Source organism: Aegilops tauschii, chromosome 1 (assembly GCF_002575655.3).
Source record: "Aegilops tauschii subsp. strangulata cultivar AL8/78 chromosome 1, Aet v6.0, whole genome shotgun sequence".
NCBI classification, from domain to species: Eukaryota; Viridiplantae; Streptophyta; class Magnoliopsida; order Poales; family Poaceae; genus Aegilops; species Aegilops tauschii.
In genome coordinates, this window is record NC_053035.3 from 71,022,483 (window position 1) to 71,094,571 (window position 72,089).

The window sequence follows — 72,089 nt, forward strand, 5'->3', positions numbered from 1 at the left end:
CTCGCGCCTCGTTGCACACTTTAACATACCTATTAGGCACTATGAGAAAGAAGAAAAGTTGCTGCCCCCTGTTTTTCTAGACTATAAGAGTATGGTAGCACATGATTTTATTGTTAAGAATAAGAAAAAGATGCTTAACTATAGGCCGATATTTGATAAAGATTACTTCGAGACTATTACTTTGCCCGCTCCTTCTTTGTTTAACTTATCTTCAGGAAAGTATCTTGTTCTGCCAGCGGCCATTCATGCCTACCGGAACCTCACACCAGCTCCGGAGCCAGAGCCGGAGCCACAATTTGATCCTCACTGCCAGTCTGTTTACCAGTGGGATCCGGAGGAGATTGCCAACCAGTGGCACCCCGAGGATGCATCTCAGTACGACCCCAACTACAACTTTGATCCGTGGGCATCAACCAACTTAGGCCAAAAGCCTAAGCTTGGGGGAGTACGTATTTCTCACCGACATTATATTCATGTTCACACACTCTTTCTAGTTGTCGGTGCTCATACTTTTTCATTGTAATATCCATGCTAGTTTATTTTTCTTTTTCCTGCTTTCTTCTTGTGTGTTTGAATAACCTTAAGAAAAACAAAAAAATTAGTTGTAGCTTTTAGCTAGTTTACTTTCCATGCTTGTAGTAGTAATAATTAAAAGAAAACCCAAAAAGATTTCTTGTTCTTCTTTTGCTTGTTGGGAGTTTTCCCGTGTAAATAGTTTTATTTCCTTTTCTTTCTTTTGGGGGTCGAGAGGAGAAGACCATAATTAAAATGTTGAAGTAGCTCTTATATGCATTATTGTTGATTTAACAAAGAGCCCATATTACCTTATCTTCTCCCTTGAATTAAATGCTTGCAGATTCCAGCTTAGTCCAATGCACGTGCACTATTATTATTATCCACATCGTTCGGTCGTGCAAGTGAAAGGCAATAATGACGATACATGATGGACTGACTGAGATGAGAGAAGCTGGTATGAACTCGACCTCTCTTGTTTTTGTAAATATGTTTAGTTCATCGTTCCTGATTCAGCCTATTATGAATGAACATGTTTGCAATGACAATTAGAGATTATAGTTGCTTATGCCATGCTTAATTATCTAGGAGTTTATAATGGTTTACCTTGCGTGTCAACATGCTATTAAAATGGTTGTGATGTGGTATGATAGGATGGTATCCTCCTTTGAATGATTCAAGTGGCTTGACTTGGCACATGTTCACGCATGTAGTTGAAACAAAATCAACATAGCCTCCACGAGATTTATGTTCATGGTGGATTATATCCTACTCATGCTTGCACTCAATGTTTATTAATTTTAATGCATGTTCATAACTGTTGTCGCTCTCTAGCCGGTCGCTTCCCAGTCTCTTTCTAGCCTTCACTTGTACTAAGCGGGAATACTGCTTGTGCATCCATTTCCGTAAAACCCCAAAGTTATTCCATACGAGTCCACCATACCTTCCTATATGCGGTATCTACCTACCGTTCTAAGTAAATTTGTATGTGCCAAACTTTAAACCTTCAAATGAAATTCTGTTTTGTATGCTCGAATAGCTCATGTATCAACTAGGGTTGTCTGTATCTTCCATGCTAGGCGGGTTATTCTCAAGAGGAGTGGACTCCGCTCCTCACTCACGAGAAAATGGCTGGTCACCGGGATGCCCAGTCCCATGCTTTAAGCAAATCAAATCAAAATAATTGCAAATAAAACTCCCCCAGGATTGTTATTAGTTGGACGGTACCCGTTGTTTCGGACCAGCCGTGGAGTGTGCTTGTTGGTGGTGGGGGAGTATAAACTTTACCATTCTGTTTGGGAACCGCCGATAATGTGCGTAGCATGGAAGATATCGAGATCTCTCGGTTGTTATGTTGACAATGAAAGTATGCCGCTCAAAATATTATTTATCTCTATTTCAAATTTGAGCTCTGGCACCTCTACAAATCCCTGCTTCCCTCTGCGAAGGGCCTATCTATTTACTTTTATGTTGAGTCATCATCCTCTTATTAAAAAGCACCAGTTGGAGAGCACCGCTGTCATTTGCATCCATTACTATTAATTTATATTGAGTATGACTATGACTGGATCTCTTTTACCATGAATTACAATGTCTAGTCAGCCCTTGATCTTCAGAGGTGCTCTGCATTTATGTTTTGCGGTCTTAGAAAGGGCTAGCGAGATACCACCTTGTTATATCATATTATGATTGTTTTGAGGAAGTGTTGTCATCCGAGATTTATTATTATTGCTCGCTAGTTGATTATGTCATTGATATGAGTAAACATGAGACCTAAATGTTATTGTGAATATGGTTAGTTCATAATCTTTGCTGAAAACTTCAATGCTGGCTTTACATATTTGCAACAACAAGAGCAAACAGAGTTTGTAAAAGTTTTTCTTTATCACTTTCAGTTTGTCAACTGAATTGCTTGAGGACAAGCAAAGGTTTAAGCTTGGGGGAGTTGATACGTCTCCATCGTATCTACTTTTCCAAACACTTTTGCCCTTGTTTTGGACTCTAACTTGCATGATTTGAATGGAACTGACCTGGACTGACGCCGTTTTCAGCAGAATTGCCATGGTGTTATTTTTGTGCAGAAATAAAAGTTCTCGGAATGACCTGAAACTTCACGAAGAATATTTTTGGAAATAATAAAAAATACTGGCGAAAGAATCAAGGCCAGGGGGCCACACCCTGTCCACAAGGGTGGGGGGCACGCCTACCCCCCTGGGCGCGCCCCCTGCCTCATGGGCCCCCTGGTGCTCCACCGACCTCAACTCCAACTCTATATATTCACGTTCGGGGAGAAAAAAAATCAGAGAGAAGGATTCATTGCGTTTTACGATACATAGCCGCCACCAAGCCCTAATCTCTCTCGGGAGGGCTGATCTGGAGTCCGTTCGGGGCTCCGGAGAGGGGGATCCGCCGCCGTCGTCATCATCAACCTTCCTCCATCACCAATTTCATGATGCTCACCGCCGTGCGTGAGTAATTCCATCGTAGGCTTGCTGGACGGTGATGGGTTGGATGAGATTTATCATGCAATCGAGTTAGTTTTGTTAGGGTTTGGTCCCTAGTATCCACTATGTTCTGAGATTGATGTTGCTATGACTTTGCTATGCTTAATGCTTGTCACTAGGGCCCGAGTGCCATGATTTCAGATCTGAACCTATTATGTTTTCATGAATATATGTGAGTTCTTGATCCTATCTTGCAAGTCAATAGTCACCTACTATGTGTTATGATCCGGCAACCCCGAAGTGACAATAATCGGGACCACTCCCGGTGATGACCGTAGTTTGAGGAGTTCATGTATTCACTAAGTGTTAATGCTTTGGTCCGGTACTCTATTAAAAGGAGGCCTTAATATCCCTTAGTTTCCAATAGGACCCCGCTGCCACGGGAGGGTAGGACAAAAGATGCCATGCAAGTTCTTTTCCATAAGCACGTATGACTATATTCGGAATACATGCCTACATTACATTGATGAACTGGAGCTAGTTCTGTGTCACCCTATGTTATAACTGTTGCATGAATAATCGCATCCGGCATAATTATCTATCACTGATACAATGCCTACGAGCTTTTCACATATTGATTTGCTTAGTTACTTTACCGTTGCCACTGTTATAATTACTACAAAGCTGCTACTGTTACTTTTGCCACCGTTACCGTTATTTCCATACTACTTTGCTACTAAATACTTTGCTGCAGATATTAAGTTTTCCAGGTGTGGTTGAATTGACAACTCAACTGCTAATACTTGAGAATGTTCTTTGGCTCCCCTTGTGTCGAATCAATAAATTTGGGTTGAATTCTCTACCCTCAAAAACTGTTGCGATCCCCTATACTTGTGGGTTATCAGCTATCACTGGATTCTTATGAGAGAGCTCATGTGTGCTGTAATATGGTGTGTGCATTAATATAATCTAGCACAAGTACACACAAAAATAGGCTTCAGAAGTAAGGATAGTTGGCAGATGATATGTTCATAATATACTGTATAGAGAGTTTATTGCCAAACCATGATAACAAGAGCACACAACAACTAGGCAGATCGTAGTGTACATAAAAGGGGTACACCATAACCACGATATATAAATCGGGAAAGTGGAACTGGCTGGAAAATACGGTGTTGTATTGCCGCTACTAATTGAAAGCCTATCGATCACGTACAAGCCAGCTCTATCAGCTGTTGACTGCGGATGTCCCTGCTCCCCTTCCTAACAAGGAACATATTGTACGTACGAAATACAGAATAACAAAAGAGGAACATGTTAAAGAACAGAAGAGGAAGCATATTCTTGAGGTTCCGCTTCATTGCATACAATGTTGGTTGCCCACTCATGATGAATCACAGTGCCCAAAGAAATGCAATTCCATGCTGTCTCTCTATATGTGGCCACATGCATTTGGAAAATCAAGTGGGAGCATTACCTGACCAATTAAATGTGTGTCTGTTAACGAATATCAGTATCATATCACAATTCGTATTTGAAGAAGTAAGTTTTGGACTTATGATTGGTGTGTTGTTTAGCTTCAAGAGTGGACTGCTGCTAGTGCGACACAAAGCAGCTACACAGATCATAGTGTAGATATAACGGGAAAACCGTAAGCATCAGGAGTAAAATCAGCAAAGTGGAACTTGCTGGAATATATGTGCTACTATTGCCAGTACGGCTAGAAAGGCTTCGGATACCAGCTCTCTTCAACTGAAGGTGCGGTACTATTAATATCAGTGTAACTCTCAAAGGTGACACAGCTCCCCGCATTTCCTTGCTAATCTTATAGGATTCAAGTGGGCAGGCCACTACAATTCCTATTCCTATGTTTACAAAATCCTATGAATCAAAGAGGCCTGAAGAGTTCAAAGTGTCCATCACAACCGACCGTATGGACCTCTACACTACAAATGTCCCTGCTCATCTTCACTACAAGGAACATACTGTACTGCTATCATACTCCCTCCGTTCCAAAATATAAGTCTTTGTAGAGATTTCCACTATGGATCACATACAGATGTATACAGATACATTTTAGAGTGTAGATTCACTCGTTTTGCTCCATATGTAGTCCATGGTGGAATCTATACAAAGACTTGTATTTAGGAACGGAGAGAGTACTTATTAAAGAAGAACATAAGAGGAACATGCCAAAGAAGAGCAAGCAGATTTTGGATAATAAAATGTTCGTTGCGTAGTGCCCACACATGATGAACCAGAGCGCACTAAGAATGCAACTCCCTGATGTCTCTCTATATGTGGTTCACATGCTTTTCGAAAGTAAAGTAGGAACATTAGCTGACCAATTAAACATTATCTGTTTTAGTAATATCAGCATCATATCATATTCGTATTTGAGCAACAAGTTTGGAATTATGAGTGGCACATTGTTTAGCTTGATGGATTCAGGAGCAGTGCTAAGCAGCTACGATGATGGTACTGAATATAAAGGCATGTCTACATGCAAGTCGCGTGACTTTTGTCATTTGGGTCAGTCGACCATTTCAGGTGGTTGGATGAAGATCCTACGTCTCCTAACCCTTCTTCTTCCTCGTCTCTGATTCTTCCCATACAGAACACCGCACGGGCCGCCGGCCGAACCACCGGCTCCGCCCCCCCCCCCCCCCCCCGCCCTCCCCTGAACCACCCACCGCCTGTGTTCCTCCGCCACCCCGCCCCCACCGCGTCGAGTTTTCTTCGTTCGGCGAGGCCCCACCACCGCCCCCCACAACTACCATCCCCACCCGAGCCCCTTCCTTCGCACCGGCGAGCTGTCATTTAACTAGTGTGGAATATAAAAGGGGAAAACCATAAGCATTGCGAGTATAGTGTTGAGCGTGCCATGGCGGATCTAAAGGTGCAAAGCGGACAAAGGCAACTTCGCAACCAATGTTTGCTTTCAACTAACAAGTAAGTGATGGACAAGAAATCAGAGTAAAGCAATGGCGATGTATTTTCTTGCTGTGATAAATAAGTTGAGCAGGTACGAAAGAGTATCGCCTCTAGTGCGGCACCGTGTATGCATCTACTAAGAATTTGACGGTGCTGCGGTAGGGATGGCTGTTGGCGGCATGGAAGCAGATCTAGGAGGGTAGACGGTGGCGGCAGGGCGCGGTGGACGAGGCGGTCGTAGGAGCGGCGCCGACAAGGTGGACGATGGCGGGGATGAAGCGAGAGGATGGGATGCAAGGATCCCGGTCCGAAGCCGTGGATGAGAGAGGTCGATCTCTTATAATGGACGACGGCGTCGAGGTATCAGCTCCGGCATGGTGGAGGAGGACGACGGTGGATGGGGTGGCGGACGGAGGAGACTGGGGTGGAGAGGGTGTTTTGGCGCCCACGGAGTACGAATGGGGAAATGGAGGGAGAGAGGAAGGGGGGAACCATGTCTTCAGGGTGCGCTTGTCTCAAATGCGAGGAAATTTACAAACTTAGCCCCCGTTTAAAATTTCCTACATCACAACAATATTAGTCGGTTGGGGATAGGACGGTAATCTCGCATACACCGAATATTTGCCAACGAGAGTTTGTTTTTGGCGCCCACCGTATATGAATCGGGGAGGGAGTCGATTTCGGCCGAGGAGACACTGTGTTTTGGCGCCCATTGTGTATGAATCTGGGTGAGAGGCGGTTATGTCATGTTTGAGTGAAATTACAAACCTACCCCTATTGAAACATATAGAAATCGAGCCGATAGGCTTTGCGTGTCAGGGATAGGCAGTAATTTCCATCTCACAGATTTTGGTTTCGGGCGGTTACTGCGACTTTCCCCGCTTCGTTCAAATTTTTGCAGAGCAAGAGTGCACGTTTACCGTGCCAACTCAATTCGAATCCAGTTTGTATTCTATTTTTTGTTCGGGCATGATCCATTTTCGATTGGAATAAAATTCTATATACATCATTTTTTTATATATACTTTCAAAAGCACAACAAAGAATTCTACTCCTTTATATGTATAATATGATTTACAAATACAATGATCTCAAAATCATAAGGTTGGATTCAAAAAATTAACCAAATTATGTTCTACTAAAATGTATGGATCAGTAATATCTACATATTAAATAACATAGATGCGCGTGCATTCATATGAGTATGCATGTCCGATAGATCAATTTTGGTTCGAGTATGAATTACATGTATCATCATCTCGAATTCAAATATTTGAATCCCTTTTATGTTGACACCTTTCACGCCCATCTCTCTCGCATGCTCCTTCATGTAGCTATCACTCTCTTTTCTCCAGCTCACCCACACACTCACTTCATGTTTCTCCTATCTTCGCAAACATGGTCTCTCGACGTCTCCCTTGAGAAGTGTCACACTCTCCCTATCATTATACATCACACGGTTTTCATTATCTCTCATGTCTCTACCGTTCTCTGGTATCACTAGGTACCTAAGCTTTCTTTTTCACCGCCACACACACAATCTCACTCGTCTTTCACTTTGTCTTTCTCTCTATGGGGTTCTCTCACACACCCTATATGTCTCTAGATATGACTCATACCACTAAAATTACTCTTTCCCGCAGACACAACATTTGTTGTGGTCTCCTTTCCGTCTCCATCCCAGTTATAAAACTGACATTATTCATTTGTTTACCGATCAGACAAACTCCCCCCCTCTCTCTCTCTCACACACACACACAACTCCTGCTTCCACTCCCCTTACCGACTACCGTCTCTCTCTCACACACACAAAAATCTCGCTTTCGCACCCCCGACTCGTATTTCTCTCAGAAACATTGATCGACTAGCCTCCAGATAGGTTTATACACCCGCACACTCGTGCTTCCACTATCGCGTACATGTCTCTCTCGCGCTCCTTGTATCTATGTAGATTTTTCGTCCCTTCTTGAGACATGCCCTCTCGATCATGCACACACACTATCGCCTCATTTTAAGCTGATACCTCTCACACATACACTCTTTGTGTCTTTGGCACACATGCACTCCGTCCTCCTCCTCTCTCCCTCTCCCTCACGCACACAACACACACACACACACATGGGCTTTTTGCAACAACTAGCAAGATGCCCATGCATTGCACGGAACATCAAGATGCATTTGTATGAGTAGTTTATCTTGTGGGAGAAAAGGATGAACGAGGGAAGGCCTTATTTGCAAATGTGGAGAGGGGTGTGGGTATCTTTTTGCAAAATTGCCATAGTTTCCTTCCTATCCATCAGATATAAATCGGACGGCCTATATTGCAGGATGGCAGACACACCATCATCATCAACTCTGTTTTTTTATCTCTATATACTCTTATAAAAAGCATATTCGGTGATGATGGTGTGCCTGCCATCCTACAATATAGGTCGTCCGATATATATCTAACGGATAGGAAGGAAACTATGGCAATTTACCCGCACTCCTCTCCACATTTGCAGATAAGACCTTCCCTCGTTCATCCTTTTCTCCCACAAGATCTTGATGTTCCGTGCAACGCACGGGCATCTTGCTAGTAAGAGTAGAAATTAGAGATATACCACTTTTCGAATCTTGAAACCAACAACATTCCTCCCTTATCTCATCAAAACCGCCAAAGGAATATATTTTGAGTGAAACATAACATATTTTTAGTGATATACGTATTTCAAAACTAGACTCTTTTTTCTATCAAATCGGTGAATATGTATTAATCTACTTTGATCGTGTGGCAACGCATTGGCACATTGCTAGTAGTTATTACTACTGTATAATTTTTTGGACACCAGACAAACGGTGGAGTACATATACGAAGAGAAGAGGCGCATGCACGCAGTCGGTCTCTCACTGTCTGGCATACATGAGAGTTACGTAAAGGCACCGTTAACAAATAAACCCTAAAACCCTAGGTGCACGATTGCTGCATGCGCGGGTACCGGGTACGTGGTGGAGCGCACCTTTGTAGGAATAGTCAGCTCGCGTGATAATTTGATCCGTAGGAGTTGATGGTCAGGACCACAGGTGAATGACCTGGAGGCGGTGGCTCGCCAGTTACCACAGATCGAGTAGCCACGTTTAAAATATCATTTTTTTAGCGGGGTAAGAGTTCCGATTTTCAATGGCGCATTATAAGTACTAAGTAGTTTTTAGAACGATTGGTATGGAGCGAAAATGGAATTCATAACTACTAGTACCTCCTTGGCGTATGGTTGTAAGAGCATCTCCAATAGCTTGTCTATATGGATGTCTATACTCGTTTTTCACGACGTGAGCCCAAAACAGACGTCCAACAGCTTGTCTATATGGTCGTTCAAATATACACATTCTCTAAATCAACCTCGACAATGTCCACGCCTAGACAATGTGCAGGTGTCGTCTAAACTCAGCTGCAGTCATAATTTTTTCCTCTCCCCAGCGACGGCCCACCTGTCATGGTCCCTGTATATAGACGCTCTGATGCAAAACTGGACGTGTATATGAGGGAATCTTTTTAGACCATTGTCTATATGAATATATAGACATCCAAATATACACATGCTATTGGAGATGCTCTAATGGTTTATGTTGCGAGATGTTGAACATGGTAGTTCTAGGGAAAATACTATGGTCTAGATGTTGGTTTTCAGTAATGAAAATCGGAAGGGGGGAACCCTTCTTTGATAAAAAAAACTACTACCTCCGTCCTGGTTTACTAGTCCCCATCGTATTTTGGGTCAAAGTTTATCCATGAATTTTACTTGTAAAATGTGAATGGAAAACAAGATTTTGTTATACCCAAACAAAAAAGGATGGGAGGGAGTGATTGCTCTAACACAGACGCGACCTCTCATAGCGCAGGCATTGAACCGGCGCGCCGGCCAAGAGGGCCCCACTCGCTGCAGGCCCGGCTGAACACACCTCCTTGCCGCATGCAACCGGCTTCAGACTTCCCCGCCTGCCTCCATTGAATCCGCGCGTGTGCCAGCAACACGCCCTTCCGCGAGCTGGCCGACATTTTAGAACACAAAAAATGACCAAAATATAATTAATTACGCATGGTCTTGACTTGTTCTGCTCGCACTGGCCGCAGGAACTAGAGATTTTTCTTTATTTATAACTCTCCTCACATTTTTTTTGGCTTTGAAGTGAATCATGGTTGTGGACATTATCTATGAATGTGCAGATATCTGTGAACATGAGTTTGATGTGGAAGTTGAACTTGGAATGTTGGGCTTGCGCGTGAACTATACCATGTCCAATGCTTTGTCTGTTATTGTTTGGAAAGTAATTGCTGTTATTACATGACCCAAAAAAATTATTTTGTGCCACATCAGTAGATGCACGGACATCACAACAGGCATGCTGACTAGATAAACATTTGAACCTAGCTATTATGAAGGAAATTTTGTATTGACAACAGTTTTAGATAGCAGGAGACGCCTAGCCTGCTCTGCCTCTGCTAGCTTCTTTCTGACTTCTTCCATCTCTTCTTTGGCTTGGGTGAAGAGAGCATCTGGTTGTTCTTTTCACTTCTTCAGGAACTCAACTACATTCTCAAGGGCTGTTGCACGCTTTCTCTCAGCCTTTACTAGAGCCACGAGGACACGAACAGTTGACGAATCCACCTGGCTTGTGTGTAATCCAGCATCATCTGGGAATTTGCACCTTGTGTCTAATCCAACATCATTAGGGAACTGGCACCTTGTTTGTAATCCAGCCTCATTTTGTAAACATGATCTCGAGGTTGACCATACTTCCCTCCTCGCAGGAACTGCATCCTGATATGAAGTTACTTCTTTTTTAGATCAATACTCAGAGCAACCCAGATCCATTTAGTAGAAGCCAGATAAACAGGACTCGGAGAAGAGAATTCAAAAGGAAAAATATATAAACAGACTACAAGGTGAGAACACCCACTTCCTACATCAAGCTAAAAACGAAAGCATTAGGACGATTAAGACTCTTCTTATTACACATCGAAGAACACGAGGCTAAGAGAAACCGAAACTACAACATATACAAATCGAAGAACATGAGGCTAAACGAAAGTAATTGAAAGGGTGTTACTTACCAAAGCTCGTTTTACAGGTTTGGTGCAGCTCCTCTTTAACTTGCCACGCTCCTTGAAGATGTCCCCAATATCCCGTGTTTGGTCTTCATTGCTCCTCTGCATGTCCGCACTCGTGCTTTTAAAATCTCAACATGGCAAGAAAAATATACTACTAGTAATACTCACGCATCTTGTGGGCAACATTAAAGCACTCGTCTGCCATGTTAGAGCATCTCCAACAGAAGCGCAACGCGCGGCGCTTTAAAAAAGCGTTTACAGCGCCGGAATAGCCAGTTTTTGCGGGCCCGGAGTGCTGAGATCGAGAAGTAGAGATAGAGAGTAGAGACATAGATAGTCTCAGCATAGATATAGCATAGATAGATAAAAAATAGACAGTTCAACTACTCCTCATCGTCTGACTCCTCCTCGGTGATGTCCTCCTCCGACGTCTCAATGTAGGCGTGAAGATACCGATTGTCGTCGGATTCCCAGGGCGACGCTGCTCCTAGCCTCATGTTGAATTGAGTGTACGCTTTTCGCATACGCTTGTCCTCACAATAGGCGGCTCGCTCCGCCCTCCTCTTCTCCCTCTCCGCCCTCCTTTGCGCGTAGAACTCGCGCTCGTTGATGATGTCCTGCGGGAAGCATTGGCGCCGCAACACCATGGCTTCCTCGTCCACCTCGGCGATGCCGAGACGGTGATCCCGCCGCCGGTTGTCGCGATGATCCTCGTCGGTGATAAGTCACGGTAGAGGCGCGAGCTCCTGCGCCCACTCCCGCGTCGGCACGTTGGGGAAGTTCAATGTTCTATGAGGCCACCGGAGGCTCCACGCCGCCGCGTCGTACGCGCGGGCGGCCTCATTGGCGGTGTTGAAATTGCCGCACATCCCACGGAACCGGATCTCGGCGGAGAAGTCGTCGGAGGGGCGCGCGCGGACGCCGCAGTATCCCCAAGTTTCCCGGCGACGCGGCGGCATGGTGGCGCGGCGGCGGCGAGGCGAGAAAGAGCGGGGAGAGAGCGGTGGCGAGGCGCAGAGTGGGGAGAGAGCGGTGGCGAGGCACAGAGCAGGGAGAGAGCGGCGGCAAGGCACATAGCGGTGGGAGGACGTTGGATTTTATAAAGTGCACCAGACGTCGCGCGCCAAAACTAGCGCGCGCTCAGCTGCTTTTTCCCCGCGCGCGCGATCCTTTCCTGACGTCCCTGCTATCTCTACTCTCTTCTCTACTGTTATATTTATTTTATATTTAATATTTATCTCTACTTCTCTACTCTTTTAAAAAACAGAGTTGGTGATGATGGTGTGCCTGCCATCCTGCAATATAGGTCATCCGATTTATATCCGACGGATAGGAAGGAAACTATGGCAATTTTGCAGAAAGATACCCACACCCCTCTCCAGATTTGCAAATAAGGCCTTCCCTCGTTCATTCTTTTCTCCCACAAGATAAACTACTCATACAAATGCATCTTGATGTTCCGTGCAACGCATGGGCATCTTGCTAGTTCTAAAAAACTTTCCATCATTTGCCACACTACTGGTTGCAGATGAAGAACCTACCCAAGCACAGCACGATACAGGAGCGACGCACAATTACAAGCTGATATTTTATTGGACAATGGAGGCTATAACCAATTACTTTTACGAGAACAATAGCAACCAGGAAATTTTAAGGGTAGGTATGAACAAAATTGGAACTGCACAGATACTGCTAAGTGATTCAATAAACACATTACCAATCGAGGAGGAGAACGATGGTCGTGGCGGCCTCTGTGCATCATGGTCGGCAACGGGAGTCAGTTCATTGTCCACGACAGTGGTGCTTCTGCGCTTGGCATCGGCTTCCGGGAAGAAGATCCGAGACCGTGGAAGACGGTGTCGGGGAAGAGGCTCCGTCTACGACGACGACGGTGGACCGGCTCCAATGCGGCGTACGAGGTCGTCGATGAGGCAGATGCGCTGCGGTGGACGAGTGCGCCGATGTAGAAGGGGAGGAGCACGAAGGCTGCAGTGCCGTGGAGAAGTCTATTTTGCGGTGGGCATAGAAATGGGGAGTATTCAGGTGTACTACTCTGGGTGCCGGGGTGGGGTGGCTGGGTAGGGTGAACCTGAAGTTACGAAAACAGCCCCCTACCAAGCGTCATCCGTAGGCCTGTTCCGAAGGCTATGATGGTAACTTTGCACTGCTCGAATCAGGGTCGCGGGAGATTTTCCCGCTGACCTCAAATTTTTGTGACACTGAACTCCCCGTGTGGCGTGTTGGGTGATTGGGCTAAGCAACTAGCGAGTAGTACTAGTAGTTAGTAGTACTAGTAACTACTAGTACTCCCTCCGTTTTATTAACTCTGCATATTAGGTTTGACCAAAGTCAAACTTCCTAAAGTTTGACCAAGTTTATAGAAAAATATAAACATTTACCATAACAAATATGTATGATGTGAAAGTACATTCAATAATGAATCTAATGGTATTTATTTGTTATTGTATATGTTAATATTTTTTGTTATAAACTTTCTGAGAGTTTAGAAAACTTGACTTTGACCAATGCTAATACGTGGACTTAAATAAAAATGGAGGGAGTACACATTTGTTTTCTTAGTTTTAGTGAATTAATCATTTGTTGTAATTGTGAAATAAATATATTAGGCTACTGACTTCGAATGTAATGGTCTATACAATTCAATAGTTACAATCATTGTTGAATTCCAAGATGTATACGAGGTCTATAGTACTTCACAATATGCTCAAACTCACATAATCCCAGTCAAATGAGAATCTAAATGCATTTCATAGTTATTACTTTGTAGGATGCAACAAAACCAACCATAACTCTACATCATCCATTATAAAAGCAACATTTTGAACACATCCCAATGTGTGAATGAAATGTTGAGAGAGAGCTTGCGAAGATGGAGCAGATAGGGAGGGAAAGATTGTATGTATGTGGACGAGAGAGTAGGAGACAAACCTAATGAGAGAGAGAGAGAAAGAGAGAGGAAGAAGTTAGGTCTGTGAGAAAGATGGAGACATGTAATATACGTGAGATGCGTGTGCATCCGGATTCTGTACACGTGGAAGGAAAAGAGACTACAGGTTTGATGAGAGAGCTGGAAAAACATGGACGAGAGGGGAAGGATCTCGTGGGTTGAGGGATTGATAATTTTGTGCGGGAGAGAGAGGGATTGGTAATTTTGTGCAGGAGAGAGGGGGGAGGAGTCAGTCAGCCGTCATCACATCATCCTGCTTCCAAATGGCCCCGCATTCTCTAGTGCAGTGTGGTCGTCGTCTTCGATCTCCTCGATGCCCTGTTTGAAGATTGAGGTGTTGTGCATGCTGGGGTGCAGAGAAGCACAAGCGAGAGTGGTCGCCATATAACCTTGGATGGGGATGAATTGTGTGCTCGGGGGAGGGGGAGTGTGTGTGATGTGTGTGTGTGTGTGTGAGAGAGAAAGAGATATATTGAGAGAAATCAAACGTATGGAGAGAAATGTGTGTGTATGTGACGGAAAGCTACATGCTAAATAGGGTTTTCATGAAGAGATTGTGCGTGCGAGATAGAGAGCGATGTGCGGGCCTTGAGGTGGGCAGGGGCCGGGTGAGGGTGTCAAAATGTGTGCGTTGATGCATGTGTTACATGCCATCGTGCGAGGGACGGGCGAATCGAGAGAGGTGGTTGTTGTGTTACGGATGCTCCTCTCTCTCTCACACACATACACAAGTACAAATAGAAGACCGTTCTCTCATGTATACACAACGTATCGGCATCTGCCTATGTCTCACTCATGCATGATCATTTACATATTCACACCTTTTTATGTCTCTATCACACGCACACCGTCTTGCGGAGAGGTGGCCGGGGCTATAGTTGTCGGCTTGCTCCACTGTTGACAAGAATCGAGGGTTGGGCGGGTACCTTCGCGTGCGCATGTGCAACGCCAAGGCCACGATGATGCTGTCCGAGGGCCGCGTTGGCTGCGGCCGCATGTCCTGGTGTCGAGGCTTATGGCCCGACGATGAGTGGTGCTGGCGTGAGGGGAATACTTCTGATCGTGGACCTACAATATGCTACCGATGGCTGGACAAGGTTGGAAAGCTCTGGGCATGGGTCGTTGGAGCACGGCGAGCGAGCGCCGTACGGTTGTCTCCTACGGGACTTTTTCGTTGGTCTGATACAACAGACCGGCCAGTATCTCTTCTCGACGAGATGCGGGAGGAGAGAATCGAGGCCAATCCGATTACCTGCAACCCCATCATGCAACCGTCACCCACGCTGGTCGATTTCCGGATGTACAAACTGGTTGAGGAAATTTCCTCTGAATAGTGGTCGCTCTCGCGCCTAATATCTGAATATTCAACTCGCTTAAAAAGACGTGGTGGCTGCCAGATCCCACTTTCAATGACATCGTTGGACGTTGTTCCCCAAGATTGAATGCCAGTTATGCTTCAAGCCATGTGGTCAGCCTTTTCTTTACTGAAGACTAGTAAGCGTGCACGTGCAACGCATGTATCCTAATAAAATACACTAAAAACATGAACTCTCATCTTTGTTTTTAGCAGAACATTTAAATGTGTGTCACGCACAATGATTTGAATGCAATAATTTATTTTAGATTAAGTCATAAGTCTTGTTTGACCGGTGAAAGACTTCCATTGTTGAAATGTTGTGATCCCAAAATTCTAAAAACAAAATAAAAAAACCCGCGCATGTAACACACGACCAATACACGTGTCTTCACATAAAATAACGATGACATAAATATATTACAATTGTTACTTATTACAAAAATACTTAAAAATAACAACTAAGGAACATTATCTAGTAATCGCTATTTGATGATGATCCTCTCTGGAAGGTCCATCTTTTGATCCGGTCTATGATGCTTCGTTCTAAGACCGGGATATTGTTTAAAACTTCATTCTCTTCATATTTCAAAATATGAACCAAAAATCGCTTCCTCAGTTCAAAATCATCCTACATATGCATTATATAACATTGTTATTAAAAAAAATGTGTAACGTGTGTAGAAATGAGCATGGTGTCAATACTTACCTTGGGTACTGGAAAATGTAGCGTCCCATCGTGCCATGAGTGCATTAAATTGAAAACCAAATAACCAGACAGGGGACTGCATGTATGAAATGTTACATGCAAGCTGAATGAATCAATTAAGATTGTGACGTATTGACAAGATTCGTACCCGTATGAGTTTGTGGGAACAGCAGGAACTTTGCATCCCCATATCAAAATGTCGTCCTTGAAGGCAGGGTTTGCAGCTTGGAGTGCAAGGTTTAGATTGTTGGCCATAGTTTCAAGTATATGCTTTCCGAAAGTGGGTATTGAAAGCGGGTCCAAACTAGAGACAACTTTTTTATGTTGGTCCAAGACAAACAATAAAAATAATCCAAGAATATCACGAGGCAATAAAATCTACAATGATACATACATGCATTTAGAAATACATCAATTATTATCATTCATAAGACCAAATAAACAATAAATTTGAATTTAAATCTTACCGTATCACATTCTGAGATATGATACTCATTGCTGTCAGGCCAGCTATCAAACAATTGTGCCAACATAGCGATGTCCATACCGTCACGTTGACTTGGGACTCGTGCATAGTGGGACATGGACTACAATATTGTAAGAAAATATTAGTAGAATGAGGCAAAATGTAAAATGTGATTAAAATAACTTACACAGAATCGTAGATCCATATAGTGTACTGGGACGTCTCTAGCAAGCTGGACGTCGTGGCACGCTAGTATCCTCACAGCCATGTTAAAACAATCAGCATCCATGTACTCATCATTTTTTAATATGTTCTTTAATTGTCTCAAGTTTAAACTAATAGGGTAAGGCTGAGAGCTTTTCACCCATTCGCTCCTGTGAAATGGGAATTCTGTCATTATACAAGAGTAATAGGAACAAAAATGAATTGCAAAAATGTGTCTTACTCTAGCATCGGGACATCATCAACCATGCTGATGAACAAGCAAAGTTCATCTATTAAGTCGTCGTTTGTTGGAGTGACAGACGGCGAAAGGATAAATGATTGCGAGATGAGCTCAACTTGTGACGATGAGTTGGATGCTTTAGGTTTGTTAGGAGGTCTTTCGATCATACAATCAGTGGGATCCTTGTTGATTTCATCATCATCCAAGTCACGGTTTCTTATATCGTCATGATTGAATTCCGAGTCGACTAAAATGACAGCTAATTTTGTTCTAAAATCTGTCATGTGAACCTAAAGTGAAGTAGTAATAAGACTTAGTTTTCAAATAATGATACAACACAAAATAATTAGTATCATGATACGATGGAAAATATACCTGTTCAGGAGTGTCGGACAAACTATCTCCCGTGAAGTACTCCATGTAATTTAACATCCAGAGACCACAAGACCACCTTGATGATAAAGAATTTTTGTTATGCTTAATAACAAAAATATTAATAAAAAATAGTATCATAAAATGATGATGACTGAACCACACTATCATACCGGATACGCTCGTAAAAAAAGAACTAAACAACGTTTGCCGCTAATATAAATCAAATGACCAAAAGGGCTATCAATAAAATAACTAAATTTCTAACCCATATATTTTTTTTATATATAAATCAAATGAACAAAGTGGTTATCAATAAAAAAATGAATTTGTGAATGCATAATTATTTTGAGAGGAACCCATATAATTATTACTTCACCGAATGGGTTGTCGATCATAGATACAAAAATTAAACAAAAGAGACACGGCCGATGATCCATTTGGTCGATGTACTATTATCTGGGTGGCGTAATTATGTGATAGAAAATAGACCAGAGGTCAGATTGCAAAAGAGAAAAAAAAGCAACCAAAGAAACACTAATAAGGAGCGGCCCGTGAAAAGTAATAAAATAAAAAAAGAGCAACAGGAAGCCGTCCGTCGCACTATCACTATCTCGATCTCTCCAGTACACTATCACTTTGCTTTATCCACTCCTCACTTCTTCCTCCACCAGCCGCCTCCTCTGTAGCATGGCGCCTACTCTGCAGCACGCCACATCCTCTCCCGGCACGACGTCGGCCGGCGCCCCCCACCCCACCCACACCACCACCACCACCACGGCCTTGCCCCGTCTCCTCCTATCCCATCCAGGGCCTCGCCCCGTCTCCTCCTATCCCCTCCAGGGCCTCGCCCCGTCGGCCCTTATCCCCAGCACGGCCTCGCCCCGCCCCCTCCTCTGACCACCGCGGCCTTGCCTCGCCGCCAACCCCGCGGATCTTCCCTGGATCGACTCTGCCGCCTCCATCCTACTGCCCCAGAGGATATCGAGATGTGAGCTGGTCGACACAATTCGGGAGCAGGCATATCGAATTGGATCGAGATCCAGTGCGTCATCAAGTTGCTCTGGGAAGGAGTTCGCAGCTCGCGTACGTGCTCTACAGGATCAGCCTAATCTCTCTGTCGCCGCTGTTGTTGGCTTGCAATAGACCAGACTATTGCCAGAGGTCAGTTCATCTATCTATCCTCAAGTAGGCCTTGTCTCCATTCCTCTGCTCTTCATGCAGCTTCAGTTTGTACACTTAGTAGAACACACTTCCTGACCAAATGATGGACAATAACTCTTCCAGGTACCACAAAGTGGTTGATTCAAAGTTCGCACTATTTATATCACAGGTAATGGTAATAGCAATTTCAGTTCTTGTTCTTGATCTCCTGTATGTAGAATGTTATTTTTTACATTGCTTGTACCAATTGCAGGATGGTACAAATGGAGAAGTAAAAAAAAAGGCATGGAGTTATACCCAAATAATTTATGCAGGTGCGGAAAGAAACACTTGATCTATGCTCAATTGCCTAATAGTATAACAGAACACGCTCTGCTTCTTCTCCTGTAATATTGCTAGCATAGCTGATACTTCTCCTGTAATATTGCTAGCATAGCTGATAGTACAAGTTAATGCGTGACTGCTTACTCTATTTAGCCCTATGAGTGAATAAAAAAAGATTGAAAATCGTAACGCATTTTTTATATGCAGCCCAATGAAGTGTATCGCCTTGAGCTCCATTATTTAGGCCAGATCTCATGAGAGGTGTTGTGTCAATTGCATTGGCATACAATGGGTAAATAATTGCATTGGCATACCAAATCTCTTGAACAAATGTGATTCAGGAATGCTATGAGTGATAAAATAAACATAATAACATACCAAATGTGCCCTGTTAAGCATAAATGCGATGAGTTATAGTAGGAGGCGTACCCATCCGTCTGAAGACTGCTCTTAATATATTCTTCTCTTTTCCATGTTGTAACATCTAGATCAATCCACTTATCGGATTTTAATTCCATATGCTTGGATGCGTATTTGAATAAATCCTCTAGTCCTTCTAGCTGTTGTACCAACAAATGGAAAAAGTATAAGCATCACAAGTGAGAAATAAGAAAAAGAAGGTTCTTAGAAAAGATGGGGGAGTAGGACTAAGTACTAACCGTATCAGTGAGGTCCTTGCGGCTCATGTATGGGCCTAGCGAGTCGAGCACTTGAACACATTTTTTTCTGGCATTTATAACACATAAATACCAGTGAATGTCGTCCATGTTTATTGGTAAGTATATCTGAAGAAAATGATTATTTTAGTTGTAGAAGTATGTGGACGAATCGGTCGTTCTTGCTGTAGTTCATAGAAATATGTAGAAAAGTAAGACTAACCATATCGTTTTCCAAATACGCTTTGGCTCTGTTTAATACCCATGCTGGTGCAGCATCCATGTCATCTGAGGGCAGATAGCTACCGATCTTCATCATCTTAGAGATGCATGCATTCTCTAAGAACACACTTCCACCTGACCTTACTTGTAGATGCTCCGTAAAAATCATGCAATTTATGTACGTATTTATGACCTACAATTAAAAGTATACATAGTATATTAGATGACACATACTTCTAATTAAATAGCATCTTCATGTCCTAATATACTTACTTCGTCGCCAACCCATTCTTTGGGAGATAGAAGAGATAGTAAATGTCTTTTTTTCAGAAATGCGTCGCCGATGCTCACTAAATTTCTTTCTTTACTTGGTTCGGATCTGATTTTTTCTATAACGGACCAATCATCGCCAGTGCAGGCATAATCTGTCACGATGGCCATAATAACATTTAATGATAATGAACACAAAAACAATAATATAGCAGTACAAGGACATTGACGGTTTTGTTCTGTGCCTTGTGGAGAAACAACATAGTCTTGTGCCTTCTTAGGCTTGTTATGTCGTCGTATATGTTTCTTTATATGCACGGGCATTGTTAGCTCGTCCTCTATAGTTTGAAGCCCTTCCGTGCCGGGTGTTTGTACCAATGTCTCGTCCTCAGTTGCCACCATTTGTTGACTTGTTTCGTTGTGGGTTAATTTCTGAAAACAATATTAAAAGAATTACCCGTATGTAGGATATAATATAATTAATAGTTTTGGAAGAAATAGTTGGAAAAGCAAAGTCACATTTGTATGTTCAGAATCTTTGGCCTCTCTGTTTGCTAAGTTTTCTTCAAGAATAGGTGTATATTCTGAGCTCTCCGTGCAATTATTTTCCTCCACTTCATTATTGTTGAGTACTTCACTTGATTCGTCATCTCTCGGTAGCTAAAACACATGGTAGTATAATATTATAACAGATAGAATATCTTTTTGATATGATATTGTACTAAAAAAATTACAAAGTGCTATGTGGTGTTAGAATTAGAATAGTAATGACATGTGGAAAGAAAACTTGCCTCTGTGGACTCGGGATATGTATCCTCCTGTACGGTTATCACCTCATCAATATGCATATTCTCTGTATCCTCCATAGTAGAGTCTTCTTGTATCAACTGTGCCGACTCATAGTTTGTATCCTCGTCCTTCTTTATGACCTCTTCAACCTGCATATTATCTATATCCTCATCCTTTGCTACCTTGTTGATGCCATCCTAACAACTCAAGTATGACACTTTTAGATAGGAATGTTAGGATGATCTCCACCGTGTGGGCCTAACGACCCACCGGGCCCTTAGATCCGCGCCCTGATCGGGGGCGCTCAACCCACTATGGTTGACGGGCCCCTGTCACCTGCACTATATATAAAGAGGTGGGGTAGGCGGCTCGAGATACGAGGTTCATCGCAACGCCGTACACCCCACCTAATCCCCTACCGATCTAGGGTTAGTGCAGTGCTGATGGGAAGCGCCGCCACCACTTCGCCCACTACTCTCTGCCATCACCTGACACCGTCACCATGTCACCTGCCACCGTCACCATGGCCGGCACCGGTGGCTCCTCGAGCCACAAGGAGAAGGTAATGCCTACCACCACTGTTGCCGAAAAATCCTAGCCTACCCGATCCAAGAGGTACAACAATGGTATCAGGCCATGGTAGGCTAAGATTTTTCGGTACAAAGATTACACAGAAAAAGAAAGATCCCTCCCTCCCCCCAAGAACCCTAGACAGGGCAAAGTAAATCACCGGAGAAGGGCCTCGGGCCTCACCGGAAAAGTGGCGCCGCCACTCTGGCCGCGCCAGTTCCTCTCGATCCGAACGGGCATCGGCAAGCCGAGCCGTCCGGACGAAGAACCACCCCGAGAGGGGCAAAGGGCACCGCGGCCAAACCTTTCGACGGCGGCGCGCTCACCGTAAGGGAACGCGTGACCGGCGAAAGGGATGGCAACGGCGCCACCGTCGACCGCTCCGCCGTGTCGAATACAAGGGGAGCAGTGGAGGGCTCGGCCTCGTATCTCTCTCTGTCTAAAGAACAAAAAGGGGAAGGGGAAAAGAAGAGAAAGGGTGCTCGCGCGGCGCCATCGCCGGCGGCCGGCGTGGCTCTTACCCGCAGCATCTCTCACTCTCTCGCAAGCAGGAGAACGAAGAAAGAAATGGAAAGAGGGAAGGGGGATGGAGAGAGTGGCCAGCGCCGGCGCGGTAGCCTTCGGCGCCGTCGCCGTCGGGCGCGAGTGGAGCAGAGGAGGTCAGCCCGCATCGAGTCTCTCTCTGTCACAAAAAGGTGAAAGAGAGAAGGGGGAAGGGAGAAAGAAGCCAGGCGCGGCGCGGCAGCCTCGGCGCTGACGCCGGCGGCCAGGCAGTCGCCGTCTCTGGCGACGGGAGAGAAAGAGACCGAGAGAGAGAGAAGAGGCAGACAGATCGAACGAGTGGCTAGGGTTTCGGTCGGGGGGATCGGCTCCTCCGAGTTTTGATCTACCGAAAGCGGTGCTCTACCATAGGATCAGATTGAACGACCAAGATGAAACCCCTAGATCCACAGACGGGCCAGTAGGCCGAAAGTGCCTTGGGCCTTTTGGTCCGGCCGACCTGGCCTCAGCCGCATTGCCGCGGTGGGCCGTTGGCCGAGCAGCTCAGGCGGCCGAGCGGAGCCTGCCCGGCAGGCCGTGGGCCGCGAGCGGGCGTGCTCTGCGGGCTTTTTGGCCTGCTGGTGTGTATTTTTCCTTTATATTATTTTTTGTCCAGTTTTTTGGGCAAATTATAGTACAGTTTTTCTATCCAAAGAAAGTTTATGTTTAGAAAATAGAAAAGTAAAAGTAATGCCTCTGAAAAGAAAAAGTTCATGATTTTTTTTATTCATCTTTTTCTGCCACAAATAAAAATAAGTGCTCTTTCATAACTGAATAGAACTAAAGTAAAAGATTAAATTGTTGCTTCTCTAATGCATTGTTGAACCAACCGGTTAAAATTGCTTAGAGAGTAAAAGAGCACAGAATTGTTTTTGAATAGAATATTGTAAAGTTTCCGCTGCAAAGTAAAAGTTTTATCCTCCAATTAAATTGGAACCAACGGGAAAATTTAATTGGAAGAACTGTTCTTAGCATTGTTTTTCCCCTGTGGGTGAACTAAGATGCAGGTGAAATAAGATGCAGATAGTTTTTGTTATGATAAAAGAAAGATATTTCTTTTAAAGTTAAAATATGGTATTGTTATTTTCTGATCAACGTTGATGATAACAGTACTATAATTCTATGAGTCTTATGTTCAAACCTTAAATCTCTGATAATTTTTTTATCAAAGTGATCATTTTTTAGAGAAGAGTTAAAGATGAAGAAATGCTCTTGAACTAGAGGAACGTATATTTCTTATTTCCGCTGCAATAAAGTTGATGATGATGATTATTTCTTAGCAAAGTTGTTAATAGAAATACTGTCATCACATTGTTTATGAGTTATATGCATTATTTCCATTTTCGCCCAACGGTGATATGGAATTAATGTAGAAGAATGTGTTTTATTCTAATTCTACCACAACGGTGATTTAGAGTATAAAAAGGAAGTTTTAAAAAGTTTAATGTGCATATTTTTTAACCAGACCAACGTAGGGTTATTTTTTATGCTCATTATTGTTGATTATTGGCTATGTTTTCTCAGACTAAAAGTTTTCCATGCTTTCATTCGTGAAAGCGAATGGCTGGGTACTTGTTACCCGAAAGATACCAAGAAAGGTCATAACGTGAGGGAGTATGTTCTCTCTAAAGAATGGCTTCAAAAGAAAAGAATTCTTGGATATTAATCCAAGAAAAGAAAAAAAATAGATCATTGAGAGTCTTGGTTGACGAATGTCTTTCATGTATCCTATATGAAGAAGATTTTTCAGTCAACACGATTTGAGATGAAACAAGCAACATGCGTGTTTAATTTGACCAACGTCGGATTAAGCATGTGTGTCAAAGAGCGTTCGGATTTATTTCTGAATTTCATGATTGCATATGCAGTCAAAAGAGCCAATTCTGGCATTTATGTTCCTTACAGAGAATTACCCGCATAGCGGGAAAAGAGGATTATGATAAAACCCGCATGGCGGGGAAAGTCTGGGAAAATACCTGCGTAACTGGGTAAAGTTGACATAGTATTATGTCAAAAATCCTATACGTCAGGAGAAATTTTGGCTAAGACTTATCCTGTGTGACAGGAGAAAGATATGATGACTCATGTGCGTTTAATGTGTCCCACTCTGGGAGAAAAGTATGGAGTAGCTATTATGCTTTCCTAGTATCGACCGTACACCTTATGTGCAACGGTCATTAAGCACTCAATAAATCCAAAGAGAATAAAAGTTACAGACGAACCTAAAGATAAGAATGATATGCAAGTGTGACTTGCAAAAGTACTAATGATAAAGAACTATTTTGAGTTTCCGAAATGGAATGAGGAATAAGGAAAAAGTACTCCCATACCGTTAACAGATAACTTCATTACATATGAAGTAATCAGATACATGAAGTAGATACTCAAAGTTTCCTCAATTCACAAGAGTTGTGAATGGTTTTTCGAAATTGTGGCAGAAAAGTTCTTGCCACATTTCGAGGGGGAGAAAGAAATATGAGATATCCATTAATGAAGAATGCGATCATCTGGGGGAGTACGACGATCATAATAATACCCCTAAAGAAAAGAAATAGATGTATTCCTGGATCTTTTACAGTTCCGAAAGCAGACTAAGGAATACTAAGACGGTGCTTAAAGTGCCATAAAGAAAATAATACCCCTAAAGAAAAGAAATAGATGTATTCCTGGATCTTTTACAGTTCCGAAAGCAGACTAAGGAATACTAAGACGGTGCTTAAAGTGCCATAAAGAAGAAAGTTTTAACAGAATAAACCCAAATAATAAAGTTTAAAGATACGCCATTTTTAGTAAAGATGGAGTAATCTGGGGGAGCATGGTATGAAAATACCTAAGACTCGAATAGATTGTATCTGGGGGAGCATGTTGTATGACTTATACAACACCTGTTGTTAGCTCCATAAAGGAGGAATGAGTAAACATGGATCTTGTGATACAGGTCCTGTAATACCTATTGCTTCTTGGAGATGAAAGACTATAGGATCAATTTGCCTGTTAGTGGCACATCATGATCTGAGTTACATCAGATGAAAGTAAAGAACACAAGGGATACTTCTTCAAGAAGTCTTTTGTGGACTAGAGCAAGTCTCTAGACAGTGGCATTTAAAGTTAGTAGAGTCAGATGTTTTTTGGGTTAAAGAAAATGAGAAGACAATTGTATTCATGCAAAGTTATAGAACGGGAAATTTATTTCCTAATCCTGTGCATGTGCATGACGTCCTACTTGCTAATGGTGATGTCAATCTACTGCAGCAGGAGAAAAGAAGTTCTTGTTCTCAAAGTTCAAAAGAATGTTCTCAGTAGAGTGACTCTCGTTATAATTATTGAGATTCACCAAGAAAAAAAAGGGGGGGTATTAGGAGTGTCGCATGAGCATACTTTGAAAAGTCTCTAAAGTATGCATGTGAGAAAACCTACGCCTGTTCTTATAGTAAAGGGTAATGATTTTGGGAACTTTAGTGTTCCAAGAGTCAATGTGAAATAGACCAAATGAATATGGTACCATATGCTTCAGCTGTTGGAAGCTTTATGAATGCAAAAGTGTAACATTATCGTGACATAGTTCACATATCCGGGTTGTTTTGGCAATGTCCAGTACATATTTAAATTGATGGAATGGAGTCAAAGATATCGGCCTCATGCTGAAAGAAACAAGTGCTCTCAAAAGGTTGTGAGTACAAAGATAAAAACTTGTGAAATGTACAACGAAATCCACAATTGTCGTTGACCTTCACATTAGGAGTTTTTGTGTGGAAGAACTCTATAGAATGAATCATTTATCATCAATGTGATGCAAATATAAAGTATAGCATGATATGAGGCTGAGGGACAGGCAAAATCGTTATGGAAACCTGTACCCGGAGTTGATAATGGTTGACAGCAGCGATAACCATTTAAGTAATTCACTCCTATGACGAGTCAAGTGTGGTGCCAAACACATTGACACAAAGTTGTACGTTGTTAAGGAGAAAAGTCCGGAATTATGTTGAAATGCTTGGAGCATAAAAGCAACAAACAAGTTTTTGCAGGTCTGCTTATTAAAGGCTTACCGCCCAGTGTGTTTGGAGAACACACAGTCGACATGGGTTTTATGGTATAGTCTAAAATTTCCGGACAATAAAAGGGCCCAAGGTTAAAGAATTTGTTTCAAAACTGAGAGGTACGTTGTGGCTGTCTGATTCTATCGGTAATTGAGCTGTGACGATGAAACATGTTCTATGTACTGATCTGTTATGAAACGAGTAAAGTAAAAGTATAAGGTCAAAAGTAAAAGTTGAGATCAAGGGGGAGAATGTTAGGATGATCTCCACCGTGTGGGCCTAACGACCCACCGGGCCCTTAGATCCGCGCCCTGATCGGGGGCGCTCAACCCACTATGGTTGACGGGCCCCTGTCACCTGCACTATATATAAAGAGGTGGGGTAGGCGGCTCGAGATACGAGGTTCGTCGCAACGCCGTACACCCCACCTAATCCCCTACCGATCTAGGGTTAGTGCAGTGCTGATGGGAAGCGCCGCCACCACTTCGCCCACTACTCTCTGCCATCACCTGACACCGTCACCATGTCACCTGCCACCGTCACCATGGCCGGCACCGGTGGCTCCTCGAGCCACAAGGAGAAGGTAATGCCTACCACCACTGTTGCCGGAATCCTAGCCTACCCGATCCAAGAGGTACAACAAGGAAACCTTGCATAGAAAGAACAGAGATATAATATGTCTTTACCATCTCGATAGCATGGACAGTAGTACTGGATCTGGTTGGAGATTGACTCGCATGGGGCACCGGTGACGGAGGCGTAGACATGGACGATGACGGTGCTTCACCAAGGGCAGATGTGTGCGGCTCAGTGGAGAGACTTGTTGTGGAGGTATGTTGGGATGCGGATGAGAGATCGTGAGGGAGGATGGAGGAGAGGTGAAAGTAATGGTATCAGACAATATAAGGCAGAATCGTGAGAGAAAGGAAACTACTATCGCGATAATTGGGGACTCCTGATTGCTATCATCCCCGGATTTTTCTGAGGCCCCAGAATCTTATCTTGTGCTTTTTTTATGCTCACACAAAATTATTGGAGTTATTTTCGTGGTACATTTTATATGCATAAATATTGTGATTGGCCCACCTTCCTTCTGTAACCGTGGGCTTAATTCAGAAAAGGCACACCCTTTTAATATTTGAGAAACTAATTTGTTATGTTTCATTTGAAATTCAGCTGATGTATGGTGGTTGCCTTCTTGTACATGAGCAAGCGACTGCGGGAGATCACGACTTGTTCTTTTGATTTTTTTGGTTCATCACGTGATCCATCAAGCCAGCCAAGGGGGAGATCAGTGAAGAGGTGAAGTAGAAATTGGAATCGGAATAGGAGGCATATCTTGAACTGGTTTGATGCATGTTGGAAGAGGTATTCTCGCCCACTGTGGTTATCCACCAGTTTAGTCTGTTACATGACTTATATTCTTTTATGAATACTGTATGCATTATTCTTTTGATTTGTTTTCTTCTATAAAAAAAGAAAGCATGTGAGCTCGTGTGCTATAGATCCGGGAACGTCCTATTTGCAATATAGTAGTAAAAAACGCCTTTTAACTTCAATATATTCCAGGAATCTCAGTCTTTTGCAGTTTTCGTTACAAATATATCATAGAACATCTCACTTAGGCATTCAAGAATATATTCCAGGAATCTCAGTCTTTTGCAGTTTTCGTTACAAATATATCATAGAGCATCTCACTTGGGCATTCAAGAACATGTTTAACAGAACATAATTTCGAAGGGAAAAATTAGATAGTACAGGATACAGCACAAAGCGTTCCTTATTATGTATGATCTGACCCCATGTCGTAGCATCATTCGACCATGCTCTTCTCTTCCAAATAGGTTTACAAGTTGCACATGTGGAGACCAGTAACCACAGCAAAGCCTTAATTCTCCTGAACAAGAATATTTCTCAAACCTGATCAACAAAAAATGTGAAGTGATGTGCATGACATGAGATACGGCTACAAAAATGAAAAGCTTGTAAGGAGCTAGTTTCATAAGCTGGTTTTGAAAGCGAACATAGTATGTGAAAAGAAATAATGGAATAATGCACCTGCCTCATCTATCCAAAACATCTCTGTAGACAATGTTCTTGGTGCTTTTCCCGGATTTATCAACATCCTTGTTTGGCTTGGCCAAAATCCGTGTTGTCTCTCTCGACACTCCTCTTGACAATGCAACATATAGCTGCCCATGTGAGAATACTGGCTCGGGAAGGTAAATGCCGACATTTGGGATGGTCTGACCCTGTGCCTTGTTAATTGTCATGGCAAAACTCAGGCGGATGGGGAACTGTTTTCTCTTAAGTTTGAAAGGAAGTGAGATGTCCTCTGAGGGTGACATAGGGATCCTAGGTATAAACACCCTCTTTCCAGCATGCTGACCACCAACAATCTCCGCATCGATTGCATTATCCTGAAAGGCTCTGATCATAAGCCGTGTTCCATTGCATAGACCATTATGAGGGTCGAGGTTCCGGAGCAGAATGACTGGACAGTTGACCTTTAATTTCAAAACATGCGGGGGCAAGCCATTTGGTGTGATTGAGTTCAAAAAATCAATTGTGTAATTATTCTGCAAGTCATCCTCAATTGAGTCAAAACTATGGTATAACTTTTCTTCGCCTGGAAACCTGGAGATCATTTTGTCATTCAGGTCATCGACATGATCGTTCATGGTTGAATGAATAGCACGTGCACTCATGTACTCTCTCGATCTAGCATTGGCCTGCAAAGATGGGAAGACATCTTCGATGAGCATGTTAATAGCTTTTTCATCCTCGGTATAGCCAATGACAATGTCCTCGGGGAGACGGACATAATCGTCGCCAATTGTCTCTTCAGTTCCATTGCCTATCCTTAGTAGGTACTCTGAGAACCAAGGATCAGCATGTGCCCGCATATTGCGCGTGAGACGTATCTTGTGGGTCTTCTCCCAAAGATAGGATCTCAAAAGTGTAGCATCCGTTATCTGTGCTCTTGTCCCACGTGTCACAACGGGTAGGACCTGCCTGAAATCACCACCAAAGACAACAACCTTTCCTCCAAATGGCAAAGAACATTCCATTATATCCTGTAGTGATCTATCAAGCGTCTCACCTGCTTGTCGTTTTGTCATAGCGACCTCGTCCCAAATTATCAGGGACGCCTGTCTAAGCAACTCCGCTGTACCACTCTGTTTTGTGAAACCGCACATACTGTTGTCAGTGAGCTTGATTGGAATTTTGAACCGGGAGTGTGCTGTGCGTCCTCCAGGCATTATCGACGCTGCAATACCAGATGTAGCAGTTGCGATCGCGATTTCGCCCATGGAACGCACCTTTGCTAGCAATGCCTTGTACAAGTACGTCTTCCTAGTTCCTCCTGGACCATCAACAAAGAATATCTGGCTTTTTTTGTTCATCACATGATCCATTATGTCATTGAAACCAGCTAGCTGCTCATGGTTCAAACTGCTAAATAGATCTAGATGTTCTGTGTCCGCGGTGATTTGCCTCTCCTCTGTTACCTCTCTGTATTCACTGTCATAAGAACCATCGGTCTCAACCAGATCTGGAAGTCCATAGCTCTTAATATCCTTTCCCATGGATTGCAACATATCCCTAATATCTCGAAGGACCATCTGCGCAAGTACCGACTCATTGGATTCATTACGACTGTAGTCCTCACACATTGATGGTAGATGTTTATCCCACAATTTTCGGATTTCTGTTGCCTCGCAAAATACCAATATAGTTGCAAACAACCGTCTTAGGGCAGAAGGCATCTGAAATGTGGCTGCCTCTGTCATGCAATCATCAAGAGTCTTGTCGTGCTCAATGAGGCCTAAGTGCTCACATGCCTCTCTGAAGGAAGTGCATAGGTTGCCATTTATTGTTTTTAAATCATCAAAAGAAGTGGCACCTCGAACATGACATAGCAGCACACGCAAGTAGTACCTCTCTCCTTCAGCAGGGTGTGCATACACAAGTCTTCCAATCTGTGATCTGTTATTTCTTCTCTTCTGCCACTTCTTTTTTCCAGCTATCCATCTATAATGCTCTGGAAACTCTCTGTACAACAATTTCTGTGCTTGCGGATTCCTCCGGTTCATCTCAAAGTACTCGGTAAGCATGGACCTGGATGAAGATGGTCGAGCGACAACATCTTCTAGATTTTCACCAGCTTTAAATGCAATTGTATGCATGTTCGGCAAATGAAGCTGGAGCTGCAGCACTGATGGACTGACACCAAACATTTTGAAACCAAAAATCCTGTAAATAGCCTCTGGAGGAGATACGTAGCGTGCATCCCTATATTGTCGGATTTCATTGATGATTCCACCATCATTGATTATGTCCTGCTCGAATGCAAAGGACGTCCGATCATGGCCTTTATAGATGTACTTGAACAAATACTTGACTGCATTGATGCTCGAGCATGCTTCCACATTAATGTGGCAGTTGTATCGCATAAGCAAAGAAGGGTTGTAAGGGACCACCCATCTATTGTCCAAATTCGCTCCTCTGATCCTAACTCCACGCCCATCGTCCCTCCTCCGATAGATGGGATAAGAGTCTTTCCCTTGTTGTGTGGCATCACAAAAATCTCGCGGATAATGAAACCTACACTGTCCCTCAATCATGCAAGGACAACTCTTTTTCAACTCACCACAGGGTCCGTGCAGCATGTGTTTGACGACCAGGTCATGCAGAACGGGGTGTTTCTCTTTGTCAGGTATCTCTGCGGATATCACCCGATCATAGTCATCTGGGGATGCTAACTTGCTATTTGTTTTCATGATTAAAAGTATATGCTCATGAGGAAGGCCTCGTTTCTGAAACTCGGTGACATGTACATAAGCTGCAACTTCTCCGAAATGCTTACCCTTACTTAGCAAGTCCATCATATCTCGTTGTTTAGCCTTGTATACTCTTGTCACAAGGTCTGGACGGTCTTGTGGCAGTTGTCCAGGCATCAGATTATGGGTTATCTCCTCCCAATAGGGATTGCAAGTCATCGTGATAAAATAATCCGGTTTACCCCACCGTTGGACTATTGCCATCGCATCCAGCAACCTCCGCTGCATGTCGCGATCACCACCAGGAAACGTACGTGGAAGCACGATTCTCTTGCCAATTCGATCACCGCGTGACTCGCCGGCAACGATGGTGTCAACAAGACCCTGGAAGAGTATACAAGGTTATGGAAAAGGCATGATTTTCAAAATGTTCTTGTATTACGATGTATTGGAATAAACAAAAGCACCATACCTGATAGAGATCAGCTCGTATAACCTTTTGATTTTCTGGCTTTGAGTACCAGTCCAACCTCATAGTCTCAATCTTGATATACATATCAACCGCCCACTGTTGGAAAAGGCGCCCACCAAACAAGATGATGTTAAAAAGCTTCTTCCTGACCTGTAGCTTGAAGCAGTAGTACTCCCTTGCACTAACAAATTTCCTGGATTGTGTTGCATTGACCTCATTGTCACCAAAATCCTCATCTTGGATATCCTCATTATCATCTACAATATTGAACATAAATACCAGTAGACTGGCTGGACTCATAATGACTGACAACATAAGATTTGCTTAAGAATATAAGCAATGATGACTGGTACCTGCATGTAGATCAGTCACTTGGCCTTCATCTGGCATAAAATTGCCAACTTGTTCCCTTTCATTAATTAAATTATCATCTGTTTGATAGGCGAACCAATTCATAAGTTTCATATTCATTTTTTATTCACAAAGATAGCAAGTATATAAAAACAATTTAATAATGAACACCATACATGTATGTAAACCAGTGACCCGGTCTTCATCTGGCACAAAGGTGCCAACTCGTTCCCTTCCATTAATCAAGTTTTCATCTGTTTGATAGGTGAACGAAGTCAAATGTTTTTATTATTCTTCTTAAAGATAGTAAGTAGATAACAAATTAATAATGAACATCATACCTGTATGTAAATCAGAGGTGCGGTTTTCTTGCGGTCCAGAATTATGCGCTCGAAATTGGGTGGTGTCATCGGGGGCCTGAACATACGGCATCCAACGATTCCACCCAGTCTCCCCACGTGGGAAAAACAGTGGATATGACAATGGGTCATAGCACCCATAGTACGCTCTAATATAGAGTGATCGGTCTCCTTTTTTGGCATGCACGACAACACTCCTGTCAAAACAGTTTTGTGGGTCGCTCCCTTCAACCCATATCGCTGCCACCTGAGAAGTCGTTGGGGCATTGTACCTACGTTGATCCAACTTGATATCTGTGTTTAGTGAGATCTTGTACTCATCTAGATTCGGAACAGACCCAAGGCTCTTGAAAGCCTGTGCATAAGGGTTCTGCTCTAGTATTCCCAAAATTTTCCGTATGAGATCTATATCTAGATCTGAAGACCTATTAGTCCTGTGCACCAAGTTATGATCTGTATCATAAATATAGAGTTGCAAATGCCTAGGGCCATTATCAGCCGGCACCAGCTCATCAAGAGCGTGGTACAACCCCCTACAAGCACGAAAGGTATATACGCCGGTTCCTGCTGCAGTGCTTACTCGACGATCAAGGGTGACTCCAAGACTTGTGAATGAGAAGTGAGAGTTGAAATACCGTATATTGTCTCGAAAATGTTTAGCATCGTCATCACGTTGACTTGTGAACAACCGTTTCAACTCGTCTGGGACCTCGGGAGTAAATAAATCTACTTTCCCCTTTCTGCAACAAAATGCAGGTCCCTCGTATTGAAACCGCAATGCTCCACAGTGGAGACAGTCCCTAACTTTTCTAAGGACGTGGTGATTTTTGGGAAGGTTAATGTAAGCCCTATCATCAGGATCATTTGTTGGTGTTCCATCAGTGTGACGTCGTTCAACTCGGTAGGATTCAAAGTCAACATCTGGATTGGAATGTGAAGATTAATTAATATTTTGTTCCGCAGAAAAGACAGTATTATACTATATATGGAAACTCATGATAGCAATAAGGTACCTTGGTGGGCGAACATCCTAGCTTCTTCATCAGGCTCAACATATTCAGTTTCAATAAGGTTTTCAACTCCCAAGCAGTCTATTTAGTAGACAAATATTAGTTTGTAATAATTATAAGATATCCTAAAATAAACATAGAACCGTAAATGCATTAATGTGTACCATCCATATTTGTTGTGTTGCCATCGGGCTCCAGTATTCCATATGCATCATCGTCGTGGTCGTTGCCTGACAACATATGTTGCAAAATGGGCAAGTATCAGCGATGAATGAAAGGTATGAACCAAGAAGTAGTTAATGAAAGCACCATTATAATTGTTGACTTGATTGTGTCCACGTGACGACGCAGTGACTATGTTGTCTCGCCTCATCCTCCTTCCAATGGTTTGTCTCAGGTACATATCTTTTGTGTGTAGCCAATCACAATCTTCATCAGCTACAGAAACATCGAGTGAATCTCAGTTAGGAAATCCAAGATAAGATATACAGTGTTTCATGTAGCTGGCATCACCTGTATCAGATTGGTTTTGTTCTCCGGTTGTAAGCACTACTGTAGATTTGGCTGCACGACGTTTGTCACGTAGGCTTTGCAATATCTCTTCTTTATGTTGCTCATACCGGGCATTTTCCCTCTGCCTCTTCAGTGCTTGTTTTTCTTCTGTATAGTAAGTGTGAATTAGGTTCAAGAAAACTTGAGCAACAGAGGTTTATAATATGTACGATGTATGTGTGCATTATGTACGATTGTTAATATGAGCCAGAAATGATTACCATACGAACTGCTGCATCTGTAGGCTTGAAGTGGCGGTCGTAACACAGTCAGTTGGGAGGACTCAATGGCAGAGTTCATATTATTAACATTTTCCTTGTTAGAGATGACAGTATATGGTGTTTTTAGTGAACATGGACCATGAAGTGGAGTCTGATCACTCATTACCACATCAACAGGTATGCCTGCACCAAAATTGTATTACCAAAGTCAGTTCCTGACACACAAAAGCCGGTAGTATGTGTGGATGTAGGAGAACACATGACCTTCCACAATTGGTGTGTGTCGTTGCTGGGTGATAGCAGACTGCGCACTGGGCATCCCCACAGTGTCAAAACCTGTCGAAAGGGACTTTTAATTAACATGTCTTTAGATGTGATTAATGAAATGTATGATAAAGAACAGAGAAAATTGAGTAACCAGGCGACATGGCCACGGGTGGCTTAGATGGAGTGTTGGTTCCATTTAAAATAGCGGACATAGCTTTCTTACGATCCCTTGCCTCCTTTCTTTTTTTCAATATTGCATCCCTGTTTAGTGCATACCTTTCCCTTTCCCTCTGTCTCTTTAGTTCTTTTGGATCTGTTTTTTGACCTGCGAGGCAATGACATAGTCGGTACTTACATGATCTTAGTAGCTAGGAGTAGGTGATATATGTATTTACCTGAACTGTCGTTGTTCGTCAGGTCCTGAAAGGGAGTACGTACCCCACTACGCTGAGATCCGGACATACTGTCTTCTCAATGGCTCCTGTTCTGAAACACTTCACGAACCCTGCCTGAACTCAGTGTGCTATGCAAATTATGATGTACTGTAAGTATAAAATTACACGTTGTCAGATTAAAAGAGCAATTCCCTTTGTCTTATGTCTGACCAAAAGACGTGCAAATTCAGTTGATCTAACCTGTGCACTGGCAGGTTCGGCAGTAGTCATATGTACTGGAGATGTTGCTGGCTACAGGGGTGATGACACCGGAGGTAAGGCAGTGCGCCGGGTCGAGGACGTCGCTGACACCGGGGGCGAGGGCGGCGTCGTGACGACGGCGTATTGAGGAGAGTTAGGGCTGCAAGGCGGGTCGAGGACGTCGCTGACACCGGGGCGAGGGCGGCGGCGTGACGACGGCGTATTGAGGAGAGTTAGGGCTGCAAGGCGGGTTGAGGACGTCGCGGAGACCAGGGGCGAGGGTCGCGTGCCGAGGGCGTCCGGGCGGGGCGGAGCGAGGACGGCGGGACGGCGTGCCGACGCGAGGTTCGTGGCGTGGTGGCGTTGATCGCGGAGATACGGCATTATTCGCTGGATGGAGTTGTCATCGTTGGGATGTGTAGGAGCCTGGACGTGGGAGTCTGCCGGCAGAACATTTCCTTACAACCGTCGATCTGTTTGTATTATGGTTGATGAAACGTGGACAGTTGGATGGTAGTTAGTGGGTATGATCGGACGTCTGGGGTAATCCTGTGTGCACTTTCTCGTGTGGATGTAGGGGAAGTAACGTTTGGTCTTTTAATAGTAAAGTATAGATATAGAAGTATAGATATAGAGTATAGATATAGATAATAAGATGGATGTCGGCGTTTGATGCACAGTGGAATTTCAGCAGCAAAAGGCCAGCATCTGAAGTTCTGAACCGAACCGGCTGGGCATGGGCCGTTGGAGCACGGGGAGCAATCAGCACGGGGGGCCGGCTGGAGCGTTGAGGCGGACAGAGTGGCAATGGGGATGCCGAAGGCCGTGGATGAGGGCATGAGGCAGCACACGCCGAGGGCGAGGGCGGGCAGAATTCGGCGGGTGCTACACGCGTATTCGAGCATGATATCAATGGCGAGTGGATGGTCTTCATAATTTTGCACTATGCCCAGTTGCATGCCAGTGATCTCTTGGAGGACGGCCAGCCGACATTAAGCACAGCACAGCGAGCTCGCTATGTGGGGCGCGAACATGCCAATATCAAGATTCAAGAACTTGGAGCTTTGGCCGGCAGGACGGCGTCAACATGGCATGGCTACTGTGAACGGACTTTATCCCATGCACGCGTAATTTCTGGATGTATTGGCCAAAGGAGGTTTCAACGATATGCATATATTGCGGATTGGATGAGGTATTTCTTGATTTCTCTTTTGGCAGTAAAAAAGAAACGTGGGAGAAAAAAATTGCTGGCCCAATGCTAAAAGGAACAGCAGGGAGGGAGACAGTAGCAGGCAAGCCCCGAACGCTTGCGTGATGCATTGCATGCAGGTTTGCTACTGCATGCGCTGCTCATGCCCAACAAAACAAAACATGTCAGAGCTTGACGTACAGGCAGAAAGCAAACGAAGACGAACCTACGACATACAGCGGGAAAGTGAACTTCTTTCGGACACTGCTGAATTTGCCTATATATACACGTTGATATATACCACCAGAACGGACACTGCTGAGCTTGCCTATATATACACGTTGATATACCACCAATGCCAAAACACATTTAGAAGTCATGGCCATAGAGTCTGATCTAACCCAAGTTGTTGTTCAGACAAGAAGATGTCATGCTTAGCGTGCTTGAAGGTATGGAGGAACAATTGCGTCCAGTTAAAATTACTTTAACAAAAATGTTATGTGTATAATATTTTTATTGCCATATGTCTTCTTTAATTGTTTGGGCCAAGCCTAAATAATGAAAAAAAAAACAATAACTCTTCCCAACCAAACTACGAACTATATCTAAAAACATTTTTGCCTAAAAAAATTCTAAAAACATTTTAACATAGTAGAAAAAATAGTTTAAAAATTGCACACAGGTGTATATGTAATACTCTTTAAAAACTGGACAAAAACCCAAAATTTGTTCCAGTTAACAAAATAAATTTAGAAATATTTACAGAAATTTAAAATATTCACATTTTTAAAAATTCTGTTCAGAAAAAGTTTTCCTTAAAAAGATCCAATTTTAATAAAGCGTTCACTACTCTTACATAAAATTAATAAATATCCATGTCTTTTCAAAAATAAAAAATAAAAAGTATTCACAAACTATTCCATGAACCACTACTCTTCTATCCGATGAAGAAAGCTAAGGTGGCATCTTAACGTCCAAATTTCAAACTCCAAAAGATAATAATCAATGTAACCTTATTAATTACCGACGTTTATCAGAATTGAATGAAAAAATGGAACGTAATAGCAGATGGGTCAAGTTTTGCGAGTTTCTATGCCCGTTGCAACGCACGGGCATTTGTACTAGTTATTTATAATCATCTTTCTACTTTTATTCCAATGTATACCAACGTACACTCCTCCCTAGTACCTACTAATAAAGCAAGGTGTGTTTCGCTAATTTTTTAATCCGTTCACCAATATTACTTTTTTTGAGATTTTTTCTACTGTATACGAGGAGGTACTAATTTTTAGACGTGGTGCCCCCGCAATCAAAAAAGACAGTCTCGGAATTTCACACATGGGCCTCACGTACGGTCCACACATGGGCTGGGCATCCTCTCTTTTTTTTCAACAAACAGCGAGCAAACTCGAGGCCGCACCTTTTGTGTCGATGAAAATTATCTTAAGATTTGCGTTCTAAGGCATAGAGATAGTCCAACCTCGTTCTTATATATAGCTAATTCTATCAGTTTTTATATGTCTGCGAGTTGTCCGAGGAAGAGGAGCGCGAGCTCTCCAGGCGGCGCTCGGGCAGTCGCGCGAGGCCATAGTCGTCCGGCGAGGCGGCTGCAAGCAAGAGCGAGACGGGAGGCTCGCCGGGGGACGCGCGTGCTCGCGTGTGAGGCGGCCGGGGCACGCTGCCCTGGCGAGAGGAGCCAGGAGGGAGGCGTGGTTGGGGGTCGTCCCGGGCAGGATGCATCGGACGCTCGCGCGGGCCAGGGGGCAAGCTGTCCGGGCGAGAGGAGAAGCAGGGAGGGACGCGCGGTCGTCGTCGGCATCGAGGATGCATCGGACGCGGGCGCCGGTGGGGCATGCGCTGCACGGACGAGAGGGAAGGAGTAGGAGGAAGGCGCGGACGAGGCGGTCGTCATCGGGGCCGGATGCGTCACGCAAGCTTGGCCCCGCGTCCACGACAGATGCGGCAGTCCATGGCGGCCCGGGTCGATGCAGGAGGGAGGAGGAGGCCCGCGTGAGGGCCGGCGGCGCGCCACTGCTGGCTCTGGGAATGGAGCGGAGACGGGGGGGCGGGTCTGGCAATTCCGCAGGCAGGGGGCGGCGACGTCCTGTATGCCGCGGGGTTACAGAGGTTGGGTGCGGGCTCTCTGCAGGGGAAAACGAGAAAGAGAGAGACGCGGAGCAAGTGGCGCAGGGGTGGTTGGAGGAGTTCTGATGCAAAAGGTGCTAAACGGGCCCTAGCCTGAATAAAGCCCAGAATGGTACGTATAATTGATGCACAGCGACAATTCAATTCAATTCGATTTGATTGTTTCCTCTACAGGCTTAGTATGGCACGTCAAACACTTTTTATTTTTCAGGCTCACGTAGGGCAAATGCATTGGAGTGCTTAAACCCCGGCGAGTCTCCGGTTCCGGTTTTTTCTGGTCCAACCGCCGGTCCGGTCCGGTCTTTTAAACTATGGGTACCAGATGATACCCCGCGCGTTGCGGTGGAAACACATGGAAATTGGTTGCAATATATTATTTTGATGAGATTTGACTGTCTTGAATTTGAATATGCGACTAAAGATTAGAAAATACATATGATTTTTTTGTATTTGGTTATATATAGTTATAAAATAAATATGAAGTGGTAATATTTCTCATGCATGCTGAGAGAAATAGAAGTGGTGTAGTTCATAAAGTGGGATGTGTGCGTGTTTAGGGAATTAGTATCTGTAGTAATTTCATGCATGCATGTTAAAAGAAATAAAATTAGCGGAGTTGATGATGTGACATATGTGCATATGAAGATAAATAAGGTATTGGGTTTCCTAAAAAAAAGGTATTGGGGATGAACTTCTTAGGTCTACAAGATTTGTAGAGCGTACAATAAATATTATAAATGCAGTTAAACTATGCAAGTTACAGTGGTATGCAAATTAGTATCAATTTAATTACCAATTTGGTACTTGGTTTTCTTTAACTATGAAATTCGTTAAGACACATTTTTGATACAAAATTTCTTCAACATTTTCAGTGACCTCCATATATTGGGAAGAAAGTATCTGTAAAATTGGTTAACAAATTATGGCCGTTAGTATTTGAAATCAGTTCTCTTCTATGACCATTCCCTTATCCCCAAATCCTGGTTCCGCTCGGGAGATATGAGATGGAGAAGAGAAGGAGAGGAAGAAGGCGGGTCAGTCAAAAAGACCAATTCCAAAACTCACATATATACTGATCTATCTTTTGCATGCACACGCGTGGGTGAGGAGCTGCCGCCTTTTGAATTTTGCATGACAAGTTTTGCAACTACATGAGATATCTTCATGACCATTAGCATGGATGCTCAGGTACGAATTTCTTCAAGACCATCAGCACTCAAAATGCTATGTATGCATGCAGAGAACAATTATACAAGGATGTGTGTGTGTCTCTACCATACAATTTTACCACTACATGCATGTGTTTGTTTATGGATTATTTACAATTCACAAGTTTTTATGGTCTCTAGGCAAGCTTAATGTAATTTCACATGAGACAATCATCGTGCACATATCAAAAGCACTATTGTTTGTATGGGTATGAGACACACTGAATATTTCGCATCGTATCAATCGTGAGACAAAATAAGCTATCCAAAGGAACTTTCTGTTTGGTCTGCTTGGAATATAGGAAGTATGTGTACCTTCTATCTTCTTATGAACATTTTAAAGATAACCTTAGGTGGAATAGAAAGACCACCATGGCCACAATTATTATCGAAAGAGGTTGATGTTTTATGAACTATTTTGACTACAAATAATAGGAAATAGGCCAAACATTACTTGACTCGGAGAGGATGGGGCACGCAATGGTGTTGGAGCAGGCAGACACCGAAGTAGACGGTGGCACATTGACTCGCTTATATATTTTTTTTCCCCGTTGCAACGCACGGGCATATTTGCTAGTAATCTATAATCCAACATGTATCCTCGTTGTCATTGTGTGTTGATGACTTGTTGTATGTAATGAATGGTACATTTGCATATGCATGTCATAAACTCAATTTATAAATGGTTTTCGACTCATTTCTTGGAGTGTTAGTGTCGTAGTAGTATAGCCAGCATCCATAGTAGTATGAAGTTGCCACATCACATAGAGCCAACCAATAGTTAGGTCTAGTTAGATCAACTAGAGCTAGGTGTCGCACGGAGGCCGAGAAATATGGTGATAGCGTGACTGTGTGAGGTGGGCTTGTACGTAGTATGATGTAGGCACAGGGCTTGTCGTGTTTCCTACTCCTCCGGTCTAAATGTGGAAAAGATTTCGTCGAGTTCTTCCTCCTTTTGCCGACACGTGGGACATCCAGCATCCAGGTCGTGTCATGCAAGAAAATGGAGTGGTAGTTGAAGCCACGTGATGTGCATCTTGGGTTAAACTGTAAATAGAATCTTACTACTCTTGAGTAACTCCAAAAGCGGCCATCGAAGATCTTACTACTCTTTCACGGTTTGAGCCCTTCCAAGCGAAATGGTCGTGGATTTATGACCAATTCAGTTGGGGTCACTAAGAGAAGGTCACAAGTTGACATATTTCTTGTAGTGCATGTCGAGGTGAAAGATGTGCAGGTTTAGTGGGTCCTCTTGCATTTTCACTGACATGTGGGACCGCATGTGAGCAAACAGACGATGGGCTCCGCGCGTCTGCTGGCTGGCTGAGAAGAGAGATAGAGGAGGGCTGAGCACGGACTCCAGGAAATTTTTTCTACGTAACCAGCACCTCGATATAGGCTCGATATAGTGGGGTGGCATGGCCCATAACTAGCATTCACGTCTAGCAGTATGGCACACGCCACCCACACGAGTCCCATCCGACACCAATTTTCTTGGAGTCCGTGCTACAGCCATCTCTTCTCGCGCAGTGGGCGGGGTGGGGGTTTGCTGATAGTCAGTTTGCTCAACTGCGGTCCCACTTGTAAGTGAAAATGCAACACAGCACGCATTCCCCCTTGAGCGGCGTGCCATACCAACCGTGTGGGGGTGCGATGCGAACACGACAGGCTTTTCCTTTTCAACTTGTAACTTGTAAAATTTGGTTCTGCTGCATGGCGCGACCGATAGATAGAAATAACGATTTTCCCTAGAGTAATGAGAAGTTTGGTTCTGGCGCGGTTCATGCATGGAGTACGTACGAAAATTATGAAGTTGATGTGAAAGGTAAGATAATTACTAGTAGTACCATATACTACTACATGGATTTGACGGAAAGATAAAGATACATACGGATCCATCAACGACATCCTCACGCCCTAGTGCGTCGGGTCACCAACCGACGTGTGAGGAGCAGCGGCGTTGGCGGCGAGCTCAACGTGCTTCTGAACAATGTCGTCCAAGGTTGCCCTGCGGTCTAAGAAGGCCAGCGACCTATCATCCTCCTCTGGCACATAGTAGTCCTTGTGGACGATTTGGGCGTAGACGTGGGTGATTATGTCGTCGGTGTCTTGCTGCGCCAGGCGCTGCGCAGCGAGTGCCACCTCGAGGTGGACATTCTCCGGCGCGACGGCGGGCAGTCGCAGGGCCACCAGTGCGTCGAAGAGGTTGTCACCATAGTCATCTCACCAGACCTCTAGTTGGGGCCAAACGAGAGAACTTTGATGTTTACTGGTTTATTGGTCCCCTTTGCATTTTGCGCCAAGTTTTGACCTTTGATTTAACTAATAAAATGTTAATGCATGTAACCAAAAATGTTGTGTAAGTCACCTTATGAAAACCAAATAATCTCAAAACACTTAGGCACGGTACATTAACTCCCTCCTCGTTTCTTATTTCATGACATATCAACCAATGAGAGATGTGGGTTGTGCATGCTTTCAATGACTTGAGACTACCAAACATGACATCCAGTGGTTAGTTCATTGCATGTAATCCTATTAATTAGCAAAAAGACATTAAGTTCTCTCGCTTTCCCCTTCGTCTTGGTCACGGTGCACAACCTAAGGCTGGTTGTAATGGCAAGTATCATATACTAGTATCATGCATATGATACTAGTGTATGATACTACATCTGTAGTGCATAGTATCATATGTTAGTATCATAGATGACTTCATTTATTAGCATGCATGACACATAGTAGCACAACATTTAATATGATATGGTATCATGATATGATACTCAACCTTCTCTTTCTTCATTTAATTCTATGCCACCTCATCAAATTTGCCTAGTTGGCATGCATGATACTACCTATGATACTCCCATTATGTCTAGCCTAAGAGCATGGTTAATAGTATAGCCAGCTGCTAGTTATATGATGTTTCCATGTCATATAGAGCCATCACTTGTAGCCACTCATACAATAAGGTTAGCTATAAGGCTGGCTATAAGAGTACTACTTTTTCTCATCTTCTCTCTCTCTTACTTCATATTTATTGTACTAGGAATCCGCATATAGCTAGGCTCTTGCATGAGAGCCCACTCCTCTTTTTCACTTGCTCTAAGATGACTTATACACCTAGACGGAGGGAGTAGTCTCAAGTCATTGGATGCATACGCACCCCACGTCTCGTATTGGGTGATTTCTTTTTTCGTTGCAAAAAACAGGGAACAAGGTGGGTAGTTAATGCACCGCGCCTAAATTTTTTGGGATTACTATTTGGTTTTCGTAACGTGACTAATGCACCAGTACGGAGGGAGTACAATAGTAGTATTTGATTGCAATTTTTTGTTGGTAGCTTACAAAGCTGAGCGCTTGGTGAGTACAATAGTAGTCTGATTGATGAGACTTCAGATTTAAGCCATCTACCGGAAGGAATAAAACAATACACCATGTATTTATTTACAGAGGGAGTAGTACATTTTTTGTGACATGCATTACTAGATATTGCTAGTCAAATACTAAATCCAGATGGACGTTGTAGTACTACTAAATCCAGACGGTGGTGCTAGTACTAGTAGTAGTACTACCAATGTAGTAGCACTGTACTACCCATTGGTCAAATTATTACGTGCCGCTCCTCACGGTGAAGTGACAAGACCCTGCGCCGGAGATGACACCTGAGTATAGGCGCCGTGTTCGGCATACCATAGTCAGCCTCACCGTCTGCAGTCACTATCATCATGGTTGTAGAGCTAGCCTGCTTACAACTAGCCGTGTTTGACATAATTTCCCGTGCGTAGATGCCCGTGCATTGCACGGAACACCAAGATTGGGGGTGGACGGCGCCGGCAGCGGCCATCGCGCTAGATTTTTCCATGGCCTTCTAGATCTGGTGGGGAGGAGATAAGGCTGATTATGAGAGACAAGGAGATGTTTGTAAATAGGGAACAAGTGTGGGCATCTTTTTGCAAAACTGGAGAAGTTTGGTTTGTATGCGCCAGATCTAGATCTGGCGGCTATTGGTGAAAGATGGCAGGCACTACATCATCACCAACTCAGGACCTCTTTGATTCGCAGGATTCTGAAAACACCGGAATAGGACACGGCAATATTACAAGTTTCAAATTGGTATTACAAATGTTAGGAGTAATGATGCACCTACGAAGAGGAAATTACTAGGAAGTTTACGTAAGAACTTTTGTTACTTTAGGTGGATGCTGCATTATCGTACAAAGTAAAATCCACTGCCCTGACAAGTCACTAATGGGCAAATAAATTTCCGAGTCTCTGGCCACTTGATGTTTCAAAAACAAATTCAGCTTCTGCAGAGACTTTGTCATTTAGGCTTAGACGCTTGCGGTGATCAGCACGCCATTCATTGTTGCGCCAGAGAACGCCAAACCTCATTACCTTGAGCACACTTGCCTCCAGAACAAAGAACCTGACCAATTTAATCTCAGATGTGCTGCCTCGGTAGTCGATCAAATCAATTTCTGTGAGATGGAGATCAAGGCATTCGATGAGATTGTTATAGTGCAGCACATTTTTCACTTTCGGGTCTTTTTTATCTGCAAAAGAAGAGAACATATTAGAGCAGGTGGTTGTATAAGATTGTCGTGTCATCAAGAGGTACCAATATCATTCGCTCATACGATAGGGTTGGCTGGCTAGTGATATTTTTTCACTCTCTCTCTCTCTCTTTGTCTTTCCTCTCGTTTACCTAGGAGCACGTGAAGAGCTTGGGCATTTGTTGCCTTCCACTATGTGGCCGATGCCATATTTCTCAAAAGTATGCCACATAATACGCATAGATGTCAAATCAAAAGATTTTGGCACCGCTCTCGCGATGTGAGAGAGTTGGCATCGCTGTGCACACAGACCCGCATGTATAAACAAATCAATCAAACCAACTACACCAGCCTCTCACTCTCCCAAACAAGTGTTTTTATTGCCTCAGTCCTCTCTCTCTCCCACGCAAGTGTTTTTTCATTGTGTGAGTTAATTTGGCACCGGAGCAAAGTAGGTGATCCAGATTGGGGCACCAGGTGAGCAATGGAGGGGCATCAATGCCAAATGCATCACAAGTGAATTTGGCACGTGTTTTGGCCTACATAGTGGAGGGCCGTTATAGCCCACTTTTGTACTACCTCGTATTTAGTGTAAAATTTTGACCATAGATTTACCTAAGAAAATGCCAAAGCATGTCACCAAAAATTATACCATTTGAAATTATGTTCAAATACGAATCCAACGATATATTTTTTAGTGACATGCATTAACATTTTGTCAGTTAAATCTATGGTCAAATTTTGATACTACAAAATAGGAAGAGTAAACCAGGACGGAGGTAGTACTTGCTCTTAGGGTAACCATAGAGTTACTAGTCCAAGTTACTTTCCACTATGACTAGCCTAGGCTACTATAGTAGTACAACAACAAAATGATGCAGCTGATCACGTGAGAAAAAATACTAAAGACATTTCTTTCGGTGCAGTGCGTAGACGCAGTTTTGAACACTACACTTGTCATCGTAATTTGGGAAAATTACGGAAAAATTGAGCTACATTGTGATTACCGTTTACTAATAGGAAAGAAGTTTCACCTCGATGAGTAGCTTCTCCGTGCACGGAAAGCATGTAAGAAATCGAACAACTTGATCCAGATTGGGGCCGATAGATTTTATTGCCAAGATCTTCACTGTGCATAGACTGGGTCAAGCTTGTGGGAATCATTTCTGGAAGACGGTTGTAAATACATCAAGAAGAAATTTAAAAATGTGAATTTCAAGAAGACGGAGAAGAAGATGAGTGTTGTACCTGAACGATTACGGATCCAACAAAGAGTTCGGAGAATTTGGCAGACGAGTACACCAACGCTGTCAATTTCGGCGCGTCAATGACCCTGATTTTTGTTGGACCTTCTAGATCAGATACAAGCAATCTCTTAAGGAAAGGCGCATTCTCAATGACCATAACGTGGAACAAATGGAGTGATCTCTTCCCAATTGATGTCTTGTTGCGGGGCCAGCAAGACACATAAATCCATCGGAGATTCCTCGAGGCGATGTGGAGGCTAATGAACCCGTGGATCTACTCAAGATGAAGGTACTCGAGTGCAGTACAACTGCAGAGCGGGTGCTCCATAGCCTTGTTCGAGATGACAACATCGAAGAGGTCGAGCTGCTTGAGTTGAGGGAGAAGAAGGGCGGGCGCGGCATTAATCTGAGGAAGATAGCAGGAGCTGAAGCTGGCGCGGTGCAGTGTTGGCGTGAGGCAGAGCGCGGACGGCGGCAGATAGCGACATCGTCCAGCTTCAAAGCTGAGCTCCTCGAGCTGATATAGGGCGGGGGATAAGAACCACTCATCGAACTTGGCTTGGACCTTGCAGTTGGTACTGAACATGCGGATGTCAAGGCGTCTAGCTGGCCTAGGGTGCGATGAAAGGATCTTGGAGACTGCGTGTAAGGGAACGTAGTAATTTCAAAAAAAATCCTACGCACACGCAAGATCATGGTGATGCATAGCAACGAGAGGGGAGAGTGTTGTCCACGTACCCTCGTAGACCGAAAGCGGAAGCGTTAGCACAACGCGGTTGATGTGGTCGTACGTCTTCACGATCCGACCGATCAAGTACTGAACGCACGGTGCCTCCGAGTTCAACACAGGTTCAGCCCGATGACGTCCCTCGAACTCCGATCCAGCCGAGTGTTGAGGGAGAGTTTCGTCAGCACGATGGCGTGGTGACGATGATGATGTTCTACCGACGTAGGGCTTCGCCTAAGCACCGCCTCAGTATTATCGAGGTGGACTATGGTGGAGGGGGGCACCGCACACGGCTAAAAGATCAAACGATCAATTGTTGTGTCTTTGGGGTGCCCCCTGCCCCCATATATAAAGGAGCAAGGGGGGAGGTGCGGCCGGCCAGGGAGGAGGCGCGCCAGGAGGAGTCCTACTCCCACCGGGAGTAGGACTCCCTCCCTTCCTTGTTGGAATAGGAGAAGGAGGGAAAGAGGTGGAGGAGGAGAAGGAAAGGGGGGGCGCCGCCCCCCTCTTCTTGTCCTATTCGGACTAGAGGGGAGGGGCGCGCGGCCCTGCCCTGGCCGCCTCTCCTCTTCTCCACTAAGGCCCACTATGGCCCATTAACCCCCGGGGGGTTCCGGTAACCCCTCCGGTACTCCGGTAAAATCCCGATTTCACCCGAAACACTTCCGATATCCAAATATAGGCTTCCAATATATCAATCTTCATGTCTCGACCATTTCGAGACTCCTCGTCATGTCCGTGATCACATCCGGGACTCCCAACAACCTTCGGTACATCAAAACATATAAAATCATAATATAACTGTCATCAAAACGTTAAGCGTGCGGACCCTACGGGTTCGAGAACTATGTAGACATGACCGAGACAAGTCTCCGGTCAATAACCAATAGCGGAACCTGGATGCTCATATTGGCTCCCACATATTCTACGAAGATCTTTATCGGTCAGAACGCATAACAACATACGTTGTTCCCTTTGTCATCGGTATGTTACTTGCCCGAGATTCGATCGTCGGTATCTCAGTACCTAGTTCAATCTCGTTACCGGCAAGTCTCTTTACTCGTTCCGTAATACATCATCCCGCAACTAACTCATTAGTTGCAATGCTTGCAAGGCTTAAGTGATGTGCATTACCGAGTGGGCCCAGAGATACCTCTCCGACAATCGGAGTGACAAATCCTAATCTCGAAATACGCCAACCCAACAAGTACCTCCGGAGACACCTGTAGAGCACCTTTATAATCACCCAGTTACGTTGTGACGTTTGGTAGCACACAAAGTGTTCCTCCGGTAAACGGGAGTTGCATAATCTCATAGTCATTGGAACATGTATAAGTCATGTAGAAAGCAATAGCAACATACTAAACGATCGAGTGCTAAGCTAACGGAATGGGTCAAGTCAATCACATCATTCTCCTAATGATGTGATCCCATTAATCAAATGACAACTCATGTCAATGGCTAGGAAAAATAACCATCTTTGATCAACGAGCTAGTCAAGTAGAGGCATACTAGTGACACTCTGTTTGTCTATGTATTCACACATGTATCATGTTTCCCGTTAATACAATTCTAGCATGAATAATAAACATTTATCATGATATAAGGAAATAAATAATAACTTTATTATTGCCTCTAGGGCATATTTCCTTCAGTCTCCCGCTTGCACTAGAGTCACTTTGGAGTAGAAGCACTCAGTCTCAGGCTTAGGTCTAGACTTGGGCTTCTTCACTTGAGCAACTTGCTTGCCGTTCTTCTTGAAGTTCCCCTTCTTCTTCCCTTTGCCCTTTTTCTTGAAACTGATGGTCTTATTGACCATCAACACTTGATGCTCCTTCTTGATTTCTACCTCCACAGCCTTTAGCATTGCGAAGAGCTCGGGAATCGTCTTATCCATCCCTTGCATGTTATAGTTCATCACGAAGCTCTTATAGCTTGGTGGCAGTGATTGAAGAATTCTGTCAATGACGCTATCATTTGGAAGATTAACTCCCAGTTGAATCAAGTGATTATTATACCCAGACATTTTGAGTATATGCTCACTGACAGAAGTATTCTCCTCCATCTTGCAGTTGTAGAACTTATTGGAGACTTCATATCTCTCAATCCGGGCATTTGCTTGAAATATTAACTTCAACTCCTCGAACATCTCATATGCTCCATGACGTTCAAAACGTCGTTGAAGTCCCGGTTCTAAGCCGTAAAGCATGGCACACTGAACTATCAAGTAGTCATCAGCTTTGCTTTGCCAGACGTTCTTAACGTCGTCAGTTGCATCTACAGCAGGCCTGGCACCCGGCGGTGCTTCCAGGACGTAATTCTTCTGTGCAGCAATGAGGATAATCCTCAAGTTACGGACCCAGTCCGTGTAATTGCTGCCATCATCTTTCAACTTTGCTTTCTCAAGGAACGCATTAAAATTCAACGGAACAACAGCACGGGACATCTATCTACAATCAACATAGACAAGCAAGATACTATCAGGTACTAAGTTCATGATAAATTTAAGTTCAATTAATCATATTACTTAAGAACTCCCACTTAGATAGACATCCCTCTAATCCTCTAAGTGATCACGTGATCCATATCAACTAAACCATGTCCGATCATCACGTGAGATGGAGTAGTTTCAACGGTGAACATCACTATGTTGATCATATCTACTATATGATTCACGCTCGACCTTTCGGTCTCCGTGTTCCGAGGCCATATCTGTTATATGCTAGGCTCATCAAGCTTAACCTGAGTATTCCGCGTGTGCAATTGTTTTGCACCCGTTGTATTTGAACGTAGAGCCTATCACACCCGATCATCACGTGGTGTCTCAGCACGAAGAACTTTCGCAACGGTGCATACTAAGGGAGAACACTTATACTTTGATAATTTTCTGAGGGATCATCTTATAATGCTACCGTCAATCAAAGCAAGATAAGATGCATAAAAGATAAACATCACATGCAATCAATATAAGTGATATGATATGGCATCATCATCTTGTGCTTGTGATCTCCATCTCCGAAGCACCGTCATGATCACCATCGTCACCGGCGCGACACCTTGATCTTCATCGTAGCATCGTTGTCGTCTCGCCAATCATATGCTTCTACGACTATCGCTACCACTTAGTGTAAAGTAAAGCATTACAGGGCGATTGCATTGCATATAATAAAGCGACAACCATATGGCTCCTGCCAGTTGCCAATAACTCGGTTACAAAACATGATCATCTCATACAATAAAATTTAGCATCATGTCTTGACCATATCACATCACAACATGCCCTGCAAAAACAAGTTAGACGTCCTCTACTTTGTTGTTGCAAATTTTACGTGGCTGCTACGGGCTTAGCAAGAACCGTTCTTACCTACGCATCAAAACCACAACGATAGTTTGTCAAGTTGGTGCTGTTTTAACCTTTGCAAGGACCGGGCGTAGCCACACACGGTTCAACTAAAGTTGGAGAAACTGACACCCACCAGCCACCTGTGTGCAAAGCACGTCGGTAGAACCAGTCTCGCGTAAGCGTACACGTAATGTCGGTCCGGGCCGCTTCATCCAACAATACCGCCGAACCAAAGTATGACATGCTGGTAAGCAGTATGACTTATATCGCCCACAACTCACTTGTGTTCTACTCGTGCATATAACATCAACGCACAAACTAGGCTCGGATGCCACTGTTAGGGAATGTGGTAATTTCAAAAAATTCCTACGCACACGCAAGATCATGGTGATGCATAGCAACGAGAGGGGAGAGTGTTGTCCACGTACCCTCATAGACCGAAAGAGGAAGCGTTAGCACAACGCGGTTGATCTAGTCGTACGTCTTCACGATCCGACCGATCAAGTACCGAACGCACGGCACCTCCGAGTTCAGCACACGTTCAGCCCGATGACGTCCCTCGAACTCCGATCCAGCCGAGTGTTGAGGGAGAGTTTCGTCAGCACGACGGCGTGGTGACGATGATGATGTTCTACCAACGCAGGGCTTCGCCTAAGCACCGCTACAGTACTATCGAGGTGGACTATGGTGGAGGGGGGCACCGCACACGGCTAAAAGATCAAACGATCAATTGTTGTGTCTTTGGGGTGCCCCCCAGCCCCCGTATATAAAGGAGCAAGGGGGGAGGTGCGGCCGGCCAGGGAGGAGGCACGCCAGGAGGAGTCCCGGGAGTAGGACTCCCTCCCTTCCTTGTTGGAATAGGAGAAGGGGGGAAGAGGTGGAGGACGAGAAGGAAAGGGGGGGCGCCGCCCCCCTCTTCTTGTCCTATTCGGACTAGGGGGAAGGGGCGCGCGGCCCTGCCCTGGCCGCCTCTCCTCTTCTCCACTAAGGCCCACTATGGCCCATTAACCCCCGGGGGGTTCCGGTAACCCCTCCGGTACTCCGGTAAAATCCCGATTTCACCCGGAACACTTCCGATATCCAAATATAGGCTTCCAATATATCAATCTTCATGTCTCGACCATTTCGAGACTCCTCGTCATGTCCGTGATCACATCCGGGACTCCCAACAACCTTTGGTACATCAAAACATATAAACTCATAATATAACTGTCACCGAAACGTTAAGCGTGCGGACCCTACGGGTTCGAGAACTATGTAGACATGACCGAGACACGTCTCCGGTCAATAACCAATAGCGGAACCTGGATGCTCATATTGGCTCCCACATATTCTACGAAGATCTTTATCGGTCAGAACGCATAACAACATACGTTGTTCCCTTTGTCATCGGTATGTTACTTGCCCGAGATTCGATCGTCGGTATCTCAGTACCTAGTTCAATCTCGTTACCGGCAAGTCTCTTTACTCGTTCCGTAATACATCATCCCGCAACTAACTCATTAGTTGCAATGCTTGCAAGGCTTAAGTGATGTGCATTACCGAGTGGGCCCAGAGATACCTCTCCGACAATCGGAGTGACAAATCCTAATCTCGAAATAAGCCAACCCAACAAGTACCTTCGGAGACACCTGTAGAGCACCTTTATATCACCCAGTTACGTTGTGACGTTTGGTAGCACACAAAGTGTTCCTCCGGTAAACGGGAGTTGCATAATCTCATAGTCATAGGAACATGTATAAGTCATGAAGAAAGCAATAGCAACATACTAAACGATCGAGTGCTAAGCTAACGGAATGGGTCAAGTCAATCACATCATTCTCCTAATGATGTGATCCCGTTAATCAAATGACAACTCATGTCAATGGCTAGGAAACATAACCATCTTTGATCAACGAGCTAGTCAAGTAGAGGCATACTAGTGACACTCTGTTTGTCTATGTATTCACACATGTATCATGTTTCCGGTTAATACAATTCTAGCATGAATAATAAACATTTATCATGATATAAGGAAATAAATAATAACTTTATTATTGCCTCTAGGGCATATTTCCTTCACTGCGGCCATGCATTTGCAATCCCCATCGCAGAGGCAGCTGTTGACGGTGAGGTTGAGGGGGACGCGGCGCCAGAGGGGGCGCCACCGCCGGGAGTGCAGGGTGGTCCACACGACAGATTTGGTGGGGAGGAGGACGATGATGACGAGCAGCATGTCGTCGGGGAGGCTGCTGATGAAGTCGAGGCTCACCGGATGCGGTTTTGGCTCGAGCCGCCTCGCCGTGTGTGTTGTGTGCTGGCCTGATGGGTGTGCGCGAGTGCGTCCTTCTGTGCATGCCGCCACGCAGTGGTGAATTGTGCGCGAGTGCATCCTTCACGCGGAAGAAGTGTGTCCTCAATGCGCCCTATATTTATTAGCATGCGGGGTGCTACCCCGAGTGGTTTCAACTTTGTTTACTTCACCGCATGTCAGATGGGCCTCTAGTTTACTTATTTTCACCCACTACCACATGGGCCAGCACACGAAGATAGAGAACACGAGCTGACAAGGCAACATGTGGACCGGTTGACCGGTCAACTAAACAATATACGGAGCTATACGCTGACACAGTGAGCGTATAATCCGTCGGTATAGAGAGTTCGAGTGAGAGGGGAGGCCCCTGAGAGATAGCAGAGAGAGAAAGAGCTACTCCCTCTGTTCGATAATGTAGTGCCAACATTTTTTTAAAGTCAAACTTTTGAAACTTTGACCAAGTCTATAAAGAAATTACTTATATCTACAATATCAAAGATAAATGATAGTATGAAGTAAGTACATGTTGTGATGAAATGATCGGTCCAGATGTAAATGTTTTTCTCCACATATACCTGGTCTAACTGTTCTGAGGTTTGACTTTTCAAAACATCCATATGCTTATGGACGTGAGAGAGTACCTAACTAGAGAGAGTGTGTGCGAAATAAAAAGAGTGACTGAAAAAAGTGTGTGTGCATGTGTGAATGACACATGGACAACACACGATAAAAGTAGAGAAAAAACGTGTGTGTCTTATGCCAACATATCACACATGCATCTTCGACAGCGGAAGCAAGGTGAGGAGATAGTATGTAGTTATTTGCAACCGAGAGAGAAAGACCCCTAGCACGTGGCCAAGAGGAGTCTGACAAACAAGGGAGAGAGGTCAAGAGAGACGTACAGAGAAAATGCAGACATGGGGAGGAGAGAGTGTATGTTTGTCATAGAGAGATCCCCTGGAGATCGTGATGGGACTACATGGGTAGGAGATCGAGTGACAAGGTGTGTGCGCGATAGAAGATACCCCGAGAGATATCAAGATAGACGTATGGATGGAAGGAGGCAATATGTGTGTTCTTGATGGCTAGTGAGAGATAATCATACTTAGGGGGGGAGTGCATGCACCTATGATGGAGTGAGGGATTATGGTACTTAGGGGGGGTGATGTCGCTTGAAGTTGCGTCTGTATTTCCCCAAAGAGGAAGGGATGATGCAGCACAACGGCGGTAGGTATTTCCCTCCGATATGAAACCAAGGTTATCGGACTAGTAGGAGAACCAAGCAACACAACGTAAACAACCCCTGCACACAGATAACAAATCCTCGCAACCCGACGTGTTAAAGGGGTTGTCAATCCCTTTCGGGTAGTGGCACCCCAAGATGGGAAAAGGCACATGAGGAAATTGTAGTAGATTGATAGATCGAACGCCAAACAAAATAACTAAGAATAAATTGCACAAGATATTTTTGTATTTTTGGTTTAATAGATCTGAATAAAAAGAGCAAATAAAATAGATCGCAGAGGCAAATATATGAGAAAGAAGACTCGGGGGCCGTAGATTTCACTACTGGCTTCTCTCGAGAAAAATAGCAAACGGTGGGTAAACAAATTACTGTTGGGCAATTGATAGAACTTCAAATAATCATGATGATATCCAGGCAATGATCATTATATAGGCATCACGTCCAAGATTAGTAGACCGACTCCTGCCTGCATCTACTACTATTACTCCACACATCGACCGCTATCCAGCATGCATCTAGTGTATTAAGTTCATGGGAAAACGGAGTAAAGCAATAAGAACGATGACATGATGTAGACAAGATCTATCTATGTAGAGATAGACCCCATCGTTTTATCCTTAGTAGCAACAATACATACGCGTCAGTTCCGTTTCTGTCACTGGGATCAAGCACCGTAAGATCGAACCCACTACAAAGCACCTCTTCCCATTACAAGATAAATAGATCAAGTTGGCCAAACAAAACCCAAATATCGGAGAAGAAATACGAGGCTATAAGCAATCATGCATATAAGAGATCAAAGAAACTCAAATAACTTGCATGGATATAAAAAGATATAACTGATCATAAACTCGAGGTTCATCAGATCCCAACAAACACACCGCAAAAGAGTTACATCATATGGATCTCCAAGAGACCATTGTATTGAGAATCAAAAGAGAGAGAGGAAGCCATCTAACTACTAACTACGGACCCGTAGGTCTACAAAGAACTACTCATGCATCATCGGAGAGGCACCAATGGAGGTGGTGAACCCCATGCGAGATGGTGTCTAGATTGGATCTGGTGTTTCTAGACTCTGCGGCGGCTGGATGAATATCTCGTCGACTCCCCTAGGGTTTCTGGAATATTGGGGTATTTATAGAGCAAATAGGCGGTCTGGGGGGCACCCGAGGTGGGCACAACCCACCAGGGCGCGCCTGGGCCTCCTGGCGCGCCCTGGTGGGTTGTCCCCTCCTCGGGACTCCCCCCAGGCACAGCCAGGGCCCATTACGTTCCTTCTGGTCCATAAAAAATCTCTGTAAAGTTTCATTGCATTTGGACTCCGTCTGATATTGATTTCCTGCGATGTAAAAAACATGCAGAAAACAGCAACTGGCACTTGGCACTATGTCAATAGGTTAGTACCAAAAAATGATATAAAATGACTATGCAATGATTATAAAACATCCAAGATTGATAATATAATAGCATGGAACAATCAAAAATTATAGATACGTTGGAGACGTATTAGCATCCCCAAGCTTAACTCCTACTCGTCCTCGAGTAGGTAAGTGATAAAAACAGAATTTTTGATGTGGAATGATGCCTAACATGTCATATCATATTATTTTCTTTATAGCATGGACAATTGGACTTTTATGTGATTCAAAGCAATAGTCTAGTTTTGACATAATAATTTAGATACTCAAGCATATCAACAAGCAACCATGTCTTTCAAAATATCAATGCTAAAATAAGTTATCCCTAGCCCATCATGCTCAACCATTGATCCATTCATGAAACACACTCGAATATTAGCTACACCCAATACTTAAGTACGATCATATTGCCTCCTAGTTGGTGATTTTATAAGAGAAGATGGAGACTCAAATTCAAAATAAAAATTGCATAAAGTAAAAGAAAGGCCCTTCGCAGAGGGAAGTAGGGATTTGTAGAGGTGCCGGAGCTCATAGCAAAAAAATAGAGATAAAAACATTTTGGGAGGTGTATCCATCCCACCAATGAAAATGACTTAGAGTTCCCAACACTTTCCATGCTAGATATATCATAGGCGGTTCCCAAACAGAAAATAAAGTTTATTCCTTTTTCCACCATACTTTCACTTTCCATGGCTAGCAGTATCCACGGTTGCCCTCCATACCAACACTTTCCAAGGAATTTATTATTTGACAACATAAAGTAAATCCATTTTTGCACTTTGGGACTGGGCATCCCTAAAACCTTTGCCTTACTCTCGTGCAATGACAAGTGAATAAACACTCATCATGAGAATAACACATCCAGCATGGAAAATATTAGCCACCCCTCACCGCTCCGCGAGCGAACAAACACACAAAAGATAAGTTTATTTTGAAAATTAGAGATGGCACATGCAAATTTGCTTAGAACGGCAAAAGAATACTGCATATAGGTAGATATAGTGGACTCATGTGGCAAAACTGGTTTAAACGATTTTGGATGCACAATAAGAGATCATACTTAGTGCAAAATGAAGGCTAGCAAAAGATTGAGAAGCGACCAACCAAGAAACGAATAATCTCATAAGCAAGCATTAAGCATAACAAACACCGAATAATGCACCATAAGTAGGATATAATTTCATTGCATGATTATTGACTTTCGTACTTGCATAGGGAATCACAAACCTTAACACCAATATTCTTACTAAAGCATAATTACTCATCAACACAACTGACATATCACATCATCATATCTCAAAACTATTACTAAGAATCAAGTTTATTTTGTCCAATGATCTTCATGAAAGTTTTTATTATATCCTTCTTGGATATCTATCAATTTGGGACTAATTTTCATGTGTTGCTTTTCATAAGCTCAAACAAATATAAGTGGAGATCATGAGCATAATTTTTTCTTTCTCTCAAAATAATTTAAGTGAAGCACGAGAGAGTTTCTTTAAAATATTACTAACTCTCAAATAAATCTAAGTGAAGCAAGAGAGCATTTATTCAAAAATACTAAAGCACATCGTGCTCAAAAAGATATAAGTGAAGCACTAAAGCAAGTCCATTGCTCATAAAAATTTAAGTGAAGCAAAGAGAGCAATTCTAACAAGTCATGACATAATTTTGGCTCTCTCAAATAGGTGTGTCCCGCAAGGGTTGATGACTTAAAACACAAAATAAAACAAGCAAATACTCATATCATACAAGACGCTCCAAGCAAAACACATATTATGTGACGAATAAAAATATAGCATCGAGTAAAATACCGATAGTCGTTGGAAGAAAGTGGGGATGCCACTCGGGGGCATCCCCAAGCGTAGTTGGTTGCTCATTTTTGGATAATAGCTTGGGATGCCGGGGCATCCCCAAGCTTAGGCTCTTCTATCCTTCCTTCATCCATCGTAAGATAACCCAAAACTTGAAAACTTCAATCACACAAAACTCAACAAAACCTTTGTGAGATCCGTTAGTATAAGAAAGCAAACCACTACTATAAGTGTTGTATCAAACCAATTCATATTTTTTTGTATTATATATACTATATTCCAACTTTTCTATGGCAAAAACTCATCAAAGAAAACCATAGAGCCATCAAAATAAGCACACAACACAAAGAAAACAGAATCTATCAAAACAGAATAGTCTGTAGCAATCTAACTCTTTCGAATACTTCTGTAACTCCAAAAATTCAGAAAAAATAGGAAGACCAGGGTAATTTGTATATTAATCTTCTGCAAAAAAATCAGGGCAAAATCACCTTTCTGTGATTTATGAAAATTATTTTCGTGAGTGCATAAGTTTCTGTTTTTCAGCAAGATCAAACAACTATCACCCAAGAAGATCCTAAAGGCTTTACTTGGCACAAACACTAATTAAAACACAAAAACACAATCAAAACAATAGCATAATTGTGCAAACACACAAGAACAGAAATCAAAAAGCAAAAAGAAATTTTATTCATTGGGTTGCCTCCCAACAAGCGCTATAGTTTTACACCCTTAGCTAGGCGTAAAGCAAGGATCTAAGTTTTGTCATCTTTAGTTTGAGATCCATAAGATACCCTCATGATTGATTCATAAGGTGGCTTAATTCTTGTTCTAGGAAAGTGTTCCATACCCCTCCTCAAAGGAAATTGGAACTTAATATTGCCTTCTTTCATATCAATCACGGCACCGATAGTGCATAAAAACGGTCTACCAAGGATAATTGGACAAGACGGATTGCAATAAATATCAAGAACAATAAAATCTATGGGCACATAATTCCTATTTGCAAGAATAAGAACATCATTAATTCTTCCCATAGGCTTTTTAATAGTAGAATCCGCCAAGTGCAAATTCAAAGAACATTCTTCAAGATTAGTAAGACCAAGCACATCACATAGAGATTTCGGAATTGTAGAAACACTAGTACCCAAGTCACACAAAGCAAAGCACTCATAATTTTTAATCTTGACTTTGATAGTAGGTTCCCATTCATCATGCAATTTTCTAGGAATCAAAACTTCTAATTCCAATTTTTCTTCAAAAGCTTTCATCATAGCATCAACAATATGTTTAGTAAAAGCTTTATTTTGTTCATAAGCATGGGGTGAATTTATCATGGATTGCAACAAAGAAACACAATCAATCAAATAACAACTATCATAATTAAAGTCTTTGTAATCCAAAAGAGTGGGCACATCACTAGTTAAAGTTTTGACCTCTTCAAACCCACTTTTATCAATTTTCTCAACAAGATTTTCACCCTCCGAAATATCGGGACGCCTTCTACCTAAAGTTGAGTCTTCTCCAGTCCCTTTTTCATCAATCTTAACTTTACTAAACAAGGAATCAATAGAATAAACACCAATCATTTTAAGATCTTCGTCACTTTTACGAAAGTAATCACTAGAGAATGCTTTTTCTAAAAATTCTATTTTAGCTCTAAGCGTAGCGGTTCTTTTCGTACTTTCATCCATAGAGACATAAAGAGATTTAATTCATTCATCTACTTTAGGCACAAAAATTTTCAACTTGAGATTTTCCACATCAAGAGCAATTCTATCAACACTTCTAGACCAATCATCAATCTTATTCAACTTTTCTTCTATGGAAGTGTTGAAAACTTTTTGCATGTTGGTAAATTCTTTAATATTATTCTCAAGATCAGAGGTGTTCCTATTATTATTATAAGATTGATTTCCATAGGAATTACCATAATTATTAGAGGAATTACTAGGAAAAGGCCTAGGATTAAAATTACCTCTATAAGCATTGTTATTGAAATTATTTCGAGAGATAAAATTCACATCTATAGCATCACTATTTTGCTCAATCAAAGTAGACAAAGGCATATTATTAAAATTAATAGGAGCAATTTTACTAGCAACCAAATTCATAAGAGCATCAACTTTTTCACTCAAAGAAGAAATTTCTTCAACCGAATTAACTTTTTTACTAGTAGGAGCCCTTTCAGTATGCCATTGTGAATAATTTGCCATGATATTATCAAGAAATTTGGTGGCTTCACCCAAAGTAATTTCCATAAAAGTACCACCCGCGGCGGAATCTAAAAGATTACGAGAAACAAAATTCAATCCCGCATAAAAAATTTGTATGATCATCCAAAGATTTAACCCATAAGTTGGGCAATTCCTTAGCATCATTTTCATCCTTTCCCAAGATTGTGCAACATGCTCATGTGCAAGTTGCTTGAAATTCATGATCTGGGTTCTAAGGGAAATAATTTTTGCGGGCGGAAAATACTTAGTGATAAAAGCATCTTTGCACTTATTCCAAGAATCAATACTATTGCGAGGCAAAGAGGAAAACCAAATTTTTGCAGAATCACGCGAGGAAACCGGAAATAATTTCATCTTCACCACATCATTGTTCATATCTTTTTTCTTTTGCATATCGCATAATTCCACGAAGGTATTATGTAACATCCCAAAATTCTAAATTTTGGAATGTTATATTAAATAGATAGTTATGATTGATTGTTTGATTGACTGTGTGAAATTGAGTGAAATTCGAAACTTTTTGAAAGTTAAACGAGAGGGAATAAAATGAATTTCCCAAAAATTTATCTTGCTTTTCTGATCTCCATGAACTTCTTCCGTTTAAATAAATGAGAAGGATTTTTGAAACGATTTGAATTTCATTTGGGAATATTTCCAATTCAGAAACTTTATGCAACTCAATGATTTTCATGAGAGAAAATAAAATGACTTCTTCAAAACATATGAAATATGAGTTGGAAGTTTCAAAGAATTAAATTCAAAGTACCATTGAAATTATTTTCAATTTGGGGTGATTTGGTTTTTATTCAAATTATTTTTCTCCAAAAATAAAATATACGAAAAATAGGGTAAAATGATTCCCTACATCAGAAAATTGGAGAGAAATAAATTTGAATTCATTTTGGTATTTTTAAAATGATTTTTATGAGGTATTATTGCAACAGTAGCACTGTTCGCTTTATTTAATTTTTGTGGATTTTATTTGACGTTAGGAAAATGTTCATGTCGTAGAAAATATTTTTCTTAAAACTTTTATATATTATATGCCTATAGTATATTTTTATTTTATTTTGGTTTATAATATTTTTTCTGTCAAAATTGTTTTTTTTCTAAAAAAGCTTTGGGAACTGGCCCGGCCCAGTCGCGCGCCGCTCGTCCCCGAGCTCTCGCCGCAGTCCGCCTATCGCACGGCGTCGCCGCCGCCGTGACCGCGTTGGGCACGCCTCCCCTTGCCCCTCGCCCACGCGGGTCGCCGCCCTTCCCCTGCCCCTATAAAAGGCCACCCCGGGACCCCCTCCTCTCCTTGCATCATGCCGCCTCGCATCTCGCGCCGCCGCCTCGCACAGCACGCCGCCAGCCTCGCCTCGCCGCATCGTCGCGCCGCTGCCGCCGCACTTCGCCCGCGCCGTCTTCCGCCACTCGCCGCAGTCGCCGCCGACGTCCCGCCTCGTCGCCGTTGACCCTGCCTCGCCGCCATCGCCGAACCGGTATAAAAACCGAACCAACCCCTTTTTTTGGTTTTCTCGGTTTATTCATATAGATCGGTTTTATTTTTATTAGATCGTTTAAGTAGCGAACGTTCTCTGTTTAGATAGTTTTAGCGAATGTTTTCATTCGTTAGGTTTCTGTAACGGACGTTCGTTCGGTAGAGTTTTTCTTTTTCTGTTTAATTTCGGCCAGGGACCCATCCGTGAATATTTTATTTATAGATTAGTCCCTGATCTTCAAACTCTCACTACTTTTTACTCGTTTATCCAAATCCAACAAAACCAACGCCCACTTCTTAGCTAAGATCCCCTCTATCCAGTAAAACAACTTAAACATATTTTTTGAAAATTTAAAATTTGATTCAAATAGATTTGAATTTGAACTTCGTTTGATCATAATTTGAGTTTCGTGACTCCGTTTGAGTTGATTCTTTTTGCAAATCGAAGCTCTTGACCTAAACTTTCTGATAAGGCCAAATCCACGTAATTTTGGTACTGTTAGAAATTGTTTTCTATTGCAAGAGTTTTTTGCTTGGTTTTGAAGTTTTTCAAAGTGTTTCCTCGTTCTGTCTGATCTTCTGAATGATTGCTTATGTGTGGTTACTATTGCTTGCTTACGATAGATTGGCCGGAGTGTGACCAATAGAACTATCAGGAGTTATGAGTGCGAACCATCTTCATCAATAGTACGAGGCAAGTTCACACTTTGATCATACCCCTTTATTACCCAGTTTTTATGCATTAGTTTCAACCCTCAAACATTGCATGGATAGGATTTGTTAACTTGTGGGTATTGGGAAGTAGATGATGAGGTAGAACCTATTGCCTTTTAATATCAAACCCTTGGGAGTTACTTCTACGTTATGCTTACTACTATACTATGCTCGTAGACGTGGATTGGGTTTGAGTGTATCCATGACAGATGTGAGATTATTAATTAATGGTTAACTTAAGGTCGCTACTTAAATACACATCTGGGTGGAATGGTTGCGGGCACCTGGGGATATACCAGTGATGTCCTTTGGTTCGCCACCCAGGCTCAAAGGGATCATAAGATTCTTCATGCTAGAAACTTCCGTGTGCAGCCACAAGCTATTATGGGCTCTAGCATAGTTGAGTTGGTTGCATGACCTCTTTCAGTGGTAGGCTAGCAGATGTAGGTGAAAGTAGGTGTAACTGTCTACCCAGAGTAAAGAGTTAATGTTTCTGAAAGACTGTGTCTCGGTCATCCGTTTCTCAAACACCATGTAGTGCGAGAAATCCAACGGAGGAGATCGAGTCTTGTGGGGAAAAGTGTGCAAACCTCTGCAGAGTGTACAAACGAATCATGATTAGCCGTGTCCCCGGTTATGGACATCTTGAGTATTTGGTATTTGAATTATTGATTTGATCTCATCACGTATAATTATTATTTTGGGATTGAGTTGGAGGAACCTTCTCAATATTTTTTAACAAACTTTGTAGTTAAATAAATTATATTCCTTTGTTGTAGAGGAAAATTGGCTTTATGCAAAACATTAAACTTAGAGCCTCCACCAGCCAAATATGCATGTAGTGATAGCTATTATTCATCATTATCCTATGGTGTGAATTTGTAGTACATTCAATGTACTGACCCTTTGTGGCTGCAACGTTTCATGTTGCAGAAATCTTACGACAAGTAAGTGATACGTTATGGTTACGGTTTCTACACTCAACTTTGTCGTTGGTGTTGATGGGAATCCACAACCTTGTTGTTACTTCCGCTAATTGGATTGAGGTAATAGTATTTACGTTACTCTATACATGTGATTTACCTCTGGTATAAATCCTCGAGTATTGTGTGTGTCAGCATACCGATCCAGGGATGACACTTAAGCACAGAGACTTGACCGTCGGAGGTCGGGTCGCTACAAGATGGTATCAGAGCACATGTTGACTGTAGGAAATGACCCCTAGAAACCGGTAAGCCCATAGGAAAGTTTTTCTCTAAACTTTATTTTCGAAAAGGATCTTTTACCTCTCTTCTTTTCTGAGCTTTATAAAATATTCCCTTTTAGTTAGACTACCCCTTTCCCCTTTTTGACCACACGAAGATTCAACTGATGAGACCACTCCAAGAAGTACAAGATATCAGATATCAAAGACCATTTCGGAATGAGTAGGATTTTACCGTGCATTATGATGATGGAAACTACAACGGTTGAAGACTCCGAAGACTAGGAGAATTTGAAGGCTCTGAAGAATTTCCAGATTAGTATGACCTAGGAGGGCTACCCTTCTGGAAATTGTCAGACTATTGAAGCTGTCAATACCCGAGATCAAGGTGTGTCGGAGAAACACCGGAACATGGAGCATTAGAGCTCAAAGTTTTTGTCAAGAAAACCCTAATGGAGGAGATATCAACTATGGAATGATAGCTCATGGTAATGACAAGGGAAGAAACACAGCTATCCATGATGTTATCGCCCGCTTATGCTATTGTCACCATGCTGAGTTAAGCCTGCATTTCTTCGAAAGGATTGGATGACAAAAGGGCTAATGGAGCACCTATCAGCAAAAGATGGAGTTTTAACCTTAGCTAGTGTATCACCAGGATCTGGAATATTACATCAAGAATTTTAAGATGGACCTTCTGGAAGCCGTATTTGACAAGGAAGCATTTCATGAAGAACTCAGGACCCAGAAGCTGAAAGTAGCCAAGCTGGAGGAGCAAAACCTCGAGATACCGAAGATTCGACAGGAACAGAAGGACAGTCGAACCATGGTTCATGCCAAGGATGTTGAAACCCAGAAGTTTGGAACGCAACTCTAGAAATATTAAAGGACATCACGAGAAACTCCGCGTCAACAGAGATGATCTAGCAAAAGAACTTGAGAAGGACAAGGACGATCGGAAGAAGCCATTGGAGACATGAACAAGACTTGAAGAGTATGGCGACTTTGAAGATTTATTGACCTTTAGAAGACCAAACCCCTGTTATACTCTTACGTTAGATGCGACGTTTGTGAGCTGTCACTTGTTTGTTGTTTTTCCGAAAGCCACAAAATAAAATCTGTCTTTTCAAAACTATTGTTTGTATTGTGTGTATCCCTCTCTATCTCTCTTATCCCACCCCAAAACCCTTGGACTCGATAGAGGATGAATGGAGATGAGCTTGTATTTTCTGGACCGATGAGTCAATTGGAGACAGGCCGATGGATTCAGAACATGGAGGATCATATGGAGAATAACACTATAGCCAAAAAGGATATGGCCCAGCATGCTCTTCAATGCTTTGAAAGAGGTGATGCTACTTGGTGGAGGATGTACCAAACCATCAATGGATGACAAGGAGTAACCACTTGGAAAGAATTTAAGTTGACTCTGCTAAAGTCTCGGCTTGTGTCCAGAATTTGAAGCCATATGGAAATGGTATGAAGAAACCTGGTGCATGCAAGCTCTGTGGAGAAATAGGGCACAACCATAAAGAACACAAGGATGAATTCCCTCATTGTGAAGAAAGTCACCCAGCTGAAGAATGCCCGACTAGGCAGGTTACTTGTTTCTTGTGTGAAGGGACTACCCACTACCCTGCTCAGTGTCACATTTACCCCATGGTACAAAGAACAATCCAGCAAAAGAAAGAAGCAATGAAAGGAGCCCTCATGGAAATTTTAGAAGAACCTGTGATGAAGGAAGAGGTGGAGGACACACCCAAGGAAGACCCAATTAAACCTTGCACCAAGTCATGCTATTCATGTGGAGAAGGACACATCTCCCAAAATTGTATGAATGGGGATCTAGTAGAGTTCCCGATAGAGGAAGTAGAGTATGACCCACAGGAAATAGAAGCCCTGATTGGTACGGAAAAGTCCAGGAAGAGAAATAGATTGGATCCCAGGAACAAATCACACGGAAATCACGAGACTTGTCAGAAGTAATATGTTTCCGCTGTAATGAAGTAGGGCACTTGGCCAGAGATTGTCCCAATGAGAAGGAGGCTTGTGCTAAGTAGTTGAGTTTGCAACAAAAGAAATGTAGTAGTAGTAGTGAGAATAATTCTTTTGTATTAAGGTGTTGAGTTGAGGCATGTAATGGAAATGCAGGAGATTGTAATAATTTGAGAATCAATAAAGTTAGCATCGTTGGTACTGAAATTGGATTTTATGAGTTGTTACTCTATGAAGAAAGATTTTGACCATTTCGAGGATATGAGAAATATGGTCTACAGATGAATTTGTGCATTTTAAGGGTGGTAGTACCCTGTGAGGACACTTGACCCCTGGAAAGGATAATCCAGGGAGTGGACTTCGGACAAAGTAAGTACGAGTTTTATCTCGATATGTGGGTTACCCCAAGAGTATGAAGGGATGAAGTACTATTGGATATAAAGGAGGTATAATGTTGGTAATATGGAGTAATTGTAACTCCATGATGAGTCTGAGTAATCACGTCTTAGTTTGGTACCAATAGAAGGACGGGAGACAGTACAATTGGATGGATTTAAAATACTAGGAAGTTGGATGTTGGATTAATGATCAGTTGCCCCGATGATGAATTCAAGGTTTACAAGTGATGAGATGGGCCATAACCCACAGGCCCCAGGACCTGCCAAGAAGCAAGCACATTCTTGCTGAAGGGAAAACCCTGGAAGAGGATATGCCTTTACCAACATACGATCTTATAGGAGTAACGTAAAACCTGAGAGTGGTGAAGGAACGATAGATGTTGTTTGGCTTGCAGAATCTATGGATTTATCCGAACTTAGTTCATCGACAAGAGAAATTCTGCAATGCTTGTGAGGATGATCGAGTGTTAGAATGCTAGATTCGCTAAACCATGTATAAGGTAATGATTTGGGTGCGGGATGGATTGATCACCATACCGACTTACTCTTATTATTCGCCTTGCTATATGGGATGGTAAATCTAAGTGAGTTACCTATAGTAGAGAGACGGCGATATTAGACCTTGTTTAAACCATAGAATGGTATGACAATTTTCCCTTGTACAAGGCAGTTGTTGCCAATCGTAGGTCATACGGTGAGAATGAAGCCCAGACCCATTTCCTGCAGGAGAAACCATAAATTGTTGACCACCATGAGTTATCGATAGTTGTTTAGTATTGGCGCCAGACCCGTCAGCTCAGAAGACCCAGTCATAGAAGAACCGTACCAAGACGAAAGGACAAAGGTTATGCCACTACCGAAAGAGCCCACAGAAGGAATTTTCCCGAGAATCTGAGAAGACCGACACTGTCAAGAATGAGGATGGAGTATATGAGTTTTGATGGAACCGTAACAATGCTTCTAAGGGTGGTAGCACCCGAGACCCCGGAGATGATCGATGGATTTTGAGAAGACCCCCAAACCTAACCTATTTCTTGCTAGCCTCTCCGAATCTCGAGGACGAGATTCATTTTAAGGGTGGTAGGTTCGTAACATCCCAAAATTCTAAATTTTGGAATGTTATATTAAATAGCTAGTTATGATTGATTGTTTGATTGATTGTGTGAAATTTGAAACTTTTTGAAAGTTAAACGAGAGGGAATAAAATGACTTTCCCAAAACTTTCATCTTGCTTTTATGATCTCCATGAATTCAAATTCATTTCATCACAAGACCCTAGAGTGAAGATAATATGACTTCTTCCGTTTAAATAAATGAAAAGGGTTTTTGAAAAGATTTGAATTTCATTTGGAAATATTTCCAATTCAGAAACTTTATGCAACTCAATGATTTTCATGAGAGAAGACAGAATGACTTCTTCAAGACATATGAAATATGAGTTGGAAGTTTCAAAGAATTAAATTCAAAGTCCCATTGAAATTATTTTCAATTTGGGGTTATTTGGTTTTTATTCAATTTATTTTTCGCCAAAAATAAAATATATGGAAAATAGGGTAAAATGATTCCCTACATCAGAAAATTGGAGAGAAATAAATTTGAATTCATTTTGGTATTTTTAAAATGATTTTTATGAGGTTTTATTGCAACAGTAGCACTGTTTGCTTTATTTCATTTTTTGCGGATTTTATTTGACTCTAGAAAAATGTTCATGTCGTAGAAAATATTTTTCTAAAAAATTTGATATATTATATGCCTATAGTATATTTTTATTTCATTTTGGTTTATAATATTTTTTCTGTCAAAATTGTTTTTTTCTAAAAAAAAGCTTTCGGACTGGGCCGACCCAGCTGAAGCCAGGCCGCGGCCCAGTCGCGCGCCGCTCGTCCCCGAGCTCCCGCCGCAGTCCGCCTGTCGCACGGCGTCGCCGCCGGCGTGACCGTGTTGGGCACGCCTCCCCTTGCCTCTCGCCCACGCTGGTCGCCGCCCCTCCCCCGTCCCTTTAAAAGGCCGCCCCGCATCTCGCGCTGCCGCCGCCCCGCACAGCACGCCGCCAGCCTCGCCTCGCCGCATCGCCGCGCCGCTGCAGTCGCACTTTGCCCGCGCTGCCGCCGCGCCGTCTTCCGCCACTCATCGGAGTCGCCGCCGACGTCCCGCCTCGCTGCCGTTGACCCTGCCTCGCCGCCATCACCGAACCGGTATAAAAACCGAACCAACCCCGATTTGTTTTTTGGTTTTCTCGGTTTATTCATATAGATCGGTTTTATTTTTATTATATCGTTTAAGTAGCGAACGTTCTCTATTTAGATAGTTTTACCGAACCTTTTTGTTCATTAGGTTTCTGCAACGTTCGTTCGGTAGAGTTTTTCTTTTTCTGTTTAGTTTGGGCCAGGGACCCATCCATGAATATTTTATTTACAGATTAGTCCCTGATCTTCAAACTCTCACTACTTTTTACTCGTTTATCCAAATCCAACAAAACCAACGCCCACTTCTTTGCTAAGATCCCCTCTATCCAGTAAAACAACTTAAACATATTTTTTGAAAATTTCAAATTTGATTTCAGACAGATTTGAATTTGAACTTCGTTTGATCATAATTTGAGTTTCGTGACTCCGTTTGAGCCTCGCCTCGCCGCATCGCCGCGCCGCTGCCGCCGCACTTCGCCCGCGCCGTCTTCCGCCACTCGCCGCAGTCGCCGCCGATGTCCCGCCTCGTCGCCGTTGACCCTGCCTCGCCGCCATCGCCGAACCGGTATAAAAACCAAACCAACCCCTTTTTTTGTTTTCTCGGTTTATTCATATAGATCGGTTTTATTTTTATTAGATCGTTTAAGTAGCGAACGTTCTTTGTTTAGATAGTTTTAGCGAATGTTTTCATTCGTTAGGTTTCTGTAACGGACGTTCGTTCGGTAGAGTTTTTCTTTTTCTGTTTAATTTCGGCCAGGGACCCATCCGTGAATATTTTATTTATAGATTAGTCCCTGATCTTCAAACTCTCACTACTTTTTACTCGTTTATCCAAATCCAACAAAACCAACGCCCACTTCTTAGCTAAGATCCCCTCTATCCAGTAAAACAACTTAAACATATTTTTTGAAAATTTAAAATTTGATTTCAAATAGATTTGAATTTGAACTTCGTTTGATCATAATTTGAGATTTGTGACTCCGTTTGAGTTGATTCTTTTTGCAAATCGAAGCTCTTGACCTAAACTTTCTGATAAGGCCAAATCCACCTAATTTTGGTACTGTTAGAAATTGTTTTCTGTTGCCAGAGTTATTTGCTTGGTTTTGAAGTTTTTCAAACTGTTTCCTCGTTCTGTCTGATCTTCTGAATGATTGCTTATGTGTGGCTACTATTGCTTGCTTACGATAGATTGGCCAGAGTGTGACCAATAGAACTATCAGGAGTTATGAGTGCGAACCATCTTCATCAACAGTACGAGGCAAGTTCACACTTTGATCATACCCCTTTATTACCCAGTTTTTATGCATTAGTTTCAACCCTCAAACATTGCATGGATAGGATTTGTTAACTTGTGGGTATTGGGAAGTAGATGATGAGGTAGAACCTATTGGCTTTTTAATATAAAACCCTTGGGAGTTACTTCTATGTTATGCTTACTCCTATGCTATGCTTGTAGACATGGATTGGGTTTGAGTGCATCCATGACAGATGTGAGATTATTAATTAATGGTTAACTTAATGTGGCTACTTAAATACACATCTAGGTGGATTGGTTGCGGGAACCTGGGGATATACCCGTGTTGTCCTTTGGTTCGCCACCCAGGCTCAAAGGGATCATAAGATTCTTCATGCTAGAAACTTCCGTGTGCAGCCACAAGCTATTATGGGCTCTAGCATAGTTAAGTAGGTTGCATGACCTCTTTCAGTGGTAGGCTAGCAGATGTAGGGGTAGGTGTAACTGTCTACCCAGAGTAAAGAGTTAATGTTTCTGAAAGACTGTGTCTCGGTCATCCGTTTCTCAAACACCATCTAGTGCGAGAAATCCAACGGAGGAGATCGAGTCTTGTGGGGAAAAGTGCGCAAACCTCTACAGAGTGTACAAACTAATCATGATTAGCCGTGTCCCCGGTTATGGACATCTTGAGTATCTGGTATTTGAATTATTGATTTGATCTCATCACGTTACCTAATTAATTTGTTGGGTTATAATTATTATTTTGGGATTGAGTTGGAGGAACCTTCTCAATATTTTTTTAACAAACTTTGTAGTTAAATAAATTATATTCCTTTGTTGTAGGGAAAAATTGGCTTTATGCAAAACATTAAACTTAGAGCCTCCACCAGCCAAATATGCATGTAGTGATAGCAATTATTCATCATTATCCTATGGTGTGAATTTGCTAGTACATTCAATGTACTGACCCTTTGTGGCTGCAACATTACATGTTGCAGGAATCTTACAACGAGTAAGTGATACGTTAGGGTTACGGTTTCTACACTCAACTTTGCCGTTGGTGTTGATGGGAATCCACAACCTTGTTGTTACTTCCGCTAATTGGATTGAGGTAATAGTATTTACGTTACTCTATAGATGTGATTTACCTCTGTTATAAATCCTCGAGTACTGTGTGTGTCAGCATACCGATCCAGGGATGACACTTAAGCACAGAGACTTGACCGTCTGAGGTCAGGTCACTACATATTAAGATGGGACTCCCCCAAGCTTGTGGGAGACTCTCTTATTCAATTTGCACAAAATTATATATTTTCCTTAAAGCAGCTTGTTTCTTATGAGCAGGGAAATATTTAGCAGAGAAGTAATAAATAATATCCTGGGGACTACGCACACAACCAGGATCAAGAGAATTAAACCATATCTTAGCATCACCCTTTAATGAGAACGGAAATATTTTAAGGATATAGTAATAGCGAGTTTTCTCATCATTAGTGAATAGGGTGGCTATATCATTTAATTTAGTAAGATGTGCCACAACAGTTTCAGATTCATAGCCATAGAAAGGATCAGATTCAACTAAAGTAATTATATCAGGGTCGACAGAGAATTCATAATCCTTATCAGTAACAAAGATAGGTGAAGTAGCATAAGCAAGATCATATTTCATTCTAGCATTCGGAGTTTTTTGTTTCAGCTTAGGTAATAATTTCTTAAGATCACTTCTATCATTGCAAGCAAGAAAGTCTCTAGCAGTTTCTTCATCCATAACATAGCCCTCAGGCACAACAGGCAATTCATATCTAGGGGAGAATCTTCATCATCACTTTCATCAATATTATCAGTTTCAATAATTTCATTCTCTCTAGCCCTAGCAAGTTGTTCATCAAGAAATTCACCAAGTGGCACAGTAGTATGAAGCATAGAAGTAGTTTCATCATAAGTATCATGCATAGCAGAAGTGGCATCATCAATAACATGCGACATATCAGAATTAATAGCAGAAGCAGGTTTAGGTCGCAAGCTTACTCAAAACAGAAGGTGAATCAAGTACATAGCTAGATGGCAGTTCCTTACCTCCCCTCGTAGTTGAGGGTTAAATTTTCGTTTTTGCGTCTTTCAAGTTCTTCATAGTGACCAGTAGATATAAATCCCAAGTGACTCAAAGAATAGAGCTATGCTCCCCGGCAACGGCGCCAGAAAATAGTCTTGATAACCCACAAGTATAGGGGATCGCAACAGTTTTCGAGGGTAGAGTATTCAACCCACATTTATTGATTCGACGCAAGGGGAGCCAAAGAATATTCTCAAGTATTAGCAGTTGAGTTGTCAATTCAACCACACCTGGATAACTTAGTATCTGCAGCAAAGTATTTAGTAGCAAAGTAATATGGAAGTAACGGTAACGGTGGCAAAAGTAACAGTAATAGTTTTGTAGTGATTGTAACAGTAGCAACGGAAAAGTAAATAAGCGAAGAACAATATGTGAAAAGCTCGTAGGCATTGGATCGGTGATGGAGAATTATGTCGGATGCGGTTCATCATGTAACAGTCATAACATAGGGTGACACAGAACTAGCTCCAATTCATCAATGTAATGTAGGCATGTATTCCGAATATAGTCATACGTGCTTATGGAAAAGAACTTGCATGAAATCTTTTGTCCTACCCTCCCGTGGCAGCGGGGTCCTAGCGGAAACTAAGGGATATTAAGGCCTCCTTTTAATAGAGTACCAGACCAAAGCATTAACACATACTGAATACATGAACTCCTCAAACTATGGTCACTACCGGGAGTGGTCCCGATTATTGTTACTTCGGGGTTACCGGATCATAACACATAGTAGGTGACTATAGACTTGCAAGATAGGATCAAGAACTCACATATATTCATGAAAACATAATAGGTTCAGATCTGAAATCATGGCACTCGGGCCCTAGTGACAAGCATTAAGCATAGCAAAGTCATAGCAACATCAATTCAGAACACAGTGGATACTAGGGATCAAACCCTAACAAAACTAACTCGATTACATGATAAATCTCATCCAACCCAGCACCGTCCAGGAAGCCTATGATGAAATTACTCATGCACAGCGGTGAGCATCATGAAATTGGTGATGGAGGATGGTTGATGATGACGACGGCGACGGATTCCCCTCTCCGGAGCCCCGAACGGACTCCAGATCAGCCCTCCCGAGAGAGTTTAGGGCTTGGCGGCGGCTCCGTATCGTAAAACGCGATGAATCTTTCTCTCTGATTTTTTTCTCCCCAAACACGAATATATGGAGTTGGAGTTGAGGTCGGTGGAGCTCCAGGGGGCCCACGAGGCAGGTGGGCACACCCAAGGGGGCAGCCGCGCCCCCCACCCTCGTGGAAAGGGTGTGGGCCCCCTGGCTTGTTTTCTTTCGCCAGTATTTTTCATTATTTCCAAAATTAATCTCCGTGAAGTTTCAGGTCATTCCGAGAACTTTTGTTTCTGCACAAAGATAACACCATGACAATTCTGCTGAAAACAGCGTCAGTCCGGGTTAGTTCCATTCAAATCATGCAAGTTAGAGTCCAAAACAAGGGCAAAAGTGTTTGGAAAAGTAGATATGACGGAGACGTATCAACTCCCCCAAGCTTAAACCTTTGCTTGTCCTCAAGCAATTCAGTTGACAAAATGAAATTGATAAAGAAAAACTTTTACAAACTCTGTTTTCTCTTGTTGTTGTAAATATGTAAAGCCAGCATTCAAGTTTTCAGCAAAGATTATGAACTAACCATATTCACAGTAACTCTTAGGTCTCATGTTTACTCATATCAATGGCATAATCAACTAGCGAGCAATAATAATAAATCTCGGATGACAACACTTTCTCAAAACAATCATAATATGATATAACAAGATGGTATCTCGCTAGCCCTTTCTGAGACCGCAAAACATAAATGCAGAGCACCTTTAAAGATCAAGGACTGACTAAACATTGTAATTCATGGTAAAAGAGATCCAGTCATACCCAATATAAATTAATAGTAATGGATGCAAATGACAGCGGTGCTCTCCAGCTGGTGCTTTTTAATAAGAGGGTGATGACTCAACATAAAAGTAAATAGTTAGGCCCTTCGCAGAGGGAAGCAGGGATTTGTAGAGGTGCCAGAGCTCGGTTTTGAAATAGAGATAAATAATATTTTGAGCGGCATACTTTCATTGTCAACATAAGAACCAAGAGATGGCGATATATTCCATGCTACACAGATTATAGGCGGTTCCCAAACAGAATGGTAAAGTTTTTACTCCCCCTCCACCAACAAGCATCAATCCATGGCTTGCTCGAAACAACGAGTGCCTCCAACTAACAATAGTCCTATGGGAGTTTTGTTTGCAATTATTTTGATTTGATTTGCATAAAGCACGGGACTGGGCATCCCGGTGACCAGCCATTTTCTTGTGAGTGAGGAGCGGAGTCCACTCCTCTTGAGAATAACCCGCCTAACATGGAAGATACAGACAGCCCTAGTTGATACATGAGCTATTCGAGCATACAAAACAGAATTTCATTTGAAGGTTTGGAGTTAGGCACATAAAAATTTACTTGGAACGGCAGGTAGATACCGCATATAGGAAGGTATGGTGGACTCATATGGAATAACTTTGGGGTTTAAGGGATTGGATGCACAAGCAGTATTCCCGCTTAGTACAAGTGAAGGCTAGCAAAAGACTGGGAAGCGACCAACTAGAGAGTGACAACAATCATGAACATGCATTAAAATTAATAAACATTGAGTGCAAGCATGAGTAGGATATAATCCACCATGAACATAAATATTGTGAAGGCTATGTTGATTTGTTTCAACTACATGTGTGAACATGTGCCAAGTCAAGTCACTTAAATCATTCAAAGGAGGATACCACCCTATCATACCACATCACAACCATTTTAATAGC

General features: G+C 42.8%; 2 protein-coding genes across 2 annotated transcripts; one reads left to right on the plus strand and one right to left on the minus strand.

Annotated features, from left to right (window-relative positions):
* The first annotated feature begins 14,885 nt into the window (after positions 1 to 14,885).
* On the plus strand, positions 14,886 to 35,796 carry LOC120973261 (uncharacterized). Its single transcript, XM_073504782.1, has 8 exons — positions 14,886 to 15,247; positions 17,873 to 18,457; positions 18,581 to 18,626; positions 18,711 to 18,771; positions 27,045 to 27,236; positions 33,641 to 33,794; positions 34,302 to 34,428; positions 34,534 to 35,796. Exons 1-5 carry the CDS (start codon positions 14,886 to 14,888, stop codon positions 27,074 to 27,076), a joined length of 1,086 nt encoding a protein of 361 aa, XP_073360883.1. The 3' UTR covers positions 27,077 to 27,236; positions 33,641 to 33,794; positions 34,302 to 34,428; positions 34,534 to 35,796.
* On the minus strand, positions 27,932 to 34,045 carry LOC123497005 (uncharacterized). The gene is made up of 9 exons (XM_073504783.1): positions 34,036 to 34,045; positions 33,882 to 33,953; positions 33,618 to 33,800; positions 33,009 to 33,074; positions 32,848 to 32,925; positions 32,111 to 32,755; positions 31,478 to 31,555; positions 31,125 to 31,381; positions 27,932 to 31,036 (listed from the first exon to the last, which is right to left on the minus strand). The coding sequence occupies exons 1-9, from the start codon at positions 34,043 to 34,045 to the stop codon at positions 27,932 to 27,934; spliced, it is 4,494 nt and encodes a 1,497-aa protein (XP_073360884.1).
* Positions 35,797 to 72,089: the final 36,293 nt, after the last annotated feature.

Excerpts from the sequence above, each read along its gene's own strand:
- LOC120973261 (XM_073504782.1), top strand. The coding sequence starts at position 14,886 with ATGTGCAACGCCAAGGCCACGATGATGCTGTCCGAGGGCCGCGTTGGC. Across the intron at positions 18,458-18,580 it reads AGACCAGACTATTGCCAGAG|GTACCACAAAGTGGTTGATT; the intron begins GTCAGTTCATCT and ends TAACTCTTCCAG. Across the intron at positions 18,772-27,044 it reads TACCCAAATAATTTATGCAG|CTGATGTATGGTGGTTGCCT; the intron begins GTGCGGAAAGAA and ends TTTGAAATTCAG.
- LOC123497005 (XM_073504783.1), bottom strand. Across the intron at positions 33,801-33,881 it reads ACACACACCAATTGTGGAAG|GCATACCTGTTGATGTGGTA; the intron begins GTCATGTGTTCT and ends ATTTTGGTGCAG. Across the intron at positions 31,037-31,124 it reads TACGAGCTGATCTCTATCAG|GGTCTTGTTGACACCATCGT; the intron begins GTATGGTGCTTT and ends ATACTCTTCCAG.